Source organism: Malus sylvestris, chromosome 14 (genome assembly GCF_916048215.2).
Source record: "Malus sylvestris chromosome 14, drMalSylv7.2, whole genome shotgun sequence".
NCBI classification, from domain to species: Eukaryota; Viridiplantae; Streptophyta; class Magnoliopsida; order Rosales; family Rosaceae; genus Malus; species Malus sylvestris.
In genome coordinates this window covers 8443767-8515855 of record NC_062273.1, presented here as the reverse complement: position 1 = coordinate 8515855, position 72089 = coordinate 8443767, and the positions used below count along the sequence as shown (strand labels likewise).

At 35.6% G+C, this 72089-nt stretch overlaps 5 protein-coding genes and 1 long non-coding RNA gene across 7 annotated transcripts; 2 read left to right on the top strand and 4 right to left on the bottom strand.

The window, feature by feature from the left end:
- The first annotated feature begins 6691 nt into the window (after window positions 1–6691).
- On the top strand, window positions 6692–9654 carry LOC126600687 (uncharacterized). The gene is made up of 3 exons (XR_007615509.1): window positions 6692–6870; window positions 7091–7167; window positions 9272–9654. It is a non-coding gene; the product is annotated as an uncharacterized LOC126600687 (long non-coding RNA).
- A 3762-nt stretch (window positions 9655–13416) lies between these two features.
- LOC126600682 (ABC transporter G family member 15-like) lies at window positions 13417–18893 on the bottom strand. Its single transcript, XM_050267294.1, has 9 exons — window positions 18522–18893; window positions 17094–17173; window positions 16434–16895; window positions 16145–16270; window positions 15933–16064; window positions 15017–15301; window positions 14543–14815; window positions 14211–14318; window positions 13417–14035 (listed from the first exon to the last, which is right to left on the bottom strand). The coding sequence occupies exons 1-9, from the start codon at window positions 18769–18771 to the stop codon at window positions 13676–13678; spliced, it is 2076 nt and encodes a 691-aa protein (XP_050123251.1). The 5' UTR covers window positions 18772–18893; the 3' UTR covers window positions 13417–13675.
- Window positions 18894–22978: 4085 nt separating this feature from the next.
- LOC126600683 (short integuments 2, mitochondrial-like) lies at window positions 22979–26799 on the bottom strand. Of its 2 annotated transcripts, none has more exons than XM_050267296.1 (7): window positions 26342–26799; window positions 26169–26246; window positions 25950–26091; window positions 25761–25826; window positions 25289–25345; window positions 24624–24841; window positions 22979–23445 (listed from the first exon to the last, which is right to left on the bottom strand). In XM_050267296.1, exons 1-7 carry the CDS (start codon window positions 26621–26623, stop codon window positions 23194–23196), a joined length of 1095 nt encoding a protein of 364 aa, XP_050123253.1. In that variant the 5' UTR covers window positions 26624–26799; the 3' UTR covers window positions 22979–23193. The 2 variants fall into 2 exon arrangements, with proteins under 2 accessions (XP_050123253.1, XP_050123252.1); XM_050267295.1 differs by having other exon boundaries at window positions 25289–25385; window positions 25761–25831; window positions 26342–26797.
- Window positions 26800–37014: 10215 nt separating this feature from the next.
- Window positions 37015–40944, bottom strand: LOC126598993 (uncharacterized). The gene is made up of 3 exons (XM_050265385.1): window positions 40749–40944; window positions 37566–38152; window positions 37015–37122 (listed from the first exon to the last, which is right to left on the bottom strand). The coding sequence occupies exons 1-3, from the start codon at window positions 40942–40944 to the stop codon at window positions 37015–37017; spliced, it is 891 nt and encodes a 296-aa protein (XP_050121342.1).
- A 12325-nt stretch (window positions 40945–53269) lies between these two features.
- On the top strand, window positions 53270–54567 carry LOC126600681 (protein MIZU-KUSSEI 1-like). The gene has a single exon (XM_050267292.1). It carries the CDS (start codon window positions 53479–53481, stop codon window positions 54316–54318), a length of 840 nt encoding a protein of 279 aa, XP_050123249.1. The 5' UTR covers window positions 53270–53478; the 3' UTR covers window positions 54319–54567.
- Window positions 54568–61851: 7284 nt separating this feature from the next.
- LOC126598992 (uncharacterized) lies at window positions 61852–65571 on the bottom strand. Its single transcript, XM_050265384.1, has 4 exons — window positions 63491–65571; window positions 63092–63400; window positions 62897–63002; window positions 61852–62795 (listed from the first exon to the last, which is right to left on the bottom strand). The coding sequence occupies exons 1-4, from the start codon at window positions 65569–65571 to the stop codon at window positions 62103–62105; spliced, it is 3189 nt and encodes a 1062-aa protein (XP_050121341.1). The 3' UTR covers window positions 61852–62102.
- Between the last annotated feature and the right edge of the window lie 6518 nt (window positions 65572–72089).

Here is a 72089-nt window from a genome sequence, read left to right as displayed (position 1 = left end):
AAAAAGAAATTAATATATGGGTACAAATTAAAACTGGAAAGAAAATTGGTACAAATTAAAAAAGGGTTGCAAATTAAAAATGGGTACAAATTAAAAATAAAAATATATGATAAAAAATTTAGCCATAAATATAATATACTAATTGTAACATTTTTAACATTAAATGAATATATTTAGAAATAAAAAATATTTTATTATTGAAATAATGAATAATGTTATTAATACCAAGGATCTGGATCAAAAATTAAAAAGGAATGAGGTTTTAATTAATGGAGCAGCAAAAGTAAGGATGAAAACCTAATTTCTCCTACTTACAAATTGGATGCAAGATTTATTTATAAAGATTGAAGTACAAGAATAAATATGAACAATAAATAAGCAGAAAAGGAATAAAAAAACATAGTAAATAATAGTTTGGAAAAAAAAAACGTAGTAAATACGAGGAAATAAATTATAATTGGTGTACAACATGATGTGATAAGTGATTCATAAAATCATTAGCCATTGTGAAGAATTTATTAATTAACGTTTCAAGTACACATCACTTGCCATATCATATGTGTTGAGTAAAGCAAGTTTGTCAATCTCTTGATTTAAGGAGTCCATCTCCTTGGTTACTGTAAGTTATCTTTGATTGCTTTTCATTCATGTATGAGTCTAACTCATGTAATAGGCTTGTATAGGCCTTAATTTCAAGATCTTGACTGATCCATGTTTCTGTATAAGTCTCTTGTACCTATTACTCTTTTCCTTAATGAAAACCATTCACACAGAATAGAAGGTTTTACAATATGGTAACCAATGTGATACAAAAATGTGATATCCCAACATTTCCCTGCTACAAAACCTTATGATGCAACATACAAATATACAAATTGCTAATTCCAACAGCTCGTCAGCCTCATCCTAATTACACTACATTGTGCCGTTGTGTGTTGGTCAAGAAGGGAAAAAACTAACATATACATACATACATACATACATACATACATACATACATACATACATATATATATATATATATATATATTGATGCTAATTTTCAAGCCGGTGTCGAAATAAACGCCGATTCAAATGCAAATTTAGATGAAGATACCGAAATAGGTACAGAATTCGATTGCATACGTAGTTCCCAATTGCAGGTGAAAATTTTGATCATATATCCCTTTACCCTAGTAAAATTTATGACCTAAAACCCGAAAATACGGTGACAAACATTGTGCATCATCTACAACCCAATTTTTATATATATCGCTTAAGCAGCAATGAACCTGCTGCCATGCTCATCACATATCACGATTCTCAACAGATATTGCTTTTCTTTTCTTTTCTATATGATCCTAAAATCCATAAACTAACCAGGGCTAATTCCTTTTCTTTTTATATTATCCTCTCCATTATTTCCTAACTTCACAGATAACATATTGGGAAAAAATTTCACTTTTCTGTGATCTATTCGCTGTTAGAATAGAATTACTATACAAGACCAAAACATGAATTACAGTCTAAAAGCTCCAACCAAAATTCATGTGTATGAGAACCAAAAGAAAGGCATACCTGCATCAACTCCAGAACCCGAAGTCATAGCACCAAGCTTCCAGTGAACCTTCTCTTCTCTTGCAGATTATCTAGAACTCAACTTTTAAATAGGATTAAATCCAATATGAGCATATCTCATGTGAGAAGAGAGGTCACTATATATATACATATAATCTTTACCTTGACAGATTAGGATTCCCTATTAAAATCCATATAGGCAACAAATACTTATTTCCTTGTTATACAAGAACTGATCTCAATGCTATACAAGATCCTTCTTTGCCAATGATTAGCATTCCTTTTGTCAACAAGACTTTTCTATCAAACTGAACACCTATAGCCGATCCAAAACTTCTCTATCTCATAATCATATTCTTACATTCTCCCACTTGAGTATGAGAACAGTTTCAAGTGCTCAGCTTATTCAATTGTTCTTTAGATAGAAGTGATCACTAAGCCTATTAACAAAAATCCCCAATCACAACCATTTTACATACATCTCAAAATGTAGAACTCTGTAACTTTATTGCAACCATAATGCACATTAGTTTTGAAGAGTTACGGACATTCAATTTGTATCTTTAACATTGTGAACCAGATCAATATCAGCAAATGAGCAAAGTAATTTGCTCCCACTATTTCACATCATTGACAACAAGAATTTAAGATAAATAATTGCCCCTAACAATGCATGAATCAATAATTCAATGTCAACTGCTTAAACAGGCAGACTGTCATAAAAGCATCAAATGAACTATCTCAAATTTTATTTCTTAAAAACAGCAGACCACTAAAACAAGTCTCAATTTGAGAATAAAATAAACCAAAACAAAACTAGCTTCAAGCTTTATTAAAAAAACATAAACCTGTTTGTATCACTGCACCAGCTCTCTGAACTTCACAGCAGCAACAGCCCATATGCAACACTAGATCACTCCCACTGGTCAAAGGTTTCAAGAACCCATCCGAGAAACATGAGCTTTAAATTTAAAAACCCCAATTGGCAATGCCTTGGTCAAAGGATCTGCTATCATTGCATTAGTACTTAAATGTTCCACTTGAATAGCTCCCTTCCTAACCTTTTCTCGAACTTTAAGAAACTTCACATCCATCAATCTAGAAGCTGAAGTTCTTCTATTGTTCTTAGCAAAAAACACAACAGAGTTATTATCACAATACATTTTAACAGGTCTTTGCACAGAATCAACAATCCTTAAATCGACCACAGCTTGTTTCATCCCTTCAAAACATGCTACAAATTCTGCCTCCATAGTAGATGTGGTTATTATTGTTTGTTTTGCACTTTTCCATGAAACTGCACCACCACTAAGCATAAACACATAGCTACCTGTAGATTTTCTGTCATTTACATCACCAGCTAAATCTGAATCGGTATAGCCAACTAACTCTAGATTCTCTTTTCTGCCATAAACCAACATATATCCCTTGGTTCTTTGCAAGTACCTCAAAACCTTTTTAGCAGCTACCCAATGAGACTCCTAGATTTGCTTGAAACCTACCTAACATTCCTACTATGAATGCTATATCTGGTCTCGTGCATATGGTAGTATACATCAAACTACCCACTAAAGAGGCATAGGGGCTTGTTCTTCATTTTATCCACCTCAACCAATGTCTTGGGACACTGAGATTTAGAGAACTTGTCTCCCTTATACACAAGCACTTCACCATTATTACAGTTTTCCATGTTGAACCTCAGCAATACTCTTTCGATATAACCCTTCTGTGATAGTCCAAGTAACAGTTTAGACCTGTCTCGAATGATTTCAATGCCAAGCACATAGTGTGCCTCTCCAAGATCCTTCATCTCAAAATTATTGCTTAGTATGGCCTTGGTATCATTAAGAAGCTTTATATTAGAACTTGCTAGGAGAATATCATCAACATATAGGACTAAAATGATGAAGCATGAACCTGACCATTTGATGTATATACAATCATCTAATTTATTTTCCATGAAACCAAATCTTGTAACAACCTGATCGAATTTCAAAAACCACTATCTTAATGCTTGCTTCAGTCCATAAATCGACTTGTTAAGCTTGCAGACCTTGTTTTCTTTCCCCTTTTCAACAAATCCAGGAGGTTGTAACATGTATATGTTTTCTTGGAGTTCACCATTGAGAAAAGCAGTCTTCATATCCATTTGATGCAACTCTAAATCAAAATGTGCAACTAATGCCATTATAATCCTCATAGAGTCTTTGGAAGAAACAGGTGAAAAAGTGTCATTGTAGTCGACTTCTCTATGAGTGAAACCCTTGGCAACCAATCTAGCCTTGTACCTCTCAATTTTGCCATGAGCATCTCTCTTGGTCTTATAGACCCATTTGCATCCTATAGCCTTGATTTGGGAATTATAATCCACCAATGTCCATACTTTATTCTGTGATATCGATTCTAATTCCTCCTTCATAGCAATGTTCCATAATGCATGTTGAGGACTTTTCATGGCCTGAGAATATGTAAGAGGATCATCTATATCGCAAAAGTCAAACTCACTTTCCTGCAAATAAACGTAGTCATTCGACATTGTAGTTTTCCTGATTCTTGTTGATTGTCTCAATGGAACTATTGGTTTATGAACAGCTTCATTTATTGGATTTTGTTGAACTTCAGAACCGAAAATATGATCTTGTTGTGTCTGCGTTTGTGAACTAAGATATGTCTCTATTCTGTCTTGATTGGGCTAATTCTCTTCCAACTGAATTGCAGACGAGGGAGTTATCAAAATTTCTCTATAATTGGTTTTAAAAGAAGCAACCTCAATATGATCATGTTCTTCAAAGATAAATCTTCCTTGTGACAATTCTGCAACATCTTGATCCTCAAAGAACCTAACATTATGAGTTTCTTGAATTCGAGTGTGACTTTGAGGACAATAAAACTTATAGCCTTTAGATTTTTCTGAATAACCAATAAAGTAGCATGTGACAGTCCTTGCATCAAGTTCTTCTCATTGGGATTATATATTCGAGCCTCAGCTTTACATCCCCAAACATGAAAATGATCAAAGCTGGGCTTCCTCTCATTCCAGATTTCGAAAGGTGTGGATGAAACTGCTTTGGAAGGAACTCTGTCTAATATGTAAGTTCCTGTCTTTAATGCTTCTCCCCAAACAAAACCAGGCAACTTTGACCTTGTCATCATGCTTCTTACCATTCCAATCAAAGTTCGATTCCTTTTCTCAGAAACTCCATTTTGTTGTGGTGTCTTAGGTGTAGTGTATTGAGCCATAATACCTTGTTGTTCAAGGTAATGGGCAAATGGACCCTTTTTTTGTCCAGCCTCAGTGTACCTGCCAAAGTATTCTCCTCCTCTATCGGATCTAACAATCTTAATGACCTTTCCTAGTTGTTTTTCAACTTTAGTTTTGTAGACCTTAAAACAATCAAGAACTGATAACTTCTCACATATGAGATAAGTATAACAAAATCTTGAGAAATCATCAATGAAGTTAACAAAATAAGAATTTCCACATATGTTCTTGGTTGGAAAAGGACCACAAATATCAGTGTGTATAATTTCCAGCTAATCATGACTTCTCTTAGCATCTAGTTTCCTAAAATTAGTCATCTTGCCCTTGACACAATCAACACATTCAGTTGCAGTATCAAAATTCAATTCAGGAATCAACTGAGCTTTGGACAATTTTAAAACTCTTTCTTTGGATATGTGTCCTAACCTTTTGTGCCAAAGTATGAAAGAATCATCATTGTCGTGCATCCTTTTAGTGCTTGTGTTTAAAACATGTTGATTATTAGACTCCAAGGAACAATTCAAACACCACAGGTTGTCTCTCAAATAAGCATTTCCCAAAACACAACCTAGGTGGTTCTTTTAAAAAATTCTTAAGCTTTCATCATCACCTAGAAAGGCAAAACCATCTTTGACAATCCTAGAAGCAGAGATTAAATTTCTCCTCATCTTTGGCACATAAAGCACATCTTTTAATTTCAATATAAAACCAGAAGACAGTCTTAAATTTACCATTCCAATAGCTTCTACTGCAACCTTAGTTCCTTCACCCCCAAAGACATTATAGTTCTTAAATGCAGTTTGTTTTGACATTATGAAGCCCTCTAAAGAATTTTTAATGTGGACTGAGCATCCCAGTGTCAAACCACCAAGAATTCACAGGTATCTCAATCAAATTTGACTCAACACAAACATTGATATGTTCTACACCCTTGCTTTTAAGATAATCACTGAAAACTTGACAATCTTTCCTTTAATGTCCCTTAGTTTTGCAGAAGAAATATCTAAGTTTGGCAATATTTTTAGTTTTGACTTTAAGATTGTTAGATCCCCTAATTGAGTCTTTTACTTTAGCAGATGCATTTGGCTGAAAAAAAAGTAGGTTTATAATTGGAATTCTTACCAGAGTGTCTGGAGAACGAATTGAAAGCCTTTTTCCCTTTGTCTGGTTGCACAAAGTTTACTGCTTCAGCATCCTTTGCTCTTTTTTGTTTCTGTCTAGTCTTCTCTTGCACACACTGTGCTATTAGCTCATCAACATCCTAATTCTTATCTTGAGTGTTATAAGACACCTTTATTTGGCTAAATTTGCTTGGAAGAGCTTGAAGGATCATGAAAACTAGTTGTTTCTCTCCAATGTTAACATCTAAAGAAATTAACTTTTCAGCTGCATCAGTCATTTTCATAATGTGATCTCGGATGGAACCTGTGCCTTCAATTTTGTATGTGGTAAGCATTGCTATGTACTGACTGATTTCTACCTTTTGAGATTCTTTGAACTTCCTCTCAATTGCACCCAAATAATCAACAGACAATTCATGCTTCTTGATCCCTCCTCGAACAGTATCTGTCATGGCACTTTCAAGTATGGAAAGTGCGACTTTGTTGGCTTTAACCCATCTTTTTGCATCAGCTTTCTTAGCCCGAGTACTTTGATCAGTTAGGATTGGCTTTGTAACATCCCGAAAATTTTAAGTGGGGATTAAGAGTGAATCACTTGTGGTCTTTGTTAGCAAAAATTGTTTTGCCTTATTTAAGGTTAGATTAATTGGCCTTTGGCCATTAATATATATATATATATATATATATATATATATATATATATATAAAGAAAAAAAAAGGTAAAGTTGACGTTTGGGATATAAAAAAAGGGATGGGTTCTAGAAATTCCTATTTTCCCTTCTTACCTTCCCTCCAGCCGAAAGTAATGAAAGGGGTTTACCCCTTTTAGCTCTTCACTTGTCAAAAAGGAAATCTAAGGAAGAGGAGTTTAGTTTTCTTTGCTTGTGAAGATTAGAACAAGTGAGGATCTTTCCTTTGTCTCCATTTAAGGTATCTATTTCTTACCTTTGGGATCTATTTGATTTTTTTTGGTTTGTTAACCCATGAATTAGTTTGGGTGGGAGTAAAAGAACATGAAGGTATCATAGTTCATGTTATAGTTTTAGAGTTGAGCACCAAGTGTTTGATTTAAGTCCCCAATTAACCTTGAATTAGAGTATGTTGTTAGATATCTGTATAAGTGGTGTGTAATGATTTTTCTTGTTTATAGATAAGGAAGAGAAGGACAAGGGGACAACACAAGTCGACGAACACCCTGGAAGTTGAATATCAAGAAATTGTGTTGAGGTAGGGGAGTTTTAATCAAAAATAAAATATTTTGGTTTTTCATTTTTACTTGATCAAGGATTGATGGCATTTGAACATTATTTGAAGCTTACTTAAAATGTTTTCTTTTTCGATTATGTGAAAGAAGTGGAGAAAATATTTCACTATGGTTTGATCTTAATGATTCGAATTCCGTTACTACAACTTTGGTGAGTTTAAAGTGATTGAAATGATTTTTCAAGATTTTGTTTTGATGTGCATGCCTCTTATTTTACTCAATACCAAATACTGAAGCATCTCAATACGAATGTTCAAATTGTGAAAGTAGATGGAAAGTAGTATAATACCTGTGCAGTTGAGAATGTTGAGAAATGTATGAATGGGCACAATGACCCAAGGTTCCCCGGGGAAAGCTCCATGTGTGGGCAGTGGCGAAGCCAGGAATTGACTGGGGGAGGGGCGAAACTTATCAAACCAACCGATGATAAAACATCTTTCGTCGCTAACTCTTCTTGGCATGATGTGGTCTCTAGGTTGACAATGATCATTTTGGAGATAGTGTCTACGAATTGCTTCACGATAATTAGGTAGATAATCAAGTATTCGACGTCTATGTCCATGATTTTCAGGAAGATTAGCCAAAATTTCATCTATCTCAGTGATCTCACTTTGTTGTGAACTACTCGGAATACTTGAAGGATGACTTCTTGGAATATTTGAAGGAGAAGGAGGAGGACCACTTTGAACATTTGAAGGAGAATGACTACCTCAAATGTTTGAAGAATGACTACCTCAAATGTTTGAAGGAGGATTTAAGCATTGCTTTTTATAATATTGTTCCATTACGTAACTGTAAAATGGAGAGGAAAAAAAATTCTTACACTCTTAATCCTAGAGTAGACTATACTAATATGCATCATAATTAATCCAACCAACAATTCAATTAAGCAATACCAATAGCATACAAATTATTCAATAAATAAATATTCAATTCAACTAATCATATGAAATAATCAAGAATTCAAATTTTAATTTTCACCCAAAAAAATAATTTTAATTTCACATAAAAAAATCATAGAATCAGATCAATAATCAATAATCATATTAGTGCATTACCATAAAATTCTATGCCAATCAAACAAAATGTGTATTAAATAATTAATTAAGGTTAAGGATTGTAAATTTGAGAATTAAATAAAACTACCTTAGAAGGCTGAAGCCGATGGCTCATCTGCTGGAGAAGTGTAGAGTGGCTGGAGCCTGGAAAAAGGTTGACAATTCAATTCGAATTAAAAAATATTTCTTTTTGTTGCTGATGGGACTTTGGGGGGTAGCTTTGCTGTGCTCTCTGGCAGAAAGGTTGAAAAACAAAAGGGGGCGTGTCCTGCACTGAGGTCTTAGAGGGATTAAGAGTGAAAGGGGGACACGGGGTCCCCCCAATATATATATTTTTATTTTGAAACCTACGAAACGGTGCCGTTTCAATTACTTTAAAAAAAAAAATTAAAACGCAGACACTCAGTCTGCTGCGCGCACCAGACATCACCGAAGCAGGGAGCACTGAACCACTGAACCAATGGGTTTTCCGGCGAGCAAGGGGAGGGGCTGACCCAGATATCCAGTCCAGTTTTCCGGTGAGGGGAGTGGCGACCGCCACTCCTCGCCCTCACGTGGCTTCGCCAGTGTGTGTGGGGCTGTGAGAATGAGTTACGAAAGTGATAAATACATGTGATATGTGTATTGGCCAGGTATATTACGGTTCTTTCCAGTCTGCTTGTCACTTGTTTGGGATAAAAGAAGATCTTTGTGATTTGGTGTGCTAGTGATTCTTTAAATGATAATGGCTTTGTTATCCTTATGACAAAAGAAGTGATTTTTGAACTTGTGTGTTGTACCGTTGTTATCAAGCTGCTAATGCTCCGAAACCTTTGGTTTTCTCTGTCATATGTTACTTTCCATAAATTTTTGAGCATATTTTAAATTGTTGGATTACGTGGTGGTGAAAATAAACTGTTTTGAATCACTTTTATTACTTTTGGCATGCACTAGAGATTTTAAATGACTTCAGACTTACCCCTACTGGGCATTTTATGCTCACCCCGTTTTTCTACACATGTACTTTCAGGTGTGTAGAGTTGACTAGCTGATTTTCAACTGGCAGCTCTAGTGTGGGTTAGTTGACGGGAGTCCAGGTGTACACTTCTTTTGGGTGAGCTGCCAAAGTGTTTGTAAATGATCCTTTTGTAAATGATCCTTTTGTGGCGTAGTAGACTAAAATGATGTCGACCTCGGTGGGTTGGAGATTCTACTTACCTGGGCTATGAAAACCATCTATATATAACTACTCGTCTTTTGGCTTGTATAGTTTTGCTCATGTACATTTTCCTCAAATAGCCTGAAAATGTTTTCTTGTTAGAAGCCCTAAAGGTCTTTTGTGAACTTATTTTAATCTGTAAGGTTTTATGAATGGCTCTTGAAGAACCACTATGAACTTGGTTATGTTTAAAACTGTGGGTGTGTACCTAAGTGGTATGTTGCAAAAATTCAGATTTTTGTTCTTTGGAATATAGATAGTTTTATTTGCAAAGTAATTTGGAGCTGCTGAAATTGTTCTTACAGGAAAACAGCAGCATTCCTGTTTTAGTTTTAACATTTTCCTATACTTCCCGAACTCGAAAATCAATGAAATTTTGCCACAACTTAGTTTCATGGGTCTACATTGGATCTGGAAATTTTCACGCATTTTGGTTGAACGAGCTATTTTCGGTGAATTTTATGGTTCATGTCGCTTTTGTAGTTTGTATTACCATGAGACCTTTAACTCCATTTCTTTAAATTGACTTTTGTAGTTTAACTTTATGGAAATTGGGGGATTTAAATTTTCGTCAACATAATCTTAAGATGAAATTGTTTTGCATCCTTAAACGACCACTTTGTTCTATTTATTTTTACTTAATCTCACACCTCAAGTTTTGGGGTGCGACAGGTTTGGGAATGTCAAGAGCTATGTCGAACTCATTAAGAGTCAACAAGAGACCAATCTCTCGTCTCCACTTCCTGTAGTTGCTTTAGTTGAATATCAGAGTGCGCAACGAACGAGACTAACAAAATAATAGGAATATTATTAAACTAACTGAGAATGTCAAAACGACTACAAAACCCTAAGAGACTACATTGTGAATAACTTATTCTAAACTGAATAACAAGCATGCTATTTATAATAAACTAACCCTAACCTAAAAAGGTAAGAAACCGAAACCCTAATGTTAACGGGCTAAGCCCAGAAAACCAAATATTCAAATAAACTAAAATCCTAATATTTTCCAACACCTCCTGTCAAACTCATGGCGGTATACGACATGGGTTTGCAAACAAGCAGATGCGGACTGGCTCCGTTAGGCGGACTGGCAGACATGCAAACTTGTCTTGACTTGACTTGACTGACGAACTTGACTTGACTTGACTTGACTGGCAAACTAATTCTTGATTCTTGACTTGATTCTTGATTCTGACTGGCAAACTAGTTCTGGTTCAAATTGGCTAGTGTTAAGAGTATGGAAAGAACCCATCTATAAACGGACGAGATTTTCATATCTCAATTCTAACAACGAACAAACAAACACAAATACTATCACTCGAGTGGTCACAATTCAACACTTGAGTGACAGTCACAAAACAATTCCAAAGAGTATGCGGGCCTAAAACAAACGAAAACCATATGTTTTTTCTTTTGCCCGTGCTGGGGCCTCAAAAACTCCAAACAATTTTTTCCTTTTCCTTCTTTTTTCTCTCTTATTCTGTTTTTTTTTTCTTTTTCTCTTTTCATTTTGTTTCTAGACTGGCGGATACAAATGCCCAGATTGTAGTTGGATCTAGTACAAGTTCATGGGATATGGGCTTGCGAAGATGGTACGACAAGGGTGCAGCTTTGGTGGTTTTGACAAGTGACAACAAGGAAATCATGGATGCATAGCAACATTGGCAGGTCAGGTACTGGTGCAGGTTGAGTGCGGGTCGAGTGAGGGTTGATTAAGCGGCATGGTAGTGATGCGGAGATGCGAGTTGTTGCAGCAGCGGAGGAGGATCATGCAGGTGATGGTGGGTGCGGCAAGCAAGTGGTGCAACTATGGCCTATTGCGGAATGGTTCACATATGGACGACGGGGGTAGACCTACGAAGGCTGGTGGCTGGTGTTTCGGGTATGCAGGGATCTGGGGTGGTGCGACTTCCGAGCAAACATGTTCAATTTTTTTCTTTTCAAAACTAACACTGAAAACTAATATCAAACAAACAACATGGATACCTATTAAGAACAGATTAAATCTCGAAAGATTAAACCTGCTCTGATACCAAGTTGAATATCAGAGTGTGCAACGAACGAGACTAACAAAATAATAGGAATATTATTAAACTAACTGAGAATGCCGGAACGGCTACAAAACCCTAAGAGACTACATTGTGAATAACTTATTCTAAACTGAATAATAAGCATGCTATTTATAATAAACTAACCCTAACCTAAAAATATAAGAAACCGAAACCATAATGTTAACGGGCTAAGCCCAGAAAACCAAATATTCAAATAAACTAAAATCCTAATATTTTCCAACAGCTTCCTCCGGTGAGAATAGGTATATTGGCCAAGTTCGTAGTCCTTAGTGATATTGCAGATGTTGCAGCAACCATGAAATCACAAACACGAACTAATTAGTTCCTGATTTCATTTCAACATCCATTGCACATCATGACTATAATCACAGACCCATACATATAGTCTTAACAACAATTTGTTGATAAGCATACATAGAGTAAATGATATAATTTAGAACTCAGTTCATATGCTGCAGCAATCATATAATCCTTAGACACCAAATAACGGTGTCTCATATATGTGATAAACATATTAAAATGATCAAAGTTAAATCAAAATCCAAAATTTGTATTTAAAAGCTGATATCTTTAATATGTTTCTGCAACAATTTTCTGCAGCAATCGACAAAATGCAGCAACAAAACTTGTTCATATGCACTGCAGCATACAAGGACATTCGAGGGAATCAAAAGCAATTAACAACATACCTTTTAATCATTGATTTCAAATTCACAAAAGGAATAGCGGAAGCGATTTAGGATTTGAAAATACAAGGTCTTAATGCTTAAAGGAAAAAACTCAGATCGTATTTCAAGAATGGAATCAAAACTGACTCTAATCTGGGAAAAACCCTCATTCAGCAATGGGTTGGGGTTTCCAATGGTCAAATTTTTTAATTTTCATCTAATAGAGTTATTTTGTCGTTTTCTACCATCGCATCTTTTACAACCTCCAGAATCCGGCTTCGACACCCTTTTTCTAATTTTTTATTTATTTTTTAAATAGAATAAAAACACACAAACCTTTGATCTTTTCATATTGAACTCATGTTTTATGTGTCTTGTGGCTCTGATACCACATGTTAGAATAGAATTACTATACAAGACCAAAACATGAATTACAGTCTAAAAGCTCCAACCAAAATTCATGTGCATGAGAACCAAACGAAAGGCATACCTACAACAACTCCAGAACCCGAAGTCATAGCACCAAGCTTCTAGTGAACCTTCTCTTCTCTTGTAGATTGTCTAGAACTTGACTTTTAAATAGGGTTAAGTCCAATATGAGCATATCTCCTGTGAGAAGAGAGGTCACTATATATATACATATAATCTTTACCTTGACAGATTAGGATTCCCTAAACAAATACTTATTTCCTTGTTATACAAGAACTGATCTCAATGTTATACAAGATCCTTCTTTGCCAAGGATTAGCATTCCTTTTGTCAACAAGACTTTTCTATCAAACTGAACACCTATAGCCGATGCAAAACTTCTCTATCTCATACTCATATTCTTACATTCGCAACATATAACTTACATCTACAAGGTTGTTGGATCTTCATGGCACTAATTTTGCTATGCTTGTTTGTAGAAGGGTTAAAATGATGAAGAGCGAGTATAGACGATTTATTCAAGCAAATAAATGAGAAGATTCAAGATTCTTGTTTGCCTGATATCCTCATTTTGTGGTCCAATTTTGTTCTTCCCAAACAGGCTAGTTCACTGATGGCTTCATTTTACACACTATTGTATCATGTATTAATCAACGACTTTGCAGATTTCCATACATGCAGAGTTGCCAATGCATCGTTACGGAATTTGATTTTCCGATCTTGTATTTCCATCATTTTGTAAGCTTAGTAGGGTTCTTTCAAATTTTCAATGCAAAAATGCTCCTTTGGCAAATATTTGTCGTCTTATTTCATGATATCGTCATTTTGATGTTCACATAGTAAACAAAAGCAAACAAAAGAAAGAGAAGTGATTCTTGCACTCTTTTTTTTCTCCTCATACTCCTTACATTTTTCTGTCGTTTGAATCTTGAGTTGAGTAAAGTAAAGGAGAATCAAGAGATTGAAACAAGAGAATGAGTAAAAAAAGAGAAACTGGGTTGAAACTTGAAAGCCACTATCCAAAATAAAACGACACAATCAAACTATGGAAGTGGTGATCCAAGACCCTCTTGAGAAGATAACGAATTTAGGGTTCGGTGTCTCTTGGAATTGGAGACAAATTGCTCCTTCTTCAATGAATCTCTTTTGGGATGGTGTTGGAATGTTGCTTTGGCATAAAGTCTCTGTATAGACAATGAGGCTCTTTCTTTGTACTTGAGCACCAAGTAAAAGATGATCCGTACACAAAGTAACAAGCATGCCAAAGCAGCCAAGTCCCACCATTTGGAAACATCAGGGCTTATCCCATACAAGTGAAGGAGTACATCCTCACCTTTCAACTTTGGATCTCCAGCCACCAGAGGGTCAAATTCCAGCCCAATCATGTCATTCTTATACTGACCCTGTAATTAAGATGCATTTGGAAAAGATTTAGGATTTTGTTAAGTTTAGTTGCCCATGCACGCGTGAGCGGTTTCAGATCGTTAATGGGATGCGGGATGTACATGCATGAACTATTAAGAATCATTCACGTGCACGACCAACCGTGGCATTTCTGAAAAATTTAATACTTCGTACCTGTATTGACCATGCTGCGTAGCTGAGGTATGACATTGGGTATCGCCAAAAGATTTTTGGAAGGTCAACCAGCCTCCGGAAAAGAAGAGATGGCATCATCATGAATACCTATGTGCACAAAACATATTAGATGGTTGTACAAGTTACAATTGAATAATACTAAAGGGATCATGTTGTGCAGTACCAGTAGGAGTGCAACTCGGATAGGAATATCCGATCCAAGAGAAAGTAATTAGTATCTTTAGTATTGCCCGTCCGTAAAATGTGATTTCTCTAGCATTATCTAGAACTTGTTATGATTTTATGACTGGGAGAATTGAGGTATGGCTTACAGTTATGCCAGCTGCAGCTCCAATGCCCATCAAGAGGTTTGGAACCACTGCAGCCACAATCAATGCGGTTCCTTCCGTGACAGCAATGCAGCAGAAAAGATTGATGCAAAAATATAAGTAATGGGAGAATCCTGAGTGAAATTTGACCATGTTGTATAGTATTGTTCCAGAAGAGAAAGCCATGGCAACCACGAAAGGGAGTGAGGAGAGGAAGTTGGAAAGCACAAACAGAGCTTCCCCGTAATGCCCACCTAGTCTTTCCTGTCTAAATACCTGCGCATGCATAAGAATTTTAAAAGGACAGGATAAACTTTTACTGAGTAATGCTCTCTTACTAGATTTATGTCGTCGGACAGTAGAACTCACATTATTAACATTCCAAATTCACAGTCTAATTAACATATGACAAATTCGTCTGGCAAGAAAACATGTCACAACTTTTACTAGTTTCGATAAGAATTCATCAGTCACTACCTTTAATTCTTCGATAACAAAGGGTATGCCTCCAATAGACAGGCAAATCATGAGACCATATATGAAACCATCACACTTTCCTCTTGCCACAATTGCTTGATTGTTTGTTCCAATGTGGAAGAAGAAAGAGCCAGCACTCACTGCAATTAGTATGTAGAACACACTCCTTAACCAGTAGTACCCAATATCTCTAGACATGTTTATTGAAGATCGACTGATCAATGTGCATAGCTGCTTCCACCATATGGCACTACTTCCCTTGTTTGATGGTTCTGCAGGTCTTTCCTGCAATGTTAAGAGTGGTTGGACATGGTCAGGAATTAGTAAGTATGAGTGAATAGGTACAATGTATGTTTTTTCACTTATGACTAAGAAGAGAAATTATTGCGCGTGATAGTAATACCATGTATAAGAAATGTTAAATTCAGATTCTGATGATGTTTATAGAAGAATGATGAAGAAACGAATGATGAAATTACTCAGAAATGTTCAAAGAACTTCGAAGAAGAGAGAATTTAAAGATCACAGAGAATGTGACTCTGCAATCTAATTTCATTGAACCAAAGTGCTGACTTGTGAGCTCGGTACATGACAAAATATAATCGTTAGAGAGGGTGATACAATTCAAGTTCTAATCTTAGCCATCGATCCTTTACTTCGATGAGATTAAGACAATTGTCACTCACTAAGCCTTATGAGACCTAATAAGCCTAATTACGCCTAAACAAATAAGTCGGCAATATAAGCTTGAGTTTTACTCAGATTAAAACATGAAGGCACTCCTAAAATCAGTTCATCGATTCACACAACAACAAAAAACTGCACGTTCCTACAGCAGTCCAGTAATTAACTTCTATATATTTTCTTAGCAGGGCTGGCTATTCTTGTAATTAGTTAGAGTTAAGTGCATGCATACAGTGAGCAAGATTTCTCGGATCCTTTTCCTTGCGTCTGTTGAAAATGCAGACGACTTGTACGCATTGATTAGCTTTCCTTTGATCTCATCTGTTGTCAAGTTCTTTTGGGAAATTAAGGAGTCTGTAGATGCCTGCCAAGAAAATAACAAAAACATCTTAACTTACAAAAATTAAACCTCTTTAAAGAAAAAGACAAAAAGGGTGCACATACACAATTGATTCTTTGAGATAGCATAAGAGCTGCTAGAACTTTGTCAAAGTCTGAACTAATACATCGAAGGAAGTGGTCTGGAGGATTTTTTTGTGTTGGACAAGGAAATCCGGCATCAGTAAAGAACTGAAATATAAGAATATTGTAAGAACATTAGCAAGCAAGAATTCTAGAGCCAAGAAATTTGTTCACCAAATCATGCAAATGTCGATCAATATCTTACGAAGGAAACGATAGGGTTCAGAATAAGACCATATTTTGGTTCTCCAAAATAACCAATATTTTTTACCTTTATGGCCATCTTTGCTTCTCCAAAATAAACAGTTTCACCTCCTGCTAAGAGGAGCAGATCATTGAAGAGATTGAAGACATCGATACTAGGTTGGTGAATAGAGCAAATGACTATTCTTCCGTCACAAGCAATGTTTCTCAAAGCCCATATTACAAAGAAAGAAGAACTGCTGTCAAGGCCACTGGTGGGTTCATCAAGCAACAATACATGAGGTTGTGTAAGTATTTCAATACATATGCTGAGTCTCCTCTTTTCTCCATTACTTAAGCCTCTCAAATGCCAATTTCCGATGTTGCTTCCAGCGCAATCTTGAAGCCCCATTTTTGTGATAGTGTTTTCTACCACCTTATTCTTCTCCTCTTTAGTCATTTTACACGGGAGCCTTATATGAGCTGAATATGTTAGGGTTTCTCTGACTGTAAGTGATCCCAGGAAAAAATCTTCTTGAGTTACATATGACTGAAATATTGCATGCACGATAAAGTTAACACACATTATTGGTTGTTTAATTCATATAATTATAAAAACGAAAATGTGCAGGTCGCGTGTTCATTTGATCTAGTGAAAGTCAATCTCTATTTTGTTGGAGGATGTCCTAAGTTGACCTCTCGTAGACGACTAAAACAATTTATTAAGTCAATATAATGTTACACTTACAATATCTGTGCAGTTTCTGCTTCTTTTGTTCCCATTCAGTACTACATCCCCAGACACTTTGACATTTGCCGGAAGCCTCCCTGATAATATCCAAGGGAAACATCACAGGCATATGAGAAATTTTTTAGAGAATATTGCAATCCGTTCAAACTTTTGGGCATATAATTAATGAGTAATGCTATTCATATCATGTTTTTGTACCACATTTTCATACCATTTTAGGTGGCATTTGATGTGAACAGCCACATCATTTGAATTAATCAGATTTTTAAATTAATAAACTAATGTGAACAGTCACATTATTTAAATAATTAAAAAAAACTAGTTAATTAAATGATGATTGTGGTATACGAAAATAGTATAGCTAAAATGGTATACAAATGTGGTATAAAAACATGGTATGAATTAAGAGCTGACCCGGCTTAAAAGTTGAGTTCGACCCCCAATTAAAAAAGTTGAATCAGCTAAGTGTACTGACAAATTAGGCGAGACCAGATCACCAATGATGATCCATGAAGTTTGATACAATAAAACCTTTTTAAAGTCATAAAAAATTTTGATCTCCACTTGGGACGTGTTATGTATAAGAATAAACTTCATATTGTAACAATTATAATTTTTTTTGGTCCAATCGTAAGGAAACACGCCTCCACATAGTAATAATTATCAATCAGTACAAAAATATGCAATATCACAAATGAAAGTTTAAGATGAACTAAAATATTTATCTAAACTTATTTGGAACAATGCTTTAGTTTTTAGAGTTGATGTCACGGCTGTGAGTTTGCAAGTACATATGTGCAAGAAATAAGATCCTTATTACCCAAAGAATCCTATTTAGGAAATACAATATTCATTAAGTGTGCGTCAATAAATAATAATATATTTTTAACGACACCTCAATTAATAATAACCTCTCTAAAATTATAAAATTGATTTGGTTTCTGCTTTGTGTTATATGTATTATATTTGGTGCTTACCAAATCAACCAACAGAGCCTTGTGACAAATGGTGTGCCGCTTTGTGTTCTGAAAACAATGAAAAATCTTGCTAACTAGAGGCGCTTGTAATGACCTTATTCATGTGATATTTCAATCTAATTTGAGTTACAAAGAAGAAAATTTAAACTTGATTGTAAAAATGAGCATATTGCCTTAAGTCAACTTGTGTGTATCACAGGTCAGGAAAATTCAAATGATATTTTAGTTTAACTCAAGGTACAAGGCAGAAAACTCAGACTTTGGTCCGGAGACAGCACACAAGCATTTTGGTATGCAAAAAGACGGGGCTGTTTTGAAAGGAAAGATAACATATGTGCATGCCTGGCCAAATAACATCATTTTTTACGACAAAACAATATTTTCGGATTTTGTCATCGAGAGAGAGAGAGAGAGAGAGAGAGAGAGAGAGAGATGTATGAATATATACCAGCCAAGGCATCAAGTAAGGTTGATTTTCCAGAGCCAGAAGGACCCATGAGTGCCATCATCCGGTCAGGTTCAGCGTAGCCACTAATCCCATTTAGCAACTTTCTCGACGTTGCACCATTTTTCAAGTTCGCCGCCGCCACCGTTATATCTTCCCACACCAAGTACTTTCCTGCACCTGCAGCTGATCCACTATTATTATTCTCTTTCAGTCGCTGATCTCCATAATAATCACTCGACCCCTCTGCCATTTTTACAGTGCTGCTTAATGCTCACTGAGAACTCTAGAAATATCCTGCTTACATTTATAAGAGCCTTCGAAATGGGGGCTAGAGTTCTTTAACACCCCCCCCCCCCCCGCCCCGGGCCGCGGCAACCCTTTGTACATTGATGCGTGAAAAGCAATTTGTTACAAAGTATGAAAAAAAAATCTGTTTCTACATTAAATATCATTAAAAATTAATATTAAAAAAAAAAATATACATATATTACTTAAATATTGTACGTCTCACGTTTTTAGACGTAAATATACTAATTAAGCTTACATAGCTTTTTTCAACCAATTCTTTTTCAATTGATAAAAAAAACTAACTCATTCAATATTTCTTGTGACATATTTGATTAACTTTTGAAAAACTTCTTTATGTAAAGACAACTATAACTGATATAGTTAACAAAATACTAAAAGTAACCCATGCATTCGGAAACAACCATGCAACTAGCATTAATATATATATAAAATATAATAATAAAAAAATTACCGGTTGTCACGTTCTCCGGCAACCCTAAAGGCTGGCCTTGGCCCTAGCTACACTCAGAACACGTTCTCTCTTATCATGTAGGTGGAACACGGGTATGGACCGTACGGTAATACGGTAATATGTAGAGCACATTTTCAATTTTATCTTATCCATCTCTTTAATTTACTGAAATAGTTAAGGTTTGTCATAATATTAATAGGCAACAAATTTAGAGAGCATTCAGAGCAATTCTACCCCTAACACAAATACGCTAGCATCCAGCGCATTTATCAACTCAGTGAACAATGATAGAGCTCAATGAACAGTAATAGGCCAAATGCATCTCCACCCCTAAAAAAATACACCGGTACAAACGATCTCCATTCCTACAAAATACGATGGCACCTAACCCATTTAAAATATTAATTTTTTTTTATAAAAGAATAAATAAATAAAATAGTTTTAATTTCGGATAAGATTTTTAACCAATCTCGTCACGTCACGTGTCATTATCCGAACGTACTATTTTGAGAATAGATTTCCGCTAAGATTTGCAATCAATCCTGACACGCCACGTGTTACTATTTGTTTATAATAATTTAGCCAAGATTACGATAAGATTTTCAACCAATCTTATTACGCCACGTGTCATTATCCGAACGTACTATCTTGTATATAGATTTTCGATAAGATTTTCAACCAATCTTGACGTGCCACGTGTCACTTCCTGTTTGCAATAATTTAGCCAAGATTTTCAACCAATCACGTAGTGCCACGTGGCATTGTCCAGAACTTCATCCTTTCTTTTTTTGTCCGTATAAACCCTACATCTCTACATCCATCCTCACACCAAACTCAATCCTACTTTTTAGCTCAAAATCCTTCTTCATCGTTTTCAAATCTTGAGTTTTTTTTACAATGTCTTCTTCAAGGAGAGTGCATAAACAATTTGAGGAGCAATAGAAAGGATTGTTTGCACAACAGGAAGAATTGATCAATCTCGAGGAAGGTAGAGGTGGAGATGAGGCTTTTGCAATGGAGGAGGATGAGGATGATGAACATAGAAGGCAGAGGGCCTCACATTCCCGCCGTGTCATGGAAGCTGTGGGTCAGATAGCCAAATCCATTTATTGAATGATATGTTGTGGTTCTTCGCATTGTAGAGAGCTTATGCTTGTAGTGTCTATAAATGTGGGATAAGACAATATTATAAAATGTGAGTATAACACAAATAAATAAATTAAAATATTGATGCGGGTGGAATACATATAAATAAATAAAAATATTGTCACCTGATCCACTAAACTTGTCCCACTACGCAAATTACCAGAAGCATGAGAGGTGGCGTTTTTCCAACAAGTAAATGATGTGTTGAGTTTTTACCAACGACCTTGAAGATCTTGACTACTTCTGGCGTCTTTTCCATGTATATTGCAAAACACTTTCGTAATTTTACTCCACATTTCTCGCTTATCCATCTCATTACCCATAATCGGGTCATGAGTTATGTGAACCAAACATTCACACAACGTAACATCTTCAATGAGCTTCCACGAAGTCATTTTTTTCTCTCAAAGTGTAGAAAATATTGAAATGTAGAAAGTGTAGAAAGTGTAGAAAATATTGAAATGTGGTGTAAGGTGGAAGATGAGGGTTAGGTATTTACAGAAGAATTTTTTTTTTTACAATTTTTCTGTATTTATATAAAAAAATTCAGTATTTTTTCATAAATTTTAATAAATTTTAATTTAGTTAATTAATCTGGACCGTTGAATTTGAAAAATATTCAAATCCAACAGCCTATAAGGTGCCATATGGCCAACGGTTATAATTCTAACCGTTGGGCCTTTTTTTTTTAATTTTAATTGTTGGGGGGAAAACGTGGACCGTTGATCTATGATTGGACGGTACGGATCAAAACTGAAATTCAAAATTTTTTTACCATTGGACATCCAACGGTCTAGAAAAACTAGCCGTTGGAAATCCAACGACGTAGGCCGGGCCACATGGCCTCCCTAGCTGAGGTTTGAGTGTGCTGCGCATGCGGGCCCCCGTCTGCAAACTTGTTGGCCAATTGCGCCCATGCGCGCCTGTATTGCACGCGCCTAGCGCAAAAGAAATTTGAATTACCCTCCGACGCCACATTGGTGTCAGCATGGCGTCAGATGGGGCGGTCCCAAGGTCTATCAATTTTGGGCTAGCCTGTAGACTAGCTTAGGCTGGGTGCTAGGCAATCTGCTGGCCTGGAGAGACTTCCCTAGGTGCTAGGCCATTTTTTTGGCTGTGTGCCAGCCTATCTCACCCCTGGTGGAAGTGCTCTCAAGAAATTACAAGGTTTGATAAGCTTATTATACTTCTTTCATTTACATGCAAAGGCTATAATAGTCATGAATTAGGGAAGAGAAACAAAGAAAGGGAATATGAGATTACGGAATTTAAGGTAAAACCCACACTATTTTCGATTTTTCTATATGATAATAAACACAAAGAAAGTTATAAAATAGAATAGTCTTGATGAGCATATTTTAGTAAACACATGCAAGTTAGAATCAAATTAATTCTAATTCCTATTCTCTTAAAGTAAATATGCCACTTCGAGTTGTTTGATAACTATTTTGTTTTTTGTTTTTATTTTCATCTTCATTTTTTTAAACTTAGAATTAAAAAAACTTATTTAATAATTACTTTCATTTTCAATAAAAATTAATCTGAAAACCAAAACAAAATAAAAACTACTTTCTTGAGTTTTAAAAACAAGTTTTCAGTTTTTCAAAAAACTAAATTTTTTTGAAACTAAAGCTAAATGCTATAAAATCATCCCTCTATGGTGACATAAAGACTTAGGGTTTGGGGTTGAGGAGAGATGGGTGCTTTTAATACAAAATGAATAGCCCTGTCAATGGTGACAGAAGACTTGGGGCTTGTGGTTGAGGACACATGGGTGCTTTAAATACAAAATGGATAGCCATTTAGTACGGTATTCTGCTGTACTTGTAAGTGAAATGTCTCAAGTTTAATTCTAATCAAAGACAAATTTGAACACATTATTGCTAACCTATTGTGAGGTTAAACACACTCTCTTAATGTAAATAGTATCGTTTGTTAAAAAAACAAGTTACAAAATGGATAAGCCCTATCAAATTTGGCATTACCAATCATGCATCACTAAAGCATAGAGGGCCCCTTTCTATATATATATCCATACGTGTTGCACTGTACGCCGTTTCCTAACTTAATTGCTCTGTTACTTGTTTCGGTGTCCATCTATCATCTATCACCTGTCTGTCTCTCATAAATTAAGTCCAACTGCTCTCTGATCTCAAGTCCCACACCATATCTAGAGCCCATGTCTTGGGGTATATCACAACTGCTAATCAAGTTGCGACGTGAGCATTCAACGAAAAACCAATTGAAACATGTCCAGAGGAGTAACCGAGCAAGATCATTCAAACATTCTCTCATGCAATGATTTACTTCCTCGATGTAAGATTCATACTGTCAAGTTCTCAACATGTGCACACAAAACCAAAAATTCTGTAATTTGAAGTCGAGTTTCAAGAACCCATGTTCATCTTGGGTTGCAAGAGAGCTGTCAAAAGAAAAGGGAAGTGATTTTTTAGGTGAAAAGAAGAGGCAGTAAAAACCATCTAACCAGCAGAGTCAATGCCGGTATGGTCGTGGGACGGTGATTGTCATGGATTGCAATTGCGCTTTACAGTGTCCACCAAAACCATCCAACCAAAACCGGTCTTGTCAATACAACAGAATAAAATTGAGAGATCACTGATACAGGTAACTCAGTATAATACATGTTTTACTACAGCAGAAAGAAGTCTCTGGCTAAAAAGGGATCACATGTACAAGTGTATCTATGAAGAGTTAAAAGAGAGAAATAAAACTCTATGAGGGCCGTCATTGTAAAATAAGATGTTTTCATGACGGCGGATTATCATCGGGGACATCATCGAGGATGAAAGTACCCAACTTGCCTGACCTAAATAATGTAAGAAATTTCTTTGATACCATCAAACGCACTTCAGACCCCTTATTAGGTATCTTTAAGGCCGTTTGCAGTGCTTCAAACTGCTGCTCAATAAGTATCTCCAAGTCGCTCTCATCTTCTGGGTTGCCATTGAATTCTGACAGAGTTGAATACAGTGCACGTTGCACTTCGGTTACCATATCCTGAAAAGCAACATGAACAATACTAGAATTTTAGAAGACATAAAATCATAACAATATATTAGCTGATCACGCCGGAGATTCTTATCTAAGCTACACTTAAAAAGTGTCAGCTGCAAACTGATGAGCCACACATCTGGGGAGAAAAACTTAACTGCTAGTGTAAGAGTATCAGTGGGTTAGTGACCAAAGAAAATAAAAGATAAGCTCAAAATTCATATACACTCCTGACAATACTTGCAAATTACGAATTTAAGCTTTAAACGGGGGAAAAATGCTAATTATAATAAAGTTACTTGCAATAGGAATTCCCCAATTTGTTTCCTTACTTGAAATGTCAATCAGATGACTTTAATATGAAAAATTTAGTTGTCACTTCCCGTTTGAAAGGTCATAAATGAGTTACTCATCTAAGTAACAAGTTAAGGAACAGAGTCTAGACAAGCCTATGGAGAATAGTGGCTTCACCTCCAAGCTTCTCGTAACATGTTAAGGACACCTTTCTTGCCCCTTACTTTCCATGACATCATATCAAACCATAGGTCCATAGTACATCGTGTACTATCCCTTCTCTTTTCCATATTCATGATTACCCAATCTATTAGAAGCATTACAATGCAGAGAACACAGGGAAACAAACAATCTACTTTCTACTACGAAATCCAAACCTAAGTTGCAAATCACAAATGGTGTGGCACCAAACATCAAGTAACTTCAACTTGTAATAACCGCATCTTGAATTGACCGTACCTTTACAAATGACATAACCAAAAACCAAAAGAAAACAAGTCTCTATTGAGCTAGTATTAGTGGCGACTCCAACAAGTGAAGATTGTATCATACATGAATGTGAGAATCCTTTACCTCAGCAGTTTAATCCAGGTAAAACTACCAAACAGAGTATTGTCTTGCACCTATAATGCCTACTTTTAAACAAATGACAGCAAAACGTTCATGATTTGATGTGAGACACCTTTGCTTTAGTGCTTAATCTACAATGTGGTTTCTCCTAGTCAGTAAACTGGTCCCAGGCTTATTCAAAAACAATATATCCGTGTATGTTTCAGAAAGTATGTTCTTCTGTTAGTGTTCAAATAAAGTGACTAAGCATATTAAGTTTGACATTATCACCATCACGCATTGTATATAAGGAAAGACAAGACCACAGTAATCTCAGTTACCTCAATGTACAGCACATCGGACTTATTTGGCACCTTCCTTCTATTAGGTCGAAGGTTCTTAAGGCTGTAACCAATTTTTCCCTCGGCTTCATATTGAATCCCTTCCATTCTCCTAGTATTTGAGTATTTCCAGTGAAAAGGCGTCCCTCTTGAATTTAGAACTGCGAGTAAGTATTGAGCAATTCGATCCTCCCCTACCACTGAGTCCTTAATAGATCCTGCATGTTCACTTGACTAATAAGGTTCACTGAGATGGACAGACGCAAACAAACTACATCATGCCCCGGGTTCCTAAGAAAATTCTGAGTGAAGTTATTCAACCCAATTCAAGATTAGCATGATACCTTCATTCTTATTTCAACACATGGAAGTTGAACCCCCTTCAAAATCTTATATTTAGCTAATCAGAATTTCATTCAACATGGATGTTCAACGGCATAAATAGGCGTTTGACCCTATGCTTAGATTGTCCAAAGATTTGATCCTCTCTCCATTTGCCAACAGTAAAAAAACAACTAAGCTAACAAATTACAAATTCAATTTACATATCCAATGAGCCGGATACACCTAAGCGTATATATGGACCCTGAACCGAAGATACAAGATGAAAGTTTCAAAAGAGAGAATGTGAAGGTGATTGCCAACAAACTTGAGAAAGGACAAACCTGCTAGAGCTAGCTTTAACCCCGTCTCTATGTCAGGGATACTTGGAACCAAAACACCTGGAGTGTCAAGAACATATATGCTAGGCTGATGAGCAATCTGTACATAAGAAATTAAAAAAAAGCTAGGGAGTAAGGACGAGAATTTTCCATTTCAAATCAACAAGATAGAGGAAAAAGGGGAAGAAAGAATTACAAGAAAAGCATTAGAAGACAAAAGAAACAAAAAATTAAGAACAGAGACACTTGATTATTTTGTTTAAAATGAGAAATATCGGAAAGTGTACAGTCGGCTGAGAGACTCAATATAAGAAAGAAGTGGGTATTATTCATTGTTAGACTGTTTTTCTTTTGATCAAGAGAGTTTTTTTGTTTCCGAAACACTGAAAGAGAAATTATTCATCGGCTAGTCTGCATTTTCAATTTGGTGTGTAATGAATATGAAAAACTAAATCAAGAGAAAAAACTACTTCACCTTGAATCCAGCAATGTCCTGAGTAACGCCAGGCAATGGACCCACTGTAGCGCGCTTCATCTTCCCCTGAACTATGAAAGAAACCCGACCACTGTCATTCTTCAATGTGGATTGCCTGAACTCCAGGGATATTAATAACTTAAACACATTTCCACCACCAATATAGCATTCACAACAACTACCTCTTACCGGGAAAGCGAGATGAAGCAATCCGATGAATATTATTGATTAGAGCTGATTTCCCAACATTAGGAACACCAACCACCATAACAAGCAGAGTAGGTTCCCTCGAAATCGCTTCCTTCAGCTTATACTCCACCAGGTCGAGAAGCTTCGATAACCCAGTGCACATTTAAGGATTTAGAACCCAAAAAAGAAATCAAAATCACAAACCAAAAATCAAAATACCTTGGAAACGGAACTCCTGCTATGTGCATTTATAGGAAGGCAATCTTGCTTGGACGATTCGAAAAACCGAGTCCATTTCTACAACAATCAAACCAATACAAACACGAAATTCATCAACAATTTGATTATAACAACACCAAAAAAAAAAAAAAACGAGTTGATGTTAACATTACTTGCATGATATTGGTATTGGCGAGGTCCTTCTTGTTGAGGACAATGAGGGAGCGTTTGGCGCGGAGTTGGGGCTGGAGGTCTTGGTTGGCAGAGGACAGTGGAATCCGAGCGTCGCGGACCTCGATAACGAAGTCGGCGAGCTTGAGGCGATCGCGGATGGCCCGTGTGGCGGCAGCCATGTGGCCTGGGAACCAATTGATGGCTCCGCCTCCGGTGTTGAAACCCATCTCTCCCAACCCCATCATCCCCTTCTTCACCAACCCTTTTGACCCTAACCCCATTTCTAAATCTCTCTCTGGTTTCTACAAGCCCTGAATTGAGGAAGCTTTGCTGAAATGTTGACGGTCTCCGACTCTGGGCGGGTTTCAGTGGGAGTTTCAGGGAGGGTTCATAGGGTTTAAGCTAGGTTTATTCAAGCCAATGGTTCATAGGGTTTAAATCGCCCGTTTAAAGCTGGGGGATTTTAAATTGGTCCTAATCTTTTAAAATATTTTAAATAATTATTTAATATTTTGAAAAATTGATATTTGTTAGGTTCGTGTGATGATGTGGACAATTATTAAAGGGTAATTGCCAAAAATGACCATATTTTTTTTTAATTTTAGGAGTGAAATAGGATAAATCGGCCATGCACTTCATGCACAAAAGTGAAATGACGAAAATACCTACATATAAAATGTACAAACTCATAGGTGATGTGTCATTTTTCTGATTTCGAAGAGAGAGTTGTGAGCTCTGGGTTTTTGGGTTGACTCAGATTTGTAAGCATATCATGTGCATGTCTTGTGCATGTCGCTGGAAATAGATGAATTTTAATGGGATTTCCAGAATCTAGGTTCAAGTCAAATATTTGTAAACTACAGATTTTTAAGAGATTTCCAGAATCAAGGCCCTTACATATCTCCCAACACCGTTAATTGCATGATACACATCTACAACAAAACCGATACACGTTCCAAATATTGCATCAAGAACCCTAATTTCTCACAGTAAAAAAAAAATCTCAAATTAAAAAATTGAAAGCTCCGATCTTTGCCGTGACACTCAAATTCTAAAAAATAACCCATTGCATCAATAAGACAAGGGCTAAGAAAAATAATAGGATATAGAGAGAGATGAGATTGTGGAGAATGTTGGTGGGACAATCATAGTTGTTCCTTGGAGACCTTCATGGAGGACGCCCGTGTGCTTGGCTTCCAACGTCAACACAAAGGAGTTGCGTGCCCAGCTCAGTCAATATTCAATAATATTGAAGCTTGGAAAGATATTTATGGGTGTAGGAGGACTGGATGTTTCTCTCTCTGTCCTTTTCTTTCTCTATAAAATGAGAAATGAGAGTTGGAATTTCTACGTAATCCATTTATATGGAAGGCCAATTAGGTCATTTCATGGTATAGAAAAAAATTCCTATTTCTGTCCTATTGTTGTACATGGCGTGTGCATACTCTGTGCATATTCGATTTGTCCTATTTCAGTCTTTAGATTAAGAAAATGGGTCATTTTTGGCAATTTCCCATTATTAAAGGGGGTTTCATTCTCAAGTCATCTATAAAGCTTTGATTTTCAAATTGATGCAATTTAGCTGAGCAAATTTATGACTTAACTTGGTTGAAAAGAGTCAATTTGAAGAATTAGAGCTCCAAAAATGACAATTAGTAAATACCAACCTTAGTATTTGTCCACCTGACCATTTATTGTTAGAAAATCGTCACTTAATGTTGGTTAAGTCATCAGTTAACATTGGTGACCCAACAAATATCTCATTTTTCCTTACTCATTAGTTTAAGACAACAAATGTCTAATTTTTAAACGTTAGGTAGTTATTTGAAATGTTTTAAAAGGTGAGACTAATTTGAAACACACTAAAAAATTGGGTAGTTATCCGTTCTTTGGTCTCTGAGATTTGAAATCAATAGAAGTGGTCCCCTGAGATTATCCACCATCAATCATTTTGGTCCTTCAGTAGACCTGACAATTTCTTGCATGACCTGTTACATACAACACGTAAACGACACGAAAATAAGAGTTTCGGGTCAACACGATAACTCATTAGGTCGTTATCATGGTCACATCATAAGAACCTGTTAATAACGGATCCTTAATAGGTTTACACAGGTGACATGTGTATAACCCGTTTCAACATGTTAAGAAAAAATGTATTTTGATGATTTTAATTTTTCAAACTAGTAAAAAAACTTACTATAAAATACAATAGCCATAGTGTATATGTGTATGTTGTCTATTAAATATGTATTATTGTATTATTATTCTATATAAATTTTAAAAAATTAAGTTTTATTTGTTTATATATTTTTAAAGTATACTATAGGCAAAGAGAGTGAGATTAAAGAATTATAAAACACATTAAAAATAAAAATATCAAGTAATTTAAAAATACCAAACATATTAAAAAAAAATTAAAGTGCAAAATATGTAAAGAAATATGCCAACGTTCATGATCGCATCCTTTACGCTTTGAGAATGGGTACATCATCGTTTGAATTTTTAAAACTATAGAAACCTCATGAAATGCAACTCTCTTTATTTTGCATATCCTTGAACATTTAGTATTTTGTAGTAACTTTTATTTTGGGGTATATAATACTTGAAAGACAAATGTTTTTTTATTATTTTATTATTTTTTATGTTTTGAAGTAATATTTATGTGACAATTCAATATGCATATACTAATTTAGTATTATGATTTCCATTTTTTAGGTCAAATTATGTTTTTCATTTTCATTATTTACTGATTTAAAATATATTTCTTTAATGGGTAACGGGTCTAATCATATTACCTGATAATATTAACGGATTGATTTCAGGTCGGGTCATATTACCCGTTTACATTAACGGATGTTACACGATACGACTTGTTAAGATATTAGGTATATCATGAAAATGATACAAACACAGAAAACACGACACAAATGTCAGGTCTATCATTTGGTGAAAAATTATGTTAATTAATGATCAAAATGACAAAATGACCCTCAATTTAATAAACAATAGGCCAAAATGATTTGACAAAAATTGAGGGCATTTTTGTCATTTTATCCTTATTTTATGAAAATTTTTAATGGAATGACCAAAATAATTAATTATGGACAAACTGATGGACCAATTCTATTGATTTCAAATCTCATGGACCAAAGTGAGGAGTTATGTAAATCTCAATGACTATTTTGACTAAAAAGCCATCTTTTTTTCCTAAAAAAAAAGTCTAGTTTAGATAATATCTATATATATATATATATATATATATATATATATATATATATATATATATATATTCGTGAAAGAAAGAGCCCTTGTTGTCCACGTGAAAATATAAGTTTAAAGGAAAAAAATAAGTTGCTGACTATCACTCTCTCTCTCTCCAGTCTCAAAAAAAAAACAGTATTTAGCATTACTTAAAAAATAAGTTGCAGAATCTCAACAAAACCTCTCAAACAACCAACCGCAAAACGATGGTCGCCGATGATAGCATCAACGTTGGAGGCTAGGGTTTTGGGGTGACTGTGTGCTTTCCATCTATGCAGTCTGCTAGGTTGTAGATGAGCTTAAGGGAGGGATAGTGGGACTAGGCTACGGAGGGAAATTTGCTTTAGATATGTATGGGATGCCTGATCCCCTAGTTCTACCTTGAAATACAAATCAAGGCAAGGGTTGTCCTACTTGCTAACAAGATGATAATCAGTTGTAGTAGAATACGCATCCAATGATGATAATCTTTAGACCCGGCAGTTTCTTACATGACACGAAAATAATGGGTTTCGGGTCAACATGATAACTAATCGGGTCATTATAATAGGTTCTTAACGGGTATACACACGGGTAACACGTGGGTAACCCGTTTTACCCATTAAGAAAAATAAATTATAATTTTAAAGTTTAATTACTAAAAAATTTATTATAAAATACAATAGCCATATTGTATATATTGGTATATTCTATATTAAATATATATTTTTGTATTATTATTCTATATAAGTTAAAAAAAATTAAGTTTTATTCATTTATTTATTTTTATTATGAGAGTTTCTTATTATCATTAATAAGATAAATTTTACTTAAAATGTTGTTGTCCAAAATTAAAATCAACTAGTATAGTATTAGTATAGGCAATAAGACATCCCTACAAGTATGAAAAATGTGAAAGAATATATAAACACTCGTGATTCATCATTCCTCCACGAGTAGACAATGGTTACACTTACATTATTATTTAGATTTTTAAAACCCTCCAAACCGTCATGAATAGTGTTTTTATTTGAGTGTAAAAGTAATAAAATTAATAATAATTATTGTAGAAGTGTAAGAAATGTAAAAAAATATATACAATTACTCGTAGTGATAAGCTTTACAACTTTCGTGAAGGGGTCAACTCCGAAATCCGACACTATAATCCATAAACCTTAAATTTGTATTTGACCGTCGATCGTCGTTTAAGCTTTATTCTTTATATTGAATTTCATTTTTAAAATTTTCTTTTTTGAAAACATGATCTTCTGGGGGATGTAGGAAGATGAACGGTTCAGATTTTTGATGTCACGTCTCAATTTTTATGGTAAATTGAAATATGAGTTGATGTTATACAATTTGTAGAAACTTTAGTTATAAACACCAAACAATATTTTCACTAACGGTAAAACTCTGAACATAATATCAACGATCCAAACCGTTCATATTCTTGTATCCTCTAATAGATCATGTTTTCAAAAAAGAAAATCTGAAAAAACAAAATTTGGTGAGAAAAATGAGCATAAATGTAAACAACAATCGACAGTTAAATTTTGATCTATGATTTATATGATTATAGTGGCACATTTCAAAGTTAAGCCCTTCACGAAAGTTGAAAAACTTGTCATTACAAGCGTTTATATATATTTTTCACACTTTTACATTAATTAAAAAAATTATTAAAGGCTTTACTTAAACAGTAGCCATAGGATAAATGAGAAGAGAGTGCTAATGTAGAAAGCCTCACTGAAAATATCATCAATATAACTCTTGAAGACAATATATCAAGTCAAAGTTCCAATATCATTTCCCATGGTGATTGATGAAAATTGAAAGAGTTTGATTGTAAGAAAATGTGCAAGGTTCCAAACCTTGAAACATTAACTCCCTTAATTTTGTAAATCTTTTGAACATTTGATATTTTGTAATGTTCTAATGTTTTTTTTTAATTTTTTTATTATGCTCTTATTTTGGGTATGTAAATATGTAATACTTGAAAGACAAATGCGTTTTTATGTTTTAAATGTGATAATATGGTATGTATATACTTATTTGGTATTATGTTTTTCATTTGATTATTTATTGGTTTAAAATATATTTTTCTTAACAGGTAACGAATTGAGTCATATTACTTGTTAATATTATCGGGTCGATTTTGAGTCGGATCATTTTACCTGTTTATTTTAACGGGTGTTACACGACATGACCCGTTAAGATATCGGGTATGACACGAAAACGACACGAACACGGAAAACACGACATGAATGTCAGGTCTAATAATCTTTGTGTAGGGTTTTTGAGATATGGAAAATTAGAAACAATAATTCTTGAAAAGTTTTTGTCTATTGTAAATTTCCACGCAACAAAGGTTCTCTCAATTTTCATAACAACTTTCATCATCTCTCACTTAACGTACGGCAAAGATTAGATGTAAGAACTAGACCTAGAAGGCTTGGAGTTGGAAAAAGGAAAATGGGGATTGGGAAGAATACATTACTTTGGAGTTTTTGACGATTCAAGTTTATTTTCAAGGTGTTTTCTATCCATGTTTTTAATAATATTTTTGTTTATTATGATTGTTCGTAACTAATTCTCTTTTGCTAGGGCAAAGCCCCGAGCCTTAACAAGAATATGTAGTGTCTTTTCAATTTGCTTATGATATTATGCATGCAGGTTTGAATATTAATCACCGATTGAAACTATCTAATTGTCTTAATGCTTAGCTACCATTAGGATGTTTAAAAAGAATAATTTGATGCAATTTTGATCTGAGGTCGGTCCCTGAAATTGACGAAAGCTTCTTGTGGTTAATATGTGTAAGTTCACTTAGGATGAATACCATATCTTAAGGGTTGTATGGTTTTTCAAAAGGTTTCAAAAAATTAATGAGTCATGCATGTTTAGATTTGATCTAAATACCATAGACGAATTGCATGTTTGATATACGCTCTATGTTGGGGGTCCAAGTAGGCATATATTAGGAAAACCTAACCTTCAAATATGCATGTGTAATTCATAAGTAATTGGAAGAATTACATATGATTGTTAAGGTGACCGCAGAACCCTAGGCTTTTACAATTTAATTTTTAAAAACCATTTTCTTTTAGTTTATTTTATTTTGTGACTTTATTTAATTATTTTCAATAAATTCGTTTTTATTATTTGAAATCACAAAATCACCTTTTTCCAAAACTTTGTTTTAAGTAATTAATTAAGATTTGATTTGACATAAATTATTCATTCAATCCATGTAGAGAACGACCTTGCTAGAGCTAATATACTATGATTACCTTGTACTCTTGGAAGTATTTAAAGTGTTTTATCCCTACTTTTGCAGGTGGTAAAAATCATATCAGTCACAACACATGGCGCTCAGACAATCAGAGTTAGGATGAGAGGATAGTCTGGAGAACCAGGTTATTTTGACCCGCTATATAGTCTGGATTGGAGTAGGCTGCTCTGATGAGCTACCTAGTTTGGATTGAAGCAAGTTACTCTGATGGCGTGACAAGTAGGATGCCATATGTGTTGCGAGTCATATATTAGTTAAAGTGTAAATAGTAGTCTGTTGTCCCACATTGACAAAATGCATATGTAATACCAATTGTAACTCCTGTATATACTCCACTTTGGAGATTAATGCATATAGAAGAAATTCTCAAATATTGTCATATATTTTTGTATTACCATGTTTAATTTAACTTGGCATCAAAGTAGTTCGCTCTTGGTGACGTGCGTGCTTTAATTTTGTGCCCACTTTTGTTGTGATTTCCTTCGTTAAAAAAAAAAAGAAAAGAAAAGAAGTGAATAGTGACGTGCTACAGTGTCACGAATTGTGCCGTGCTACAGTGTCGTGAATAATGATCAGCTACAGTGTTCTAGTAAATTGTCTTAATTCCGCTACGTATCTTTTGTGCCCTTATTGTTCGTGGCTTAGCTAAATGACTCAATATAATCATAGTGTTGTTATTCATCTCAAACTTACTAGTTGCTAAAGGTTATACTTAAACCTATAGGGTTGACTATCATGAGACTTTTGCTCTTGTTGCCAAACTTAATACTGTGCGTGTTCTTTTGTCCTTAGCAGTAAACCAGGATTGGCCTCTATTGTAGTTTGATGTTAAGAATCTTTACTTCATGGTGATCTCGAGGAGGAAGTTTATATGGATCTCCCACTTGGTATCGGAATAGCTCTTGAAAAAAGTGTTGTGTGTAGATTGCGAAAGGCTTTGTATGGTTTGAAACAATCTTCTAGAGTGTGGTTTGGGAGGTTTACAAGTTCAATGAAAAAGTTTGAGTATTTTCAGAGTCATTCAGATCGTACTTTGTTTCTAAAACGACAAAATGGTAAGCTAACTGCATTGATTATTTATGTTGATGACATGATAGTGATTAGTGATGATCAGAAAGAGATACAACGCCTTCAAAAGTACCTAGCTACTAAGTTTGAGATGAAAAAATTGAGTGAATTGAAGTATTTTCTTGGAATCGAGGTTGCACGATCCAAGCATGGTATTTTTCTGTCTCAATGAAAGTATGTTCTTGATTTATTAGCTGAAACAGGTATGTTAGATTGCAAACTTGCTAATACTTTGATTGAACAGAATCATTGTGTTAGATTGCAAACCTGCTAATACTCCGATTGAGTAGAATCATCGTTTGGCTTATTTCCAGATCAAGTTCCTACGCATAAGGAACAATATCAGAGGCTTGTGGGGAGATTAATTTATTTGTTTCACACTTGCTCTGACATTGCTTATACGGTTAATATGGTAAGTCAGTTTATGCACTTGCCTAATGAAGCTCATATGGATGCAGTAATCCATATTTTGATGTACTTGAAGATGGCTCTTGGCAAAAGCTTGGTTTTCTCCAAGAATGGTCATTTGAATGTCGAAGGGTACACAGATGCAAATTGGCCATGTTCTATCACTACCTGGCAATCTACGTCTAGATACTTTAATTTTATGGGTGGTAATCTAGTTACTTGGAGAAGCAAGAAACAAAAAGTGGTGGCTAGGTCAAGTGTTGAAGCTGAGTTTCGTGGTTCCTTATTCTTCAAAGTGTTTGCATTTTTTTTGTTGGTGATGTGACTATACTTGACGTTTTGAAGTTTCAAGTTGCTTAAGTACCCTCTGTTGAGGAGGGACCAAGTCATGCCGTAGTTCAAATGAGTGATGGATTTTTTTTGTGGCGCTTTTGATAATGATTTTGTTTTTGTTTTTGTTTTGTCGTACATAGTTTATGCTCTTGCAGGCCAGGAACGTTGAGTGTTGCCTTTTAAGCTCGTGCGAACAAGAAGCATTGAGCGTAGCCTTTTAAGCTCGTGCAAACAAAGAGCATTGCGTGTCGTCTTTTAAGCTCGTGCGAACAAAGAGCTTCGTGTTGTGTGTAGTTTAGGCTCATGCAGGCGAGAAGCATAGAGTGTCGTTTTTTAAACTCGTGCGAACAAGAAGTGTTGAGTGTCGCATTTTAAACTCGTGCAAACAAGGAGTGTCGAGTGTCGCCTTTTAAGCTCGTGCGAACAATGAGCATTGTGTCGTGTGTAGTTTAGGCTCATGCAGGCGAGGAGCATTACGCCGTGTGCAGTTTAGGCTCATGCAGGCAATGAGCTTTGTGCCGTGTGCAATTTAGGCTCGCCTATAAGCAATGAGCTTTATGCCGTGTGCAGTTTAGGCTCATGCAGGCGAGGAGCTTTGTTTGTTTGCTTTAGGGGTAGTAGTGCTTTAGGAATCTACCATTGATGAGATCGATCTTTAAGCCATATTCGCCATGATTAGGTAGGCGCCGTTGGTGTAGACCTTTTGTATTATGTAAGGTCCATCCCACTTTGATGTGAACTTGCTCTTTGTTTTATGAGTTATGATGATCGGCCTTCATAATGCCAAGACAAGATCTCCAGTTTGGAAAGACCTTGGGCAGACCTTCTTGTTGAATGCCCTAGATAACCGTGCTTGGTAGTATTCTATTCGAGCCTCCTTTCGTCAAGTGCTTCTAGCTCCTGAAATCGTAACTTTGCATTTTCCTCTTCAATCAAGCCTTCTTGTACATCCATCCTTAGTGAGGGGATTTGACTTTCGAGCGGTAGAACAACTTCCACGCCATATATGAAAGAATAAGACGTAGCTTGGGTAGGAATTTTATGTGTCGTCTTATATACCCAAAGTGCTTCGCTTATTCTTTCGTGTCAGTCTATCTTTGTTTGGCTAAATACTTTCTTTAGGAGGTTGCATAATGTTTTGTTAAATGCTTCTGCAAGACTGTTGGCCAGATCTTGATACATGGAAGACTGTACTGCTTGATTGCAGAGCTCATCCATGAGTCAGTTGGAGAACTGTTTTCTGTTGTCGGTGATGAAGTAGCGAGGCACACCATATCGGTGGATGATATGTTATTTGATGATACAAACAATAGTTTCCTTATGGACTTCCCTCAGTGGTACGACTTCAGCCCACTTGGAGAAGTAGTCAGTTGTAGCTAAGATGTAGACTTTTCCTGCAGATGATTTCGGTGTGATTGGTCACATAACGTCAAATCCTTATGCATCAAACAACCATGAAGCAACCGTAGGGTGTAATGGCTCAGGCGGTTGATGTATGAAGTTGGTGTGGAATTGGAAGACTTGGCATTTTTTGGAGTATTCCAGGCAATCCTTCACCATGCTTGGCCAGTAGTAACCCATTCTCTTGAGCTGAAAGTGTAGCTTTGGTCCAGACTGATGTGCTCCACATACACCTGAGTGTGCTTCTTCCATGGCTTGATTGGCTTCTTCCTCACTTAGGCATCTTAGAAGTATTCCTTCAAAAAGCATCGGTAGAGTGTTCCTTTGTAGTAGAGGAAGTGAGGTGCTCGTCGACATATTTCATAACAGTGTCTATGATCGTCCGAAAGCTTTCCATGCTTGAAGTAGTTGATCAACGGTTGTCTCTAATTTTCAGTGTCGATTAAAAGTACTGAGATGACATTTGTGTCATCTAGTAGCATTTCAGCGACGAGTGAGATTGCCCATCTTTTGCAAACTGGCACGTCTACAGCTTCATCTTATCCTAGCGCCATACTTGAGGCTAAGTTAGTGAAAGCATCCGCCATTTGATTTTTTTTTCTTAGCATATGTTCTAGCGTCATGGCCTTGAACTTTTGTAGTAGTTAAGTTGCTAACCGGAAGTATCGGACGAGATCATCTTTCTTCACTTCATATTCAGTCAAGAGTTGATTGATTATGAGCTTGGAGTCGCCATACACTTCTAGCGTTGATTATGAGCTTGGTACTTAGCACGTTGTTGGAGCATAGTTCGCTTAGTCGGAAGGAATAGGGTAGTACTTGTCTTTGTGGTGACATGAACACTACTCCTGCCCCCACTCCGTCTGCTCGTGCGAAGTCGTCAAAGAACATCGTCCATGTCTGAAAGATGTCGATGTAGAACACTTCCTAGTCAGGCAAGTCATATGAGATTTTCCAATCAGCAAGGATTGGATGATCAGCAAGGAAGTCTACTAGTGCTTGTCCATTGATGGCTATAGTTGGGACATAGATGATCTAATATGGATTGAGAAGCAACACCCATTTAGTTAGTCACCTAAAGGGTTGACAACGTCTAGAAAGGTTAGAGATGAAGCGTCTGATAAAGGCTAGCAACCCTTGTAGACTTTTCAGCTCATGTAAGTTTCTTGGCTCAGGCATGTTTTGAATGACCTTGATCTTTGACTGGTATATTTCAATGCCACGGTGCTTGATAATGAAGCTGAGAACTTCTTAGAAGTGACGCCAAATGCACACTTCAATGGGTTCACCTTGAGGTTGTAGTGCCGTAGTTTGTCGAACATCATTCGTAAATCCTTCAAGTGATCGGATCTCTTCTTAGTCTTGATAACTACGTCATTTACGTAACATTCTACGTTTTTGTGTAGCATGTCATTGATGATTTTTTGCACTATGCGTTAATATGTAGCCTTAGTGTTCTTCAAGCCAAAAGGCATTACCTTGTAGCAGTAGATACATTTTGGAGTGTGGAAGGCTGTTGGTTCCTCATCTTCGGGAGCTATGCGAATTTGGTTGTATCCAAAGAAGCCATCCATGAATGACAGTTCCTCGTGGCTAGTGGTTGTGTCTACGATGATTTTGATGATTGGTAAGGGAAAGTCGCCATTCAGGCAAACATCATTAAGGTCGCGAAAGTCTACGCAAACATGTATTTGTCCAGATTTCTTAAGGACAATGACGATGTTGGAGATCAATTTATGGGACGAGCTCGGATTGATAGCGTCTTTGAGTTTGCTTGATTGGTCATGTTCCGGGCTTGACTGCAAGATGATGCACGACGATGGTAGGTTAAGGTCGGGCATTTCTTTATAGGTCCAAACAAAGACGTCTTTGTACTTCAAGAACAGTTGATAGTACTTTTCGATCTCGTCTACACTTAGTGGTGCATTTACAAAGATAGGCTTCGATTCCTCGTTTGTGCCTAAGTTAAGCTTTTTGAGATCATCAATCGTGGCTTGCCCCCCATCCTCGAGTTGTGGTAGAGCAGCAGTCACGTCCTCCTTGGGGATTTCGTCTTCTTTGTCTTCTTGGATTATAATATGGAAAACGTCTTGAACCTCATCTTCAGTGTTGTTTCCTTGGGCTTGTTAGCGTGAAGATTGGCTTGTGTAAACGATGGTGCGCTACTTTACCTTCAGTTCCCTTTTGTGTTGACTTCCAAGGTTGCTTGCCACATCATCTTTAAAGGAATCGAGCTTCAAATGTTATCTTTTTTTTTGCTAGACCATTGAGCTTTTCTTCCTTGCGCGTTGTCTTCCTCTTTCTAGAAGGCTTCTTGGTTTCTTCAAGTCTTTCCAAGGCCGATCGTCGTAGAAGAGGGCTAGCTGTGTTGCTTTGTTTCTTGGGTTTTGACAACCTTTCAAAAACAGAGCTTTGGGGCGTTGACGTGTTAAGCTTTTTGTAGACGGAGGTTCGGTTTTGACCACCAATGCGATCAAGTGCCGAAATTCTGGGTTTTGAGCGGTTCAGCCTATCAAATATTAATGTTCAAATGGCGGGTTTAGGCTCATCTTCACTTTATTCAACACTCACGCTAATGTGTTAAGTGCTAACGTTTTTCTTTTTTCTTGAAATCTTCACGGGCGTATTTTATGTGAAGCCAAGTCCAGCTTTGTTGTTGTCAACTTCGTAACCATGCCCCTTTCAACCTCTTTTGAGTCTCGGTGAGGTCACATTCTTTGTTGTTTATGGTGTTTGAAACCTTATTTCTAAATTTTGAAGGGAAGGAAAAATCGTACCCAGCCTTTGACATGAGTTTGTAGGCGTTTGGGTCGAATCCTTCTTCGGTCATTTTGGTTGGAACAGAGCTTGGTTCCACCCCCTTGGCAAGGGTTTTACCAAACCTTGTGATGGTTTTGAAACTTTAGCATTGCCTAGTTGTGTTAGAGGTAAAATTGCATTTGTCTTGAGTAGCTTTACATTGTCCTTATGCAACTGTGTGTCAGTTTTGCTTGTTCCATTTTCGAACGGGGATTGCCCATTCTTTCTTCTCAACATCGGGATGTATTGAAAGACCGGTGTGTTTGGTCCTTTTGAGGGCGTCACATTCCCTTTGGTTATTGTGGGTTTGCCAAGCTCATCATCGTCTTTGTTTGAAGATGGCTCGTCTTCCCATTCTTGCTTCTTGGGCATGGCTTCCCACTCATGGTTCTTAGGTGCAGCTTTGCCTATGGATTTGATTTATTTTGGAAATGCTTCGGGCACCAAGTTTTCATCCATGTAGAACTTGGCAAACACGAAGTGTGATTCGGCTTCGGTGAATGGCTTAGTGTAGCCTTGTATCACTTTTACTCATTCTTGGTAGAATTTTAAGAATTAATGAAGAGTGGAGGGTAATACTCCATTCTCGTGGATCCAAGACCTTCCTAAGAGCAAGCTGTAGGAAGTTCTTGCATTAATCACATGGAATAGCGTGCTTGATTTGAGTTCGCCAATGGTCATCTCCACTCAGATCATGCCCATTGCTCTTTGTCCTCCTTGATTAAAACCTTGAAATAGAAGGCGACTTCAGGATAGTTTATCCACCTTGATGCCGATTGTAGTCATTGCTAACTTTGGCATGATGTTTATAGCCGATCCATCATCCACAAGCATGCGATTGACTTTGTGCTCCACCACGTACCCAGAGATGAAGAAAAGACGGTTGTGAGGCTTTAATCCCAGCAACAAGTCTTCGTTAGTGAAGTTGATTGCGTCATAGGTGGCACAACACGTGACATACTCATGTGGCTGAAGTTTTAAGCCTTCGTCCTTGTTTTCTTGGGACTCACCAAGATCGCTACTGGTTCTTTTTGCATCTCCTTGGGCAATAGTCTTGTTTCCTTGATCCTAAAGTATGTTGGCAGACCTTTTTTGGGTGTGAGGGTCTTCTCTTCCTCGATGGCAATAGCTTTGCCTTTTGAAGGCTCTTTTGTCCATACTTCAACCATGTGACAAGTAACGGTAGTGCACTGGTGAAAGAAGTCATTTGGGAAGTACTTGTGCAAGGAGACGGGAATGCATGGCTCTTGCTTCATAGGTTCCCCAACGTACGTTGGGTTAGCAGCTCTTACGTTTCTTTTGGGCTTCCTACTGTTGTGGCGGCTGTGTTTTCTCCCTTATTCCACCTTTAGCCTTGTGGCTTATGGTCTTAGCTTCCTTGTCCTTTGGTAGGTCATTAATGTCCATCATTCTTCATCATCTGTAGGCCCATTTTGGTCGCATGTCCCCAGTGATGGTTGTACGGAAGGTGCCGTGTGGCTTGAACATGGACGGGAGTGGTCATACATCACTTAGAGAGGCACAGGAACGAAGTATCCAAACAGAATCGTGGTAGTGTGTGTTGCGACCGTGTTTTCCAGGTCGAGTTCAATTTACCCTTATTGTGCTAGCTTTATGATGAGCTCTTTGAGGACGAAGCACTTTCTAACAGGATGACTCAAGATATAATGATATTTGTAGTACCTAGGATTATTAACGCAGCTCATTTCTTCGGGATGCTTGCATTCAGGTAACTCAATTACCTTTTTTTTCTAGCAAGTCTCCTAGCATTACAGCCACGTTAGAGTCAAGAAAAGGGTACGTCTTCTGCTCTAGTTCTCTTAAGATGTTTTTGTATCTATCTTGGGTGCGAGAAGGCTCACCTTTCATCTCATTTATTTTACTTTTGGAGAAGATCTTGATAGGCGTGATGGAGGTCTTGATGGGGGTAGTATGGATCGCAAAAGCTTTATTGGCGAGCTTTTTCCTAGTCTTGTCTACCTTTAGAGCGAACACCTTATCCTTTTTGAAGTCGGTGATCGGCTTTTTCTTCCTATGATCAACAATACTCAACTCCATGTCATGGCATCAAGTTGCCAATTCTTCAAAGGTTCTTGGTTTTATGCCTTAGAGGATGTAATGTAGCCCCCAATGCATGCCTTGAACGCACATCTCAATGGCGGAGGTTTTAGAAAGTCGATCTTTGCAATCCAGACTTAATGAACGCCATCTATTGATGTAGTCGACGACATGTTTATCCTTCCACTGCTTCGTACTTGTCAGCTCCAACATGCTTACTGTGCGGCGAATGCTGTAGAAGTGGTTGAGGAATTCCCTTTCAAGGTTGGTGTACTAGTCAAAGACATTACCTCTTAGCGAGCGCACGAACTGCTTGATGAGGTAGTTTACATTCGTCTCAGCATTGTTGCAGGTTTCAATGAAATGGGCAATATGTTGTTTAAGATTGCCTTTTCCATCGAATTGCATGAATTTGGGTGGCTAATAACCCTTTGGCATCATCAAGGTTTCAATCTTTTTAGAGTATGCCTTTAAGTATAGCACGGAATCATGCAAACTTCCTTCATATTGCGCCTTGATCGTGCTTGTGATCATCTCTTGCAGCTTTTAGATAGAGAGATATCACATGAGTGTCGCAGCTCAATCCACTTCTAACTTCTTCTCAACTTTCAGAAGCTCTTCATTTTTGTCAATTTCCTCCTTTGGTGGATCAACCTTCGAGTCATCTTTCTCGTCATGCTGCACCTCCAGACGATTGACGAATGTAGCAATCTACAAGTCTTTTTCCTCCACGGTCCTTGTCAGCCTTGCGATTGCTTCATTCATTTGTACCAGCTACTATTCGATTGAAATCGCACCAGTAATCATGACTTGCATGGCTAAGGGATACGAGTTGCTGCTTGAGTTAGCATCGAAAGTCAACGACTCGGAGTACCTTATCGAGCTTTTTTTCCTTAGTGCCCTTAGCGAGGCCAGGGTGATCACAGGCTTGTGCCTCGGGTGCTCTTACTTCTCCGACAGAGTTGATGTAGGGGTGGAAGGCATGGTAGAGCGAGCTCTTGCCTTGCTTCGAGTTGTGATGCCCAAAGTGCCACCACTTGCAGCTTTGAATGTAGAAATTGTCGACCCTTTTGTGTGTCTTGGGACATTGTATTTATAGACTTCTCAAAGCCATGCCTTTGGATGGATTTGGCCTTAATTTGTGTATTGATTTGTCCATGGGAGGCATGTTTTATGTCTTAATTTTAGCCACTTTCCATTGCTTGGCCGAAATCTATAGGGTTTGTTGCCTATTTTGCAAGTAATCTTCAATTTTTGCTTGTTTTGTGAAGATGCTTTAGCTTTCTTTTCGGTTTAGGAGCAATTTGGACCCGTTGCCGATTTTAAGGGATATTTCCCCATTTTGCCGAATTTTGGGGAAGTTTTGAGCTTCCTTTGCTTGATTCGTGCCACATGTTGTCCATTTGTGATGAGTCATATGCCACGTGGAGCTTTGTGATGCATCATTTGTATGCAACGAAATTTACATATCTACAAAAAGATCTAACTCTAGCAGACTCATTTGCTCTGGCAGATAAGCATGCACTTTGGTACTACGCTCGACTAGCAGACAAGGTACTCGAACAGCCTTGAAAAGAATCGACAGTAGCTCAAAAGAATGAGGACGAGAATCAACACAAGAACAAAAGCAAGCAGAGGCCAAGCGCAAGGACCTCGAATTCAACGGATCAAGACATTACACTTCAGCTACTTCAGCTCTCATTAGTGCAGTCAACCTACTTTAGCTCTCATTAACTTATAAGATGGGCCTGTAAAACACAATCATACACTGAGTGGAGATACTCACTGGATTCAACGAACACAACTCGACTGCCATCGGTAACATTACACTTGATGTGAGAACACCGCCAATTGTCTCAAAACAGATGTTCATAATAGTAAGCAATCCATCTCCCTACAATGAGATTCTAGGGTGACCTTGGCTGACAAAGATGGATGTCGTAACCTCCATCAAGTATCAAAAAATCCAATTTTGTAGATGTACTGTGCAAGTACTGAAGGAGTAAAAAAGGAAGACCTTTACCTCCGTAGAGGCTACCAAGGTCTAAGGGGACGATGAAGCTACCAAATAGCAATTACATTAGGTGGATCATGAAGATGGTGTCTAAATCAACGCGATAGTAGACGAGATGTGATGGAAACTCGAAGAGGATGCCGAACACATTACTTTTTATCCCTAATAGCTGGAGAAGACTACTAGAATCGGCTCACGTCTGAGCCTGAAGGAAAAAGAGGAACTCACAACTTTCCTTAGGTAAAATCGTGACATCTTTGCATGGTCACCTTCCGACATGGCCAACATTGACCCCAAGATAGCTTGTCACAAGTTGCACGTCGATCCCGTTGCCAAACTAGTAATCCAAAAGAGAAGACATTTCTCACTTGAACGAGTGGCGATCATTAAAGTAGAAATCGACAAGCTACTGGAGGTCAGGTTCATAGAAAAGGTAGCACATTCAGCATAGCTTGCCAACGTCGTGCAAGTGAAGAAGAAAAAGATGGGCAAATGAAGAGTTTGCGTGGACTACATTGACCTTAACAAAGCATGCCAGAATGATCCTTATCCAATTCCCTGAATTAATTTATTAGTAGATTCAACTTCCAGGAACCAGTTGCTCAGTTTCTTGGACGCATATTCCGACTACAACCAAATAGCCATGCCGGTCACTCCCCTATAAATAGCCTTATTATCGCACTAAAAAGCTAAGTCGTTTGCTTCCCACAAACTCCTAAACACTTTATTTTCAGAATTCTAACTTTGGCATCAGAGATTCTTCGGCCAAAGGCCCCCCCCCAATTCATCGTGTGCACATGAGGCTTTTGGCCTTAATCTTAGGTGATATTATTTTGCAGGTGCATTTTTGTCAAAAGAGAAGACGGCGAAAATTTGCATCCACACATATCATGGAGATTCATCTCTCCTACACGCCCCGCCAGAGGCTTAGTCGTTAAGGATGTAGTCTAAAGTAGCACACATCACATCTTCTTTTTTAAAACCACACCCGTGATTTGAATTTTTTTTTCCCAAAGATATGTCAGCAGTCCATCATGAATTCACCCCCCACCACAAACAATCCCTATTAACCCCTTTCTCGTGTTCATGGATGATTTCAATGTTTATTGCAACCATCCACAGTTGTGCGAAAAATTGGTTCCATTACCTCAGCTGGACAAGTGCTTCACCACCGTATTCTAGTGAATCTCAGTAACGATGCCCATATTCAGATCATCCACGTAGAAGAAGATGATCTCAAAGGTTGCCATACTTGCTAACAAGATGATGGTCACTTGTAGTAGAATAAGGAGCCATGGATGATATTCTTGCGGTAGGGTTTTTGAGATATGAAAAATTAGGAGCAATAATTTTTTAGACTTTTTTTGTTTTCTGCAAATTTCTCCAGAACTGAAGACAGGATTTTTCCAATTTTTCATAGCAACTTACATCATCTTTCACTTCACGTACAACACTATTATATAGAACTAGATTTATAGGCTTGAGGTTGGAAAAAGGCAAAGGGGGCTTGGGCATAAGATGCATCCGATTCACAATCAATTGATCAAAGGTGGTTTGATTTAAAACGAGCTCATAGTAGAAGTGGGTAAAACCAACCCATTTTCAAATTGTTGGATTTTTAGGGCTTTTGTTGATGCAAAGACCTAATTACCTCTCTAAGTTAAATTGCATTAGAATATATGAAAATTTGTTATAATATAAAAAAAAATTGACATTAACTTTCCTTTCTATGGGAGATTTTTTAGAGTGTCCAGAACACGGGGTGATACATCATGTGTCACTATACAAGCAGTGAGATACTTCTGTTGAAAAATTGTACACAACGTGTCACTATACAAGCCAGATACTTCTGTTAAAAATTTAACAACTTCAAATATAAATCTTCTCTCTACTTAGATAATAACATATAGTGTATCACTCGTGTACAGGGCACAATGAAAAATTTCTCTATTTTCATGATTGTTTATAATTCGGTTGAGACAACAATAAACCCAAGGCCACCGACTTCTAGGCTTGTGAAGTCATGTCTTAAGTGAAATTCCTCCACTTGCCTTCTGTAGGATCATCATTCTTGCACATACCTCTTTTAAAAAAAAAATCTCACACACATAATTAGTTCGTGTTGATGTATGCGATGAATGTAATGACGCTAATTCTGTACACAATGAATACTTTGTGACGAACTTCTGACTCTAAAAAAAAAATGTTAGGCCACCAATGTATAGGTCATGATTCATGGGGCAACCGTTGCTAGTTTGGAACTGTCATACTTATTTTATTAAGAAAACTAATGAAAATGACTTGAAAATTTTGGGTTTTAACTATAAGGATAAAATAAAGGAGGTACAGTGAATAATATATGTTCGGGCGAAGATTTCTCCGGATAGGGCTTATTGGCTCTCAGCATAGTGCGCCCCAAGTTACTCGGACTTCTTGTTATCAAATGATTGTCGTGGATGGGTTAAGTCCACTTTAAGTTCTTTTTCTTGCCTTGAGAACAAGGACTTTCAGTTTATAGTCTTGTATATTCGAATGAGGGGAGTCCAGATCCCTTAAGTCATTTGTTTGGTTCTTGATTGGTTTTAGATGAAGGCGTATCCATTAAGGTGACCAGATTCAGACACAAATGACTCTTAAAGTAGGAAAACAGATGGATATAACTTGAATACATGTTGGAGAATACATTAAGCAGTAGATTTATTAACTTGTAAAACAAACAAAGAGCTTTGAGCAAGATTTCACCTTGTCGAGCAATGTTAAACTTCTTGCAATCACTTCTCTTTTGAGTTTATAGGGTTTATCTGCTAAAAAAGAGATGGATGGTAAACAAGTTTACACAAGGGAATCGATACTACGCCACTAGGGGTGATAGCAGAGCTTCTAAACTAGACAAAATATGACTTTTGTAGGGAATGATCTTGAAAGGGACTGAGATCTGGGCTGATAACAACTTTTAGATGCAAATCTGGCTTGAGAGCAGAGTTTGTATGTTTGTTTGTTTGATTGGTTGAGTGTCCTTGTCTCTGAAGCGTCTTCCTCCTTTTATAGGCCGATTAGCCTGACTGCAGTGACTTTGCTCTTGCCCAAAAGCACTTGGAGGGTAGTGAGTCATCAACTTTTTACTTGTATTGTCACTGAAAAGTGTTTTTTGGTTGATTGTGAGTTAGTCCCCATCACTTGACATTTAAATCATAGGCACATGACATATGCATTAATGGAAAGGTGCCTATTTGTCTTTGGGCTTGATACCGGACTTCGGGCAAGTCTTCTTTTAATTTGGCATCTTTGGGCTCCCAAACACTTGTAGCCCAAGGTTCAAATATTAACCCAAACAGTACCAGGATAGATTTTTAGTGTAAAAATGTGATTTTTCATTAAAATGAACAATACCGAATTTTTTTTTGTTAAAGTTCCCTATTTTAATTGGTTGATATATTTAATTGTAGTAATGATGATTAATTAAAAACCCCGCATGTATTGAGGGAGAGATACTTTATATAAAGTATTGTCTGGCTTCCAAATTGACGGGAACATTGTCCTAGGCCTGGCAAACGGGTCGTGTCTGTCGTGTTCGTATCATTTTCGTGTAACACATGTTATCTTAACGGGTCGTCACACCTGTTATCTTAACAGGTCCTTAACAGGTCGGGTCACTTTACCCAACGGGTAAAGTGACCCGACCCGTTATGACCTGTTATGACCCGTTAAGAAAAACATATTTTTTTCTTAAATTTGCACATACCACACTTTGCCACATAAATATTACTTCAAAACATTAAAACACATAATTTAATATATATATATATATATATATATATATATATATATATATATATATAATTATTTTAGTTTTTAGGGGTATACAATTGTTAAATTAATATATATAATTATTATAGTTTATTCATACTTTTATTAAGTATAACATAAGATTTTGTGGTATCCACTAGTGTAATTTTTTAAATTGAAGATCGAATTCATTTATTGTATTCATATAGGGTCAAAGAGTGTAGCTGTAAAAAATTATCAAAATCGGAGTTAAAATAACCATTAAATCGTGATTTTTCGTTTTATAACCGTCGAAAAGTTTTGTTCGATTACTTAATCTCTAAATGTTTGTTTTTTGCAATTTTTGGCGTATGCGATCTCGAAGTATATACAAACATGTTTGACAGTTGGATCGTTAGAACTAGTTTCGTAGAATGCGTATTCTATCAAAACAATAGATTCACTGACACTTAAGAGTTTATTCATACTTTCATTAAGTATAACATAAGATTTTGTGGTATCCACTAGTGTAAATATTTTAAATTGAAGATCAAATTTATTCATTGTATTCATATAAGGTCAAGGAGTGTAGCTGTAAAAAATCATCAAAATCGGAGTTAAAATAACCGTTAAATCGTGATTTTTTGTTTTATAACCATTGAAAAGTTTTGTTTGGTTACTTAATCTCTAAATGTTTGTTTTTTGCAATTTTTGGCATATGAGATCTCAAAGCATATACAAACATGTTTGACGATTGGATCGTTGAAACTAATTTCATAGAATGCGTATCCCATCAAAACAATAGATTCACTAACACTTAAGATTTTATTTATACTTTCATTAAGTATAACATAAGATTTTGTGGTATCCACTAGTGTAAATATTTTAAATTGAAGATCGAATTCATTCATTGTATTCATATAGGGTCAAGGAGTGTAGCTGTAAAAAATCATAAAAATTGGAGTTAAAATAACAGTTAAATCGTGATTTTTCGTTTTATAACCGTCGAAAAGTTTTGTTCGGTTACTTGATCTGAATGTTTTTTTTTTGTGATTTTTTAATGATGCAATCTCGAAGCATATACAAACAAGTTTGACGGTTGGATCGTTGAAATTAGTTTCGTATAATTCGTATCTCATCAAGTTCAATGGTATATATATATATATATAGTTTTTTGCGATTTTTAATGATGCGATCTCGAAGCATATACAAACAAGTTTGACGGTTGGATCGTTGAAATTAGTTTCGTATAATTTGTATCTCATCAAGTTCAATGGTATATATATATATATATATTTGTTAAGTAGATTTAAATCTATATATTTTGTACGTATAATTATTATAGTTTTTTAGGGGTATAAAATTTAATTTAAAATTATATATATATATATATATAATTATTATAGTTAATATTTTGGGGGTATCATTATATACAAACAAGTTTAACGGTTGGATCGTTGAAATTAGTTTCGTATAATTCGTATCTCATCAAGTTCAACGGTGTGTGTGTGTATATATATATATTTGTTAAGTAGATTTAAATCTATATATTTTGTACGTATAATTATTATAATTTTTTAGGGGTATAAAATTTAATTTAAAAATATATATATATATATAATTATTATAGTTAATATTTTGGGGGTATAATTATTATAGTTAATTTAATATATATATATATATAAATATAATTATATTATTTTTTAGGGTTACAAAATTATTAAATTAATATTCTGCTTATCGTGTATCGTGTTACCCACATGTATACCCGAATCAATCCGTTATCTTAACAGATGCTTATCGGGTTACCCGATTCGTTATCGTGTCGACCCGAACACCTGTTAATTTCGTGTCGTGTCGTGTCGGGTTATCGGGTCGTGTCAAGAATTACCAGGCCTACATTGTCCTCTCTCACAACATATATATTTGATTTAACTTTTTAAGAAAGATGAAGTTTGATGGGACATTATGACCTCCCTTACAACATATTTGATTAAAATTAATTAATAATATTAAGAATTGTTCAATTATTTATAAGCATACATAATAAGGTCTCTTATATTTCTGATGTGATTGATACTCTTAACACGCCTTCTCATGTTGCGTGGCAATTTTTCAAGCTTAGCATTTTCACAATACAAATCGCATGGCTTGGAGCATATGTTGTTGTTGGACTTCACATGTGGAGCAACTTACGTTAATACCACGAAGAAAGTTGATATTCTATGATAAAATAAATTGAGAATATAAAAAGTAACTCAATTACTTATAAGTACATGCAAAGTCTCTAATTTTTCCGATATGAGATAAAATAATCTCAACAATTCATTGTCATGCTCGTCATCCTCAGGTCGGTCACTTTATTTTAGTAAAAAAACTGCATCACATGCACCCTTACGTAATGCTTATCGTATGTATCAGGCTACTGAAAAATGGAGTTTTATAGAGGAAAAAGACAATGAAGGCCATGTACATTATCATTGTACTGATTCAGCATCTAAATGATAACTTTCTTTTAGTTGTTTACATTATTTTTCATAGGGTAGTTCTCTGTTCTTTTCGATATTTTGCTGGAAACGATTGCTTCTATTGGCTCTGGTGCTTGCCGAAATGTTGGTTAGAGTGTTTACGTCGTTGACGACCATGCATGTTTATATTTTAGTACTCTGATTTGGAAGTTTTCGTCTTTCTCTTATTTTTGTTTTTGAGTAAACTGTCGGTTTACCCTCTGAACTTTCACCTCACTTTCGATTTCCCCCTGAACTTTTCCATTGAAAAATTAAGGACTCAAACTAATTTTTTTAGCCAATTTGCCCCCTACCGTTAGTTTTTCATATATTCCATCCATATTTCCGTTAAGTGAGACCATGTGCACAACATGTGAGGGTAGTTAAGTTATTTCACTCTTAAAAATGATTAAAAAACTGAAAATAATAAAAAAAGCAAAACTTTCCCTCTATTTTTTCCCGCTAATTCCTATCCTCGATTTTATTTTTCCCTCTCATTCCTATGCATGAGAAATGACATATGGTGTTATTGTCTACCATTTTTATTTTCTCTAACAAATTAATAATTTGACAAATGCTAATGGTGCTATTGTCTCCAAAGCAGTGCATTAATATAAGAAACCCTAGTCTTTTTTATGGACATGTTTCTTATATTAATGCACTGCTTTTGAGACAATAATACCATGACCATTTGTCAAATTATTAATTTGTTAGAGAAAATAAAAATGGTAGTACATGCTTCAAAAAAAAGATTAACTTAGCTACTTATGAAGACAATAACACCATATGTTATTTCTCATGCATAGGAATGAGAGGGAAAATTAAAATTGAGGATAGGAATTAGCAGGAAAAAATAGAGGGAAAATTATTATTATTATTTATTTTTAGTTTTTAATCATTTTTAAATTGAAATGACTTAACTATCCTCACATGTTATGCACATGGTCTCACTTAACGGAAATATGGATGGAATATATGAAAAACTAACGGTAGGGGGCAAATTGGCTAAAAAAATTAGTTTGAGTCCTTAATTTTCCAATAGAAAAGTTCAGGGGGGGAATCGAAAGTGAGGTGAAAGTTCAGGGGGTAAACCGACAGTTTACCCTTTTGTTTTTATATTCATATGAGAAGAAATGGAAGATGATCTGATCTCACGATTGTTTTGTTTTTTTTTCAAGGTTTTCTTTTAGATTAAATTGGTCTCTAAAATTGACATAGTTCTCTAACTTGTTTTGCAATTGAATCAATATAAAACCTTTTCTAAACACAAGTGATATTAAGAGAGTGCAAAATTGCAAAATCGTACTATTAGGTTAAGAAGTTTTTTTTTTTTTTTTTTTTTTATTTTTTTTTTAGGTGTAAGGAGGTTAAATAGTTCTTCTATTGTCATTTAATAATTAGGATAGTGTTCCTGTTCCTTTGCATCAGAGTTCGGAGTAGTTTATTAAAAATGTTATTGACAAATCTACACTTCATTTGCACTAAAGACCGAAGTAAAAAATAAAGTATTAAAACATATTAAATCATGGGGAACAAACATATAATGAGTGTTCATCTAAGTATTTAACAAGTATCTTAGATTTTATTGACAAAATAAAATGCAAAATGAAACTTATCAGCTTTTTATCTAAGTGAGAGTCACAACCTAGGCAGACTAATTTAGGCAAACAAGGTGGGCTAGGTGGACCCCTAAGCAGGTCGAGGCGCACTTACTTAATTTTCAAATGCCTAGAGATTAATCGGGATGGTGACCAGTCGCCTAGTGCCTAGACGGAGCCTAAGCGGCATTAGGCGGGAATCTTTAGAACAATAATTATACTCTACCTACCGGCCTCCTGCAGCCTATAACTCAATACAGTGTAGAATCACCTCCACACCTCCATGTTCTTCACAATTTGGGTCGACTCCTTCATCCCCAATGCTTTTTACAACACGAATCTTCTTTTAATTAGTTGTATAGTTGAGGTTCCTTATACATATACGCTGACCTACGAACCCTCTACTTCTCCACTACTTGGGCAAACATATCAACGGGTTACTATCTTCACTATTTGACCATCAAGAGATTAAGAATTAGTTACATAAAACCAAAAACGGATTGAAAAACGATATGATACAAAGAAAGAAAGTTCATTGGATTTAGACATATTCTGTATCACATATGAGAAGTTTCCTTTGACCAGATATCATACAAGGCTTATAAGCCCTTCTCCAAAATGTCTACAGCATTTAGAAAACTGACACGTTATAAGTACCCTAAAAAAATTCATTTTGCTTGCACTACTCTTCAAAGTATAATTTTTCCTACTTATATTTTAAATAATTTTTTCCTACTTATATTTTAAATAAGGTTTTGTTTGGTGTAGAAGATTAGATTGGAATGAGTAAGACATTGTTAAAGAAAAAAAATGAAAATATTGTGTCTAACTTGAAGAAAACTTATTCATTTCAATCCCTTCTCAAATGGTAGATTCTTTTTTTTTTAAATTTATTATTTTAAGGGGAGAGGAAGGGTTTGCAATTATTATAATAATATAGGAAATGAGAGAGTTTCGAACCCGGGATGCGTAAGTAGAAACCTACCACACCTATCCGCTAAGATATTGAACCACATGCCAAAATGATAAGATTAGAAGAAAGAACTTTCATTCACGTCTAATCCTCTCAAAATTAAAGGTGATCTATACTAAACGAGACAAATGCATAATAAACTTCTGGGGTTTAAGGACTGTCCCATGAACTTGGGCCACTACCACTTAATTAAAAGAAATAAAGGAATTAGTGGGTTCCATGAGCATATATTCATTCGAGTATAGATAAGTTTAGAAAATGTTTCATCACTTGACCACTTTTTATTTCTAATTTAAGAAAGTTATATCTTAACCAATTTCAATTTAAGCATAGATTTGATTCACACTTCATATTCTAAGAAGTATTTATCATCCGAAAAGAGAAAAAAAAACAAAATCTTTGTCTAAAAATGCCTTGAGAAAAGACGAAGATATAGAACCTTTCAATGCAATATTACTTTTTCAACTCACTTAATCTTCATGATTTTAATCTAATCGGTAAACATATAAGCATAAAATCATGAAATATAATATATATGATGACCATGAAATCGTCCAATTCTACCAAGAAAAGATCGTAGACAGCACTCAAATTCCAGTATCAAATTTGGGTTGTTGTTAGGATGTATAGTGTTGTTCCACATAAAAAATTAAGAATCTTGTATGTGCTGATAAAATGTTGGACTTCCTTCTATTTTGACATTAATGTTAAATGAGTTTAATGTGAAGCTCGAACTTCTTTTAGTCGCTTTCTATAAAAAACGAAAGGCTCGTTATAAATTGATTATAAATTGAAAAAAGAATTGTATTCATTGACACGACAGAAAAGAAAGGACCCATCAATATATAAAATGAAACCAACGAAAAGAAAACAAAAGAATTGTATCCAAATACTGACAGTTGTTCTCTTCCAATGGGAGTCATAAGATTTGGAGAGCTATTAATTGATTTTAACAACTGCTTCAACCTGGAGGTGGGATGCTCCATAAGTTCAACTTCCTTCAGTCGCTACAAATAATTGTGAACAAAGAAAAATGATAAATATAAAATTGAGAAATCACTTTTTTTATTTTTTTTATTTTTCTTATGAGTAATGTTAGGGAAACTAAATTTGTAAACTAAATTTTGAAAATTAAAGGACATGAGAGTTGATGATTGATTTATTACTTAAGTGTTGATAAACGTGGTCATTCTTATGGTGGCACATCATTTAATTTGTAAATTTAATCTCCAAATTTAATATCCCTCACATTATCCTTTTCTTATTCATAAAAAAGCAGGTTGCTGAAAGTGGTGTGGCTATGAAGATATATAAGGTGGTGGTTTGTAGGTCCACATGAGGTACACACTATTGAAAAAAAAAGTCTAGGATGTGATCATCATCACAAGCCTCCATCGTCTCCCTTTATATTGGCCACCTCCGAACACTATCATCACTTGTCGGCCAATATTCTCTCTCTCTCTCTCTCTCTCTCTCTCTCTCTCAAAAGAACAGCGCGCTCCCCTCCCCCCTATTCCTCTCATTCTTTCTCTGCAAGTTAGGATTAAATTAAATTTATCTCTCAAAAATATTTGCACATTTCGATTTGTATTCATACTTCAAAGAATTAGAAAGTGCAAGCTTACAAAACCTTACAGACAATTTTTTATCATATCAAATTGTAATTTTTAAGTCACCATGAAACACCAAGAGCTCAGCCTCCACAGAAGCACCAGTACTACTTCCATATCAAGAAGCACTTCAAGAAAGATCATCCCATCCAACCACTTCAGATCTTCACCATCAACTCTCCCACTTAACCATCTTCAAAACGACGACGTCCCCAACAACCTTTTGATTCCGAAACGCCACTCTCTAGTCTCCTTCCACCACCTATCCAAAACCCAAACAAAGATCACCTCCCTCCTCCGCTCTTTCCTCAGCTTCCTCTCCTTCCCCATCATTATCCCGACATGCAAGTGGCTCGCCCTCCCCTCCAACCTCTCCGTCACCCCCTCCCTCGGCCGAAAAGTCACCGGCACGCTCTTTGGAAACCGCCGTGGTCACGTCAGCTTCGCCGTTCAGCTGGACCCCCGGTCGGAGCCGGTCTTGCTTCTCGAGCTAGCCATGTCAACGTCTTCACTCGTTAAAGAGATGTCTTCGGGGCTCGTGCGCATTGCTCTCGAGTCTGAAAAGCAACAGGGTTCCGCCCGTGCAGTTATGAATGGCCGGAAGCTGTTTCAGGAGCCTTCATGGACTATGTATTGTAATGGGAGGAAGTGTGGGTATGCGGCGACTCGCACGTGCGGAGAGTCAGACTGGCACGTGCTGAGCACTGTTCGGAGTGTTTCGGTCGGAGCCGGCGTGATTCCGGTGTTGGACGACGGAAAAAAGGGTGGCGCGTCTGAAGGTGAGTTGCTTTATATGAGAGCTAGGTTTGAACGAGTTGTGGGAAGCCTTGACTCGGAGGCCTTTTACATGTTGAACCCTGAGGGTAATGGAGGTCCTGAACTCAGTATCTTTTTACTCAGAATATGAGTGTGAAGAAAAATAAAAGGAAAAGAAATTAAATTATTGGTAAACAGAAATATATTGTTTTAAGGAAAAGAAATTAAATTGTTGGTGGTCGGAAATATATTGTTTTTAGGTGATTTAATCGCAACTTGCAAAGTGAATGCTAGCTTAGTGACTACTTTTATGTGATATTACAGCTTTAAAAATGTAAGAACATGTGATTTTGTATCTTACTAATTATCTTGATATATATACAGTTGGTATGTATACATACACTTGGACTTGATATCATTCATCACATGATATTAGGCATTAGAAAAAGGTGGTGGTGGGTAGATAATTTTCTCTGGTCTAAGCTGTTAATTGAGATCAGACTATAAAAAAATAAAAATAAAAAATAAAAAACAAAACAAAACTGGAACTTTTTTATTCGTATCCTCTGTGGGTTCCGTGCGTGCGTGCATGTAGGTTTTGTATTAAAATGAACAAAGTGTTGCATGACTAATTGTTTAATTAACAAAGTGTTGCATGACTAATTGCCACGCTTCTCGTTTTGCACTTCCAATACTAAATTTGAAAATGAAGAGGGGGGAAATGTTGTTGAGGAAGGAGAATGGTGTTGGACTCGGAAACCGTGGTCGGTGATCACGCTAAACTATTTTATTTGCAGAACAATTTAGTGAAATTTGGGGTTGTAATTGTTGAGTATAAAAGTATAAATCTTATATCGAGAAAAAAAAGAAATTTTGCATATATACAAATAATTAGATTACTCTTTATATTATTAATTGATTTTAACGTGAGACTTCAACTTCTTCATCAAAGTGATACTCAGATCTTGAATTCGACTTCTAGATATACTCACCACAAAAAAAATAAGGCCTTTGAGGACAACCTACAAGGAACACTAAATTATTTGTTACTGTATTTCTCAAAAGAGAGACAGATCAGTGTATTTTAATGCAGTCCTAATTTAGTTAGGATTTTGATTATGTAAATCTTAGTAAATTATTATGGGATTCTACATTATATTTTAGATAGTGTCCTATTCCAGTTGTAATATCTAAAATGTAAGGAATTTACCTTTCCTATTACTATAAATAAAGGCACAATGAGGTGAGATAACACAAATCGCAAAGTTCACCAATTCTCTCTTTTCTCTACTCTTTGCCGCACCCTCTCTATAATTCTTCAGTTAAAGAGGCCTACAACACGTTATAAGCACACTCTTGATGTTACGCTAAAGCAATCATCATTATTATGAATAAAAAATTGTTTTATTGAATCAATATACTTACTATTGATTCAATTTTCTCTTTTTATGTTGAACCTAATACAATTAATGCATTGGAGATGAAATTCCGAATTTCCCTACAACTAGCATTCAAAGACTTTATTTCATTTTTAGCCAATTACGTTCTTCTATAACATAGACTTGATAAATACCAAGTCTTGTTTGTATAAAAATATTCACCATGATGCATGAACCTACAGTTGATGGAATATAAAATAATAGGTTGGGTTCATGCATCATGAGAAATGTTTTTTTGTAAACAAGGCCTGATACAAAAATCAAGTATGTGTTTTAGAAGAACTTGATTAGCTGAAAACTAAATAAAGTCTTTGAATCCTAGTTGTAGAAGATCCTTCTCCAAAAGTTGAGATATCACTTCAAATGTGTTGTACTACATTCAACATAGCCATTGAAAGAAAGAATAATTGAATTAATAGCATACAGGTCAATTCAATAAATAAAAGGTTAATGATAATAAGTATGATTGAAACGTAATATTACCTTGATAAGATGGACAAACTCTCTCTACCACAACAACAAGAGCTTTCTGATAAGGTGTTGTATGCCTATTTAACTAAAGAGTTATAGAGAGAAGGAGAGGGGCGTTAGAGGTGCAGAGAGAGATTTGGTGAATTTTGATGTGTGATTTATCATCTTATTGTGCCTTGGGAATATGGTGCATAATAGGTCTCGATAAAAACTTTGCCGGGAATTTCAACCTGGTCGAAAGGAAAAAAAGCATCCCGCACTAGCGACTTAGAAGTCAACTAAATTAGACTTACATTACAATAAGAAAACTATCTAAAATATTCTACAAAATCTCGATAGGATTTACACAATCACATTTCTAACTAAATTAGACTCCAACAAAATCCGATTTTCAAGGTGCACTCCACTATTGTACGTCCCTACAATTAGTGGTGGCTGTCCACATATGAGAAACAAAGTTGACAAATTCAGAAAATTAAGTTTTGGCGTAAAAGATAAACTGATTTATTAATTCCGCTAATTTCTACAAATGAAACTAATAATCAAACTAATTAATTGCATCATTGATTAATTAAAAAAAGTCTCTCACCACTACAATATATGCTATCACCGTCGGAGCAAAAACCGACGAGAAATCCGATTTCTGTCGCAATTTTGGCAAAAATGCGACATAAAACAATGTAATGTCGCATTTTCAAAGCGACACTATTGCTAGCGTCACGAAAGGGCTTTAGCGTCGGTTTCGTGGCTTAAACCGACACTAAGCAGCGTCGCTCTAAAGCGACACTAAAATTAACGTCGGTTTAAACCGACGCATACTTACACGTTACGTCGCTTTAAGGCGACGTTCATAAGCAATTTATTGTAAAATATAAATCCTATTGTCGTTTTTAAACGACACTGAAATAATATTAAATCAATTTAATATCCCATAAACCGACGTCAAATAACAATTAAATAAATAAAATATGCAAACGAATAACGATCTTAACTGACACCACCTTTGTTAATAATAATGAAAAAACCAGACAAACCGCATTCTTCTTCAATTCATTGTAACAGAAAAAAATTATATAATTATATTAATAAATTTCAAGGCCAAAATAAACATTAATGAAAATAATTAAAAAAAATAGTGCCAAAATACACAAATATTGTACATACATTAATGAAAATAATTAACAATAAAAATAGTGCCAAAATACACAAATATTGTACATCTAACGTTCGACTTAATATATAAAAACCCATCCGTCATAACAACTACTAAATCCGACATTACAAACATAACATATAAAAAACAAAAAAGATAGAACGATTAAAGTGTCATATTTATCCGACAAGAAAGCGAACCAAATAAACTACGGAACCGAATCTGCGCCTGAACGTGGCACAGATCCTTCTCGTCCTTGAGGTCCTATATTTGATGCCAACATCCTCGACAAGTCCACATCAGATCCAACACCCGCAAGCATTTCAGCAAACCCCCCAGCTGGAAATTCAGGACAAGGAGCAGCCATCTCAGGTCGATATACTGGCACTTGATAAGGCGGCTCCTGCATGTAAGGCATGGGAGCCTGCTGCATGTATGGCATAGGCGGCTGCTGCATGTATGGCGTGGGCTGCATAGGCATCGGATACATAGGATACGGAGGTTGCTGATTATAGCCAACATACGGATATGCAGGGGTGGCTGACTTTGACCCGACTGTTGAGGAGGAGGAGGCTGACTCTGGCCTGACTGTTGGGTTCCCGGGCTAAACGGTGGTTGTGGTTGTGGTTGTGGCTGAAATCTTTGGAAAAGCCACGCAAACATCTGACTTTGCTTGTTCTCTAGGTCCGAAATCCGTTTATTGTTATTTTCGTCCCTCAATTTCAACTCATTATTTTGAGTCATCAGCAATGCCATTGTATTGTTAGATGACCTCTTGGAGGAAATTGATGTAGAAGACGAAGAAGATGCATAGGACACCATATCAGGAGTCACCCCATGCCCGTATCCTCTGACTCTATTATACCTCTCAGGACCCATTGTATCAACATACACTTGGGTCCTAAGATCTTCATTATCCTCTTGCCCCGACTGAATCAAAGTTTGCAGACTGCTCTCCATTGTTGCCTAGCATTACAATTTTTAAAAATAAAAATTCAATCGTAAAACAGAAAAATAAGCTATAGATAATAAAAATGAATAACAATGAAATACCAACACAGTAAAATAAATTACCCCTGTACGCTCCGATTCTTCATCAATCCAAGTTTCATTTTTTCGTGTATGACATTCACGAAAAAAGGTTACAGGATCGGCTTCTTTCCCATGCTTCTTCCACTTTACCAAAAATAAAATTTCACACAAACAATTTTAGGCAAACCTCGTTAAAATTAAAATTTATAACTATAGAATATTTAAAATAACATTTCTTCAAATTGTACAATCCATACATATTCTTGCCGCTTTCTTGCAAAAGATTTTGTACCAGTAGTATGGTTCATTGTTTTCTTTTGCCGATTAATCTTGTTTTTTTCAGCAACCTCCTGAAAATAAAAATAAAAAAATTATTACACAAATTTATAGTTATAACGAAATAAACTACATCGTTTACCTTTGTTTTATCTCCACTCCAGTATGCCAACAAATTAGCCCACTGGGTAGGATTCACATCAGGAGGAGGATGGCGACGCTCCTCTGCAGCTCTGTTCGTATAATACTTTTTTTTAAACTTATTTCTAAACTCCTTATGTGCATGCTCAGCAACCTTAAGCGTCATAAAGCGGATCAAAGGCAATCTTGGTATATCAGCATCTTCAAAAACAATATTTCCCTACATCCATAAAAAAAAAAAAAAAATCAACCAAGTCAAATATTATAACAATGCTTAATCTTACGCCAAGTCAAATATTATAACAATGCTTAAAAAAATCAACCAAGTCAAATATTATAACAATGCCTAAAAAAAAAAAAAATACCTATACCTTAATTCTATTCCAGAAAGCTTCCTTATCTACATCCTTAATCTTACGCCAATGGGAGAATTCTGTGGTCTCTAACCTCCGATGCCACATATTTTGAAAATGCACTAGAGTTATCACTAACGCATTTTCCGGACATATCAAAAGAACAAAGCTGTTTCGTCCATTTGGGAACTGAGGGTCCTCGCCTCCGTTGAGATGTTCCTTGTTCATACAAAAACCACGATTAAAACAAACCAAAAAAGTTGGAAACAGATGTAAATTTTCAGTTTATAAGAATAATAGAAGATTAAACACCAAAAATAAAAAAAAAACGAATCTAATAATAATATAGAAAAATAACCAGCTTCGACCTCCTCCTCTTCCACATGAAGTTCCTCATCACGTTGAGAATCACTACTACTATCCATAGCAAAACCAAAGGAATCACGGAAGAAATGAGGAATACAGAAGATGGAGAAGGAGAGGGAGTGAAATGAGGGAGTGAAGGGAGTGAAATGAGAGAGTGAAATGAGAGAGACGGAAATAGGTCGTAGAAGCTTAAATATGCCAAAAAACTTAGCGTCGAAATATGCAACCATTACGTCGCTTCAAAGCGACACAAACTCTGACACACTTTTGACTAGCGTCGAAATAGGGTAATATGGCGTCGAAATAGAGGACAATTACGTCGGTTTAAACCGACGTTCTGCTGATAGACAGTAATTCCAGTGGCCTCGGAATTGGACGTGTGAATGTGACCGAGGCGTCGAAATAGGGGCATATTGCGTCGCTTAAAACCGACATTATAGTCTGACAGTTTTACCTAGCGTCGAAATAGAGGACAATTGCGTCGGTTTGAACCGACGTTATTCTGACAGACAGTAATTGCAGTGTCCTCGGAATTGGACGTGCGAATGAACCGAGGCATCGAAATAACAAATGCTTGCGTCGAAACAATAACTGGTTGCATCGGTTTTAACCGACGTATTAATTGTTGCGTCGAAATAATAAGTGGTTGCGTCGAAATAATAAGTAGTTGCGTCGGTTCAAACCGACGCCACTACTTATTATTTTGACGCAACGATTTATTATTTCGATGCTTCGCACGTCCAATCTTCCAATCCATTTCCCCGTGCAAAAAAAACCGGGAAAATTCCCGCCCAACAAAAAAATAAAAAAGAGTTTAACTAAAAAAAAAAAATGGAAACGCAGGAGACAAAAAAAAACTAGTTAAACCCAAAATTAAAAAATAAGCAGTTATGTTATTTCATATAATATTTTAATATATAAAATTTAACTTATACATAATACTTAATAAAAACAGAAATATAATTTTAGGATCATTTTGATATAGATGCCTTATATTTGAATTTTTTTAATCAAACATATATAATTTTGAAACTTTTGATCAAACATTGTTCGGTTAATTTATAATTAAAATTTTGATTTTTATTGTAAATAATTGATCACCTAGTTCATAAAATAGTATGATAAATATTCTAAAATCACCATAAACATCCAATCTTATCTTATCATTATTCGTTTAAAATGAATTTTTCTTATGCAAATAATTTGTTGTATTAAATTATAAAAACATATAAACATCATATTAACATACAATTATGAAATATAACATGCACAAATATTAAATATAACGTACCAATTTGTATTAATCTGGGTATAACACAAGATTTTGTGATATCCACTAGTGTAAATATATCAAATTGAAGATCGCATTCATTCACCGTATTCATATAGGGTGAAGGAGTGTACATATAAAAAATCATCAAAATCGGAGTTAAAATAACCGTTAAATCGTGATTTTTCGTTAATAACCGTCGAATAAGTTTTTCCCGTTACTTTGTCTCAGAAAGTTGTTTTTTTTGCAATTTTTGGCGTATACGATCTCGAATTATATACAAACATGTTTGACGGTTCGATCGTTGAAATTAGTTTCGTAGAATTCGTATTCCATCAAAACGATACATCCACTAACACTTAAAGAGTTTATTCATACTTTCATTAAGTATAACACAAGATTTTGTGATATCCACTAGTGTAAATATATCAAATTGAAGATCGCATTCATTCACCATATTCATATAGGGTGAAGGAGTGTACATATAAAAAATCATCAAAATCGGAGTTAAAATAACCGTTAAATCGTGATTTTTCGTTAATAACCGTCGAATAAGTTTTTCCCATTACTTTGTCTCAGAAAGTTGTTTTTTTACAATTTTTGGCGTATGCGATCTCGAATTATATACAAACATGTTTGATGGTTCGATCGTTGAAATTAGTTTCGTAGAATTCGTATTCCATCAAAACGATACATCCACTAACACTTAAAGAGTTTATTCATACTTTCATTAAGTATAACACAAGATTTTGTGATATCCACTAGTGTAAATATTTCAAATTGAAGATCGATTGTTTTTTAGGGGTATAAAATTGTTAAATAAAAGAATTTAATATATATATATATATATATATAATTATTATAGTTTTTAGAAGTATAAAATTGTTAAATAAAAAGAAAAATAGTGTAATTAAGAGCTCAAAAAATTTCGTGAACTGTAAATAAGAAAAAATAAACATCCTTTCTTCGCATTAATACAAATAATTCACAACAGGTTTTTATCTTGCGTCGAAATAGACTGACATTGCGTCGGATTCAACCGACGTAACATGACAGTCTGTGTCGAAATAATCTTTGGTTGCGTTGAAATAAGCTTCATTGCGTCAGTTAAAACCGACGCCAACTGACAGTCTGCGTCGAAATAATCTTCGGTTGCGTCGAAATAAGCTTCATTGCGTCGGTTAAAACCGACGCTAACTGAATGAAAAAAACCGGGAATAGTGCCGCCCAAAATATTTTAATTAAACCGACGTCGGTTAAAAGCGACAGGAAACAAGCTTAAAAAAAAAATTTATAACCCAATATTAAAAAAAAAGGTTTAACTTATATATATAATACTTAATAAAAAAAAACAGAAATATAATTTTGATAATAAGATATCATAACATACGAAATGAAAGATAGTATAATTAATACATAAAATAATTAACATATTTATTCTCCGTCATCATCTGTTAGCTCATCGTCGACATTGGCATGATTAACGAACTCGGTAGGCAACGCTAATGATTCAAGAAAAGGAGTCTCTTCCACGCCAACCCTTGTATGAAAATTTTCATTATCAAGAATTCGATCATCCAAATTCGGTATGGCATAATCATCAATAGCATCACTATCCTCTAGTACGTCAAACAAATCACTCAGCTGAGTTCGAACAACTACGTGCCAATCTTTTTCAATTGTGTCCTCCACGTAAAATGCTTGTAATGCTTGTGATGCTAGTATGAAAGGATCCTCTTTAAATCCCAATTGATTGAAATTCACCATAGTAAATCCATATTGATCGGTCTTCATTCCTCGTGGACTTTCACTATTAACCCATTCGCACTTAAATAACATCACAGCTCGACCCCTATCTCCCGCCTCAGTAGGACCACAATATTTAACCTCGAACATATCAACAACTCTGCCATAACAATTCACTTGCCCAATTGCTCCAGGAACATTTGCAGGTACAAAGACACCACAATTTTGATTCTTATGCTTATCATCCACAGATTTTATACGAAATCTAAACCCATGAACAATGTGACTTTTATATCTACTCACAACCCTACTAGGATAATTAGCTAGCCAATGCAAGTCTTCAGATATCAACGTGTCATTAGCATGATAGCTTGAATTCATCTGTAATAAGTATGAAGATAAAAATTGACAGAATAACTATAACATGTTATAATTAAAATGCAAAACAATAAATAAATAATGTGATTGTTATATCAACTCACATGTTGCTTGAACCATTCTGGAAATTCTTTCTTGCTTAGCTCCTTAATTTGGCGCATAGTTAACCTTTCTCGACGATGTTTAGTTTTCAAGAATTCCTCATGTTGGCTACACAATTATGTCCAAATTTAGATAATTAATTTTTCAAAGTTAAGAAAATCAATAAAACATTAAAACGTATGATTAAACGTTCTTACCTTCTAAATGGGTTCACTTCATCACAATTATTTAGAATGTATCTATGGCACTGATCAAGAGCATTTAGATCGAGCTTCACATGTTCTCCTGAACCCATATAACATCCTTTAGAGTCAAAAATTGATAACCCATCAGACACTCCACGTCCAATCCCATCTTCATTTCGGCCTCTACGGGTACGACGAGACTCGACACCTCTAAGATACATGGAACAGAAGGACAAGCACTCATCCACCAAATATGCTTCAGCAATAGAACCTTCAGGACGACCCTTATTACGAACATAACGCTTCAACGTTTGCAAATACCTATAATTATAAACGAAACACAAACAATTATAATTATAAATTAAAGTTATGACTACAATTGTAAAAAATTTATAAAAAATTATTAATTACCGTTCAATTGGATACATCCATCTATAGGGAACAGGCCCTGCAAGAGCTGCTTCATCTGCCAAGTGAACTGGAAGGTGCACCATTATATCAAAAAATGCAGGAGGAAATATTTTTTCAAGTTGACATAATGTCAAGGCAATTCTTGAACTCAGTTCCTTGAATCCTTCCTCAGACTCCTTCTTACTACACAACTGTCTGAAAATTGCACTCAACTCTAATAATACCATAGTAACAGCTTTAGGCAAAACCGGGCGTATTGCAAGCGGGAGTAACTGCTGCATTAAAACATGGCAATCATGACTTTTCAACCCATGTATTTTTCGTTCATTCACGTGCACACATCGCGATAAATTTGATGAATATCCATCGGGGACCCGAATAGTAGACAACACATTGCAAAACGCAGTTTTTTCTTCTTTTTTCAACGTGAACAAAGCTGGAGGTAGAAATGTTCTATTTCCTTCTCTACGTGGGTGTTGACTGCGTCTTATGTTCAAGACTTCAAGATCTGCACGTGCAGCCAATCCATCTTTAGACTTTTCTATACCTAGCAATGTTCCCACCACACTGTCACATATATTCTTCTCGATATGCATAACATCAAGATTGTGTCTAATCAACAGATGCCTCCAATAAGGTAGTTCATAAAAAATAGATTTCTTCTTCCACTGACTGTTACCACTTGTACTGCTCGAAGTTCTTTTTCTGCGTTGCCCAACTGAAGCATTTTTCTTTGGTTTTCCAAAAGTAAATCTCAATGTACAAAGTTCTTCGAGACATTGTAAACCCGTCCACTGCCTTGGTGCACTACGATGCTCTCGACGACCATTAAAAGCTGTGGTTTGCCTTCGAAACCTATGATTATCTTCAAGAAACCGTCGATGTCCCATATAACAAATTTTACGACTCGCCGGCAAGTAAATGGATTCTTTATCATGCATGCAATGTGGACATGCTTTATAGTCATGTGTACTCCATCCTGACAACATTCCATAAGCCGGAAAATCACTTATAGTCCATAAGACAGCAGCCTTCATCGTAAAACTTTGGTTGGAATACGCATCATAAGTTGGAGTGCCCACCTCACACAACTCATTCAACTCGTCAATCAGTGGACGCATGTATACATCAATCTTTTTACCAGGACTGCGCGGTCCTGGTATTAAAAGAGACAACAACAAATTTGGTTGCTTCATACACATCCAAGGCGGCAAATTGTAAACAGAAAGCACCACAGGCCATGTGCTATGATCATTCCTCATTTTTCCAAAAGGATTAAATCCATCACTGTCCAACCCTAATCGAACATTTCGAATTTCTAACGCAAAATTCGGATATAAATTATCCAAATGCTTCCATGCTGGAGAATCTGAAGGATGTCTCATAAACTCATCTTTAGGACATTCAACTGCATGCCACCTCATATGTTCAGCCGTATGCTTCGACATAAAAAATCGTTGCAATCGTGGTTTTAAAGGAAAATACCACATAACCTTAGCTGCGATCTTTTTTCTCGACCTATCCGCTGCGTTGGTAATTTTATATCTTGATTCACCACAAACCGAGCACACGGTCAAATCCGAAGTATCTTTCCAATAGATCATGCAATCATTGGGACATGCATCAATTTTCACATACGTCAGACCCAAGTCATTTATAAGTTTTTTTGCCTTATAACATGATTCAGGCAAACAATCCCATTCAGGCAACATTCTTTTAATTAACTCCAGTAAAGTTGTGAAGATGTCGTCTGGCATTCCTGCTAAACACTTGATCTGATACAGGCTTACAACTGCTTCTAATTTCTTAAACTCCTTACACCCTGGCCACAAATCTTGATCTGCCTCTTTAAGCAACCTAAAAAAAGTCTCCACCTCTTCTGGACGCCCTTCCCCAATAGACGGTTCAGTAGACGGCCCAACACCTTCTTCTGTTAATGGTTGGACAAATACATCATTAAGAAAGTCATGCATGCCAATCACCTCATCTCCTGTTTCTTCTTCTCCAATTGCCACATTTTGCTCTCCAATGTTTTGCTCGCCATGATGTCGCCAGCAAGCATTTTTATAATCTTTATCCATATCATACAATATGAGATGTTCAATAATAGTGTTCCTAACAAAAGTATATCGATTACAACATCTTTTGCAAGGACATCTAAACTTATCAGGACCAACACCATTTGCAACTGCTTGATCCAAAAACAAATTAATTCCAGCTGTATACGATTCAAAATTTCGGGGTATCGTCAACCAACTCTTTTCCATGTTTTACCAGTTTACGAGGGTAAAATATTGCGCTAACACTAAGATGCCTACAATCTTGCAATCCCTATCATGTAGGCATAACTATTAGAATTTTCAATTTCTATCTTTCAACCCTCGAACTCTATCACGATTGCAATCTTTTAATTCTCAACACCTATTATAGTAAAAACAAATTAAAATAACAACAAAAAGGTATCAAAATTATGCTCATCTAATCCATTCTAGTAAATAACAACCAAAAGTTATCAAAATAACAATAAAATAAAATAACAATTATAGTGCAAAAGTTATATTTAATATTGTTAATTTAACATAAATGCTTATTTAAATTATTCATTCCATTTTCTCATAACAATTCAAATTGTAAAAAAAATTAATTTAACATAATATATTCTTATATTACTAAAAATGATAAGTTTATGTTATATTAATATTGTTAATTTAACATAAATGCTTATAAATATTATTCATTTCATTTTCTCATAACCATTCAAATTGCAAAAAAAAATTCTTTAACATAATATATTCTTATATTACTAAAAATGATAAGTTTATGTTATATTAATATTGTTAATTTAACATAAATGCTTATAAATATTATTCATTTCATTTTCTCATAACCATTCAAATTGCAAAAAAAAATTAATTTAACATAATATATTTTTATATTACTAAATATTATAAGTTTATGTTATATTTAATATTGTTAATTTAACATAAATGCTTATAAATATTATTCATTCCATTTTCTCATAAATATTCAAATTGCAAAAAAAAATTCTTTAACATAATATATTCTTATATTACTAAATATTATAAGTTTATGTTATATTTAATATTGTTAATTTAACATAAATGCTTATAAATATTATTCATTCCATTTTCTCATAACAATTCAAATTGCAAATAAAAAATAATTTAATATAATATATTCTTATATAACTAAATATTATAATTTTATGTTATATTTAAGATTGTTAATTTAACATAAATGCTTATAATTATTATTCATTCCATTTTCTCATAACAATTCAAATTATTCTCATCTAATCCATTCTAGTAAATAACAACAAAAAATTATCAAAATAACAACAAATTAAAATAACAATTAGAGTGCAAACAAAATTAATTTAACATAATATATTCTTACATTACTCAATATTATAAGTTTATGTTATATTTAATATTGTTAATTTAACATAAATGCTTATAAATAATATTCATTCCATTTTCTCATAACAATTCAAATTATTCTCATCTAATCCATTCTAGTAAATAACAACAAAAAATTATCAAAATAACAACAAATTAAAATAACAATTAGAGTGCAAAAAAAAATTAATTTAACATAATATATTCTTAAATTACTCAATATTATAAGTTTATGTTATATTTAATGTTGTTAATTTAACATAAATGCTTATAAATAATATTCATTCCATTTTCCCATAACAATTCAAGTGACAAAATTAATTAATTCGCCTAAATATGAATTAATTTAACAAAAATAATAGAAATTTATCTAACTACTTAAATTACAATTTTTAAATAAATAAACTTGTGTATTATACAATTTAAAAATTAAAGAATTTAGTGATAGAAACCTGAATTATAGAAGAATTCCGTCGTCGATCAATTCTTTATATACTCAACCAGCTCAAATAAATTCCCTACAACAATAAATTGTATCAAAACATTAAACATAAGAGGAGAAAATAAAAATACTACTAGCAAGAAAAACTTACCTTTGTGAAGAATGAACTTGGAAGAACTCGGAAGGTGAGAGAGAGAACAACAGAAGTTTTGTAAACCGTGAGAATGAGATAAATGCAAGAGAAAACGAAGAAAACACGGGGGAGGGTATATAAAGATCATCAGTCTGTCGCTTACAACCGACACTGGGTTTCAAAATATTTAAAAAAATAAAATATATGTTGCTCAGAACCGACGTAGGATTTAAAATATATAAAAAAATCAATTAGTGTCGCTTCTATATGCGACACCCATACTTTATGTCGCTTAAAAGCGACACTGTTTTATTTAAAGCGACGCCAGTATTTAAAATTATTAAAATGTGTGTCGGTTATAAGCGACATTAAATGTTTACGTCGTTTAAAAACGACGCAGGCTTTCTAAAACCGACGTCATATTCAGTGGGTGTCGCAACTCTCTTGTGCGCCACTATATTATATTAAACCGACGCAACAACTGACACTATAGGGCCCTTTTGTAGTAGTGTCTCCAATAGGATATGCGTATCTTTTAAAACCAACACACCAATGAAGAAGCGTCACGCCAAAAAAAGTCAAAAGATGACAATATGACACGTCATTTGTTTCTCCTCTCACCAAGAGTAATCAACTACAACATAAGCTAGACTTACCAATCAAAATCAATGAGAATTAGATCAAATGAAGTACCATGGGATGATTAATCGAGACCTAAGATTAAGTACCACGGGATGATTAATCCAGACCTAAGATTAATGTAGTCCATCTCTATATGTGGGATTATCAAGTATAATTTACTCTCATTTGTTTATGGATTTGTACTTCATGCATGTGTACAACGATATTTTCAAGTAAATAAAATTACTTTCGTGTGTTTATGTGTATAACCCCACATCCGATGCAAGAGGTAAATTGAAAGAGTGCTTTGTGATTAGAAAATGAAGATACGGAGTAGAAGCACAACACAAAACTCTCAGTACTCCATATACCATATTTTATCCCACTTTATCCTTTGTGTTCTTCATTTGTGCCCCACTTTACACAATTCCATCATCTGGGTTGTAAAAAGCGTTTGTTTAGTTGACATAGTAGACTATTTATGTTGTAGACATAATTTACTGAACAATTATAGAGGCCATAGAGAGAGAGGGGGGGGGGGGGTGCGGCACATAAAGAGAAGAGAGAGATGTGTAATTGTGAGATGTGTTTTATCTCACATCATTGTGCCTTTATTTATAGTAGTATAGAAGGTTAAATCCTTACCCTAATAAGATTACAACTCTAATAAGATAATATCTAACCCTAGAGAATATTCCAAGATATCCCTAGATACACTATGATTTACACAATCACAATCCTAATCTAATAGGACTGCAACACTCCCCCTTGAGTGTGTAAATACTCAACTAAATAGCACATCAGGTCTGTAGCGATTAAGTAAGTACATTTGATGAAGCCGTTGACACAATGAGTGAATGCGAGTCTCAGATCAACGGAAGAATACATAAAACGTAAAACTCACAAAACCTCGCTATGGTAAAACCCAAGGTGGGAGAAAAACTCATAGACTAAGGAGAAAAGTGAGTAGTTGCAATAAGTCAAAACTATACGTCTTCTAGATGCAAGTAGAAGAGCTCACAAGGGTATGACTAGCCCAGGATGGGTGCCTCGTCAAAATCTAATTAGGTAGCGAAAACCCAATGGGAAAAATGCTCCTAATCGTAAGGAAAAAGAGTACATTAAGATCAAGTGAGTATACTTCTGGATACTCCCTCTGAGTTTGACAGAACTTCCAAATGAGAACTACAAGCATTGCATATGAATATTTAGGTATACCAATTCCTCAGACAAGTTTATGGAAGGTTGACTTAGGCAATGGCATCTTGTAGAGGTCAACAAGGTTGTCTGGAATCAGTTTGCATGACTTCAATCTCCTGATGCTTTGCTGATGTAGATGTAGACGCAATATGTCTTGGCATTGACTTCGTTGATGTATCATGTATTGGTCAGGTTGATACATGCAACATAGTCTTCATGGATCGTCGTTAGGACTCAACGATGGATGAAAACAACATGTACTTCGAATATGCTCAACAAGAGCTCTCGACCATGTCTCACGTGTGGCATAGTGAAGTAAGATGAGTCTTGGAATAATTCAAAGATTTCTCAACTAAAGTCAAAATTTGGACCTCCAAGATATTGTGATATCCCTAATGGTAAAGACATAGTCATTTGGGGATTTGCCTTGTGGCTTTGATAAGTAAACTACGTCAGCATAACAAATAAGGCAAGCATCATTCTGAGGATCAATGGGGTCAGATTTGCTCGAGATTCGTTGGGATTAGCCCAAATCTGTAGTACCTTTCAGGATAGCGAAAAAACGTCTTTAATACAAATTCAGTGGTCGCGTGTAGGTGCAATGTTGCATCTTTACCAATAGATTAACAGCGAATGAGATGTCCTATCTAAAACAATGAGCTAAGTACAACAAAGCGCAAAGTTGAACTTAGATATGGAATTTTGGATTCTATAACCTCTTCAAGGGTCTCATTTGCATATAGCGTATAGAAGATCATAGGTATACTCAAAGGTAACACCTTCGGAATGTAGTTTGACTAGTAGACCAAAGTACCGTCAGAACAATGCTTGAACTTCAGTTCAAGGTATAAATGAGTTTTTCCAAGATCCTTCATCTCAAATTATGTCTTCAAGTGCGAGGTAGTTTTCTCAAGCTCTTCTAGAGTCTTAGTGAGATTCATGTCACTGACATAAACTGCAACTCTAGCAATTTGGAATAAGACTTCATAGTTTAACACGCAAAGGCATGATTCATATCCCTAACTGATCAAAAAATCACTTAGATGGGTAATACCACATCCGTCAGATTGCTTCAATTCGTAAGTGAACACCTCAAACAAGTTAAGAGGGTGTTCTGTGGTTTGGAACTATTTAAACTAGTCCATGTAATTCTTCTGGAACTTACATGTCAATCTTTGTATTACTATCCTTATGGAGAAACACTAACCACATTTCATAATGTTGCTGTCAATCACAAAGCGTTTTAGAGAAACCTTGCGTGGTAAGATGTGCATCATATCGCACTATTTCATTCATCTCATTATGCTTCCTTTCCCACTTATAACACAACAGGGTTACCTTCGGCAATGTAGGAATAATAGGTCCAAAACACACTTTGGTAAGGAATTTAACCTAGATTGTGATTTCAGTTGTCCATTCAGTTCTACATTGTCACTAATCAACGAAACACAGTTCGATATCATCATTTTCATTTCAGTCGGTAGCTACCATATAAGTGAAAACGTCATTGATGATAATCTCATTCCAATTCCATTATCTCATCCAAACTAATATACTGGACCAAGAACTTCAAGTCTCGAGAGTAATCTGGATTAATCTCATGAGATATAAATGTTTTGAGACAGCGATCAAGTATAGATTCATTTTGTGCCTTGACCTTCATTTTCTAGGGAAGTGAATATGATGAACCAAGTGATTTGTCGTGCTTCAGGCCGAGAAATATTGATTAGCTATCCGCCAGTGTACCAGGGTCCAACAGTCCAACAGGGACGGCACATCATTTAAGGATGTTGACTCGATGCTTTTTAAGTACGTCTATCCTTGTAGACATGTTTGCAGCTAGTATATGATCTCGTCACTTTAGCTATATCAGAGGAATGTGTCTGGAGCAACATTCTGAAAGCTAGAATTCATTGCACTTACTTATCACACTTATGCGGTATGGGGATCGAGATGAGACATAGTGGGCAACGTCCATGCAAATTCGCGCCGTTCTATAGGAATGTTGACGTTCTTATCTCCCTCTAACAGAAGGAAAACTATCTCATTGAAGTGACAATCCACAAATGAGCGGTAAAGAAATCGCTTGCAAGGGCACTAAAGAGCTAGTGTAAAGGAGAATCGTAATCGACAAAGATTCATAACCTTCTATGAGGACCCATATTGTTATGTTGCGGTATTGTAACTTGGCACATGGAATGCATACCCAAAACATGTAAATACGAAGTGTTAGGTTCGTACCCAATAACCAACTGTAACGTTGAAAAGGTTGGCTGGCAATGAGCCTCAAAACGGACCAACATAGATGCGTACAAGATTGCATAGCCCAAGGCAGAAATCGAAAGCTTGGTACGTTCACCAAGATTTGGGCGATCATTTAAATTGCGCTTTATGAACACTGTGCGAGGCTGTTTTAGGGTGAACATGGGAATTCGATGTCCAATTATAAACCCAAAAGATATCTAATACTTATCGAAAATTGTCGATATAAACTCTCAGGCATTATCTTCCAGACTCTATAGGATAAGTGGGGTGATGAACCCTTAAAATCGGCCAAGAGGTTTAGCAGCAATGTGTGTAGATAAACATGTGACCAGTTTGTCGATTCATCAACCAAAACCATAAGTATTTATATGGTCTCCATTTTGATTGAATTAGTCCACATATATTCCCTTGAATCCATTGTGAAAAGAGAGTCGTTTCGTATCTTTGCTAATGATGGTTTAGGAAATCAATTTCCCCAATGAGTAGGCTTGGCAAAGTGTGTTTGTAAGCACAAGATCC

Excerpts from the sequence above, each read along its gene's own strand:
- LOC126600682 (XM_050267294.1), bottom strand. The coding sequence starts at position 18,771 with ATGGCAGAGGGGTCGAGTGATTATTATGGAGATCAGCGACTGAAAGAG. Across the intron at positions 16,896-17,093 it reads GCAGAAACTGCACAGATATT|TCATATGTAACTCAAGAAGA; the intron begins GTAAGTGTAACA and ends GCAATATTTCAG. Across the intron at positions 14,816-15,016 it reads TTGTTATCGAAGAATTAAAG|GTATTTAGACAGGAAAGACT; the intron begins GTAGTGACTGAT and ends ATGCATGCGCAG.
- LOC126600683 (XM_050267295.1), bottom strand. The coding sequence starts at position 26,623 with ATGGGGTTAGGGTCAAAAGGGTTGGTGAAGAAGGGGATGATGGGGTTG. Across the intron at positions 25,832-25,949 it reads TGCTTCATCTCGCTTTCCCG|TTCAGGGGAAGATGAAGCGC; the intron begins GTAAGAGGTAGT and ends TTTCTTTCATAG. Across the intron at positions 25,386-25,760 it reads AGGACATTGCTGGATTCAAG|ATTGCTCATCAGCCTAGCAT; the intron begins GTGAAGTAGTTT and ends TCTTATGTACAG.
- LOC126598993 (XM_050265385.1), bottom strand. The coding sequence starts at position 40,944 with ATGGAGTTGAGTATTGTTGATCATAGGAAGAAAAAGCCGATCACCGAC. Across the intron at positions 38,153-40,748 it reads TAAAATAAATGAGATGAAAG|AAGACAAAGAAGACGAAATC; the intron begins GTGAGCCTTCTC and ends TTATAATCCAAG. Across the intron at positions 37,123-37,565 it reads AATGTATCTACTGCTACAAG|ATCATCTATGTCCCAACTAT; the intron begins GTAATGCCTTTT and ends AATCCATATTAG.
- LOC126600681 (XM_050267292.1), top strand. The coding sequence starts at position 53,479 with ATGAAACACCAAGAGCTCAGCCTCCACAGAAGCACCAGTACTACTTCC.
- LOC126598992 (XM_050265384.1), bottom strand. The coding sequence starts at position 65,571 with ATGGATAAAGATTATAAAAATGCTTGCTGGCGACATCATGGCGAGCAA. Across the intron at positions 63,003-63,091 it reads GAAGTGAACCCATTTAGAAG|CCAACATGAGGAATTCTTGA; the intron begins GTAAGAACGTTT and ends ATAATTGTGTAG. Across the intron at positions 62,796-62,896 it reads CAGAATGGTTCAAGCAACAT|ATGAATTCAAGCTATCATGC; the intron begins GTGAGTTGATAT and ends TACTTATTACAG.